Here is a 62,462-nt window from a genome sequence, read left to right as displayed (position 1 = left end):
AGCAAACAGCTGTCACTGAGGGAGGCAAAGGGGTGTCAGATATGCCTGAAGATGTGCATCTGGGAATTTCTGCCCAACTAAAATATTTCTGAACACACAAGATGAGGGTTCCTACTGTAGGGAGCTAGTGGAAAGAGTTATCTGGTAAACCCAAATGGATCCACTGCACGTTTGTTGTTTGGGAAGTTACCATTCTTCTCAACTAAGTGGCTTCATCTGCAAAAGGACAAGCTCTGCAGCATCATAATCATCTGCAGCAACCACAGGACAAACACAGGCAAGGCTCAGGGATTTTTCAACCTCTGCTAGCCAAAGCTGTGGTGAGTTTCACCTGCATGCTCAAATGTGAACATATAAAGAACACAGACCCCAATCCTTTAGTGATACATAAGGAAAGTTCTTAGCTGAATATACTAGAGGGGCATAATAAATATAAATGCTTAATAAATAAATATAAATAATATAAATACATAATAAATATTGATGCTTGTTTACAACTTAACACACGTTTGTTGCCCATGGACTCCACCAGCAATTCCCATCACTTGGCCTCCCATAAGGGCATTAGCACTCCCGAGATTCTCAGTTATCTGAAGGGCTTCTGGAAAGCAATCCTCACAGGTATGGCTCATGGCTGCCTTTACTACCTGTCAGCAAAGGGAAAAAAGACATTTTTAAGCAGGTGATTAAAATTAGTGTTATTTGTGTGTGTGAGGCCTAAGCAGTGTTAGTTATTTATATATCTAAGGCCTAAACAGAGGAGGAACATAATTCAATGTATTTTAACAGTCAGTTTTTGTTTTCTGTGGGTTTCCTTTAAATTTATTATCATTACTTAATATTATTTTGTTTCGAGTTTATTTTGCTTATTTACAGATTGTTTCATTCACAAATCTGTCTATATCTTTTCCTACTTCTATTCCTTTTCCTATTTGGTTTTCTTTTTTTTTTTTTTTTGGCTTTCCAATCCCTAAGCCAGTTCCACTTTTTAAAATGTTTCAGCATCCCCAGTTCTCTTGTTGAGGGTAAGATACCATGTGTCCTCCCTTGCTAGCACAAGCCCCACGAAAACGAGGGTGGCCACTTACTTGTGCTTCAACTGCAGCCTTCTTTCCAGCAGCCGCTGGTTGCGAGCGGTTCATTAAAAAACCGTAATTGTTGCGGGTTTGTTTAGGTTTGGTCTCGCAGTGAGCAGTGCAAACGGCATCACCGGTAATTTTTGCTAACTTCATCGAGGCAGTTTGAAGGAGAGGAAACCTCTGCTTGCCCCTAGCGAGCAACAAACCTGGCGCTCTCCCTCCCGGGCACGGCTGCCCCGGCAGCGACCGCGACGGCGCGGGAAGAAGCCGGTCTCCCGTAGACCGGCCGTAAGAAAACAATTAATCGAGCGACGTAATGTTTAAAGCTTCGTTAACGCCCTGATGCTTTCAAAGAACGGCCCCCAGAGCCCCGGTCCTTCCCTGCTCGCATCTCAAACCGAAAAAGAAGGGCGAGCGGGGAGGTAGCGCGTCAAACTCAAGGGAGAGGGTGGTGGGGGGTCCCGCTAACGAAAACTGGTATTAAAATATCGCGGGGGGATAGTATGGGCCGGGAGTCGGCGGGACTGGATGCGGGCGGATGGGGGCAGGTCGGGAGGGAGGAGGGCGAATGTTTCCTGCCAGCCGCCACCGCCCCCCGGTCGCCCCCCGCAGCCGGGCGGAAGTCAGCCCGCGCCGTCGGAGCTTAAAAGGCTCTCGCACGCCGCGCCGCGCCAGTGCCGCCGCCCGCTGCGGGGCCGGAGCCAGCGCCGCCGCCAACACCGTGCCCCCAATTCCCCTCCCCCGAGGGCCGCCCCCCCCCCCCGGCTTTGGCCTTCCGCACCCCGCCAGGCAGGGGGAAGGCGCCCAGCGCGATGGCTCTCCCCGGATCCCACGCCGCCCGGGACGGTGCTGCTGCATCAGTGAGTAATTCCTGATAATTCACCCCCCAGGGCTGGTGGGCTCCGGCTCTGCAAATCGCAGGGGAGGCGGGAGTTTGAGGCTTTTTTTTGGCTGTTTTTATTTTTTCCTTCCCTTTCTCCCTCCCCCTCTTCGGATTTTATATTATTTTTGTTTTCTCAATAAAACACCACGCGAAGAGGCGAGATGACAAAGGAAATGTGATCCTAGGCGCTGCAGGGGCTCAGAGCGAGCGAGAACTGGAGAGGAGGAGGGGACGAGCGTAGCGCTCTCGGATAGCATTGCACAGCGGCTCCAATTTGTGCGAGCGAATATAATACCCCCCCTCCCCCATGAATAATTCAGGGCGGCCGGCGGGGACCTGCCGCTGCTCCTCTGTCCGGCCGCCGCGGCGTGTGCGAGCCGCGTCGAGCCCTCGGTGCTGAGCGGCCGGCCGGGAGAACCCACCGGGCACTGCTTGTGGCGAGGCTCTCTGTGCTCGCCGTTCCCCCCGCCACCGCGGTGAGACCCTCTTAAAGGAAGGCGTGCGGCGGGAGCTCCGGGAAGCGAGGGGGGGGTGGGGACTTGGTCTTCTTAGCCTGTCCCCCCGAGCCCTTTTCTTCCTCCCATCTCCTCCTGCTTCGTGTCCCGCCAGCGTGAGTCTCCGCCGGTGGGGTGGGCACCAACGCCGGCCCCCATCCCCACCCCTAGTCATGCGGTGGTGGAGCAGGCGTCGGCGGGGGAGGACTGGAGCCGGAGAAGTCTGCCTGGCCACTGTGTTTCAGTGCCTCTCTCTCTCCTAGAGCTGCTCTGGATTGCAAAAGTGGAGGGGGGAACTGAAACGAAATTTCCCCTTCCCCCCCGACAAGCACAGGTTTAAAGGAAAAGAGGAAAAAACCCAACGCCCCAAGAAGAAAGAGCGAAACTTGAGTTAAGCCCCTGGTGCCCCCCACCCGCGTCCGCCCGGTTAAGAGGAACTTGCACTGCTGCCCCGACCCCGTCCTGCGGCCGTGGGAACCGGAGCCGAGCCCGGGCAGACGAAGGCCCGGTCCCCGCTGGATGCGGTGGGGATCGGGCAGTTGGCGCCCATGCACTTTCTGTTCAGGAAGACGACAAGTAACCAAACAACGTTGTCAAACTGCTGACCCGAGGTGGAGATGGGAAGACTGAGTAAGGTATTGACAGATCTGGAATCGATACAATTTGTCTAATGCAGCGGGGGATCGGGGGTTAAATACATGTGAGGGAAGAGAGGATCCATTTGCTGAGAGAGAACGGGACAGCTATACCTTGATACCAAAAATATCCCCCTGCAGCAGCAGCAGCACTGGGAGCAGCAGCAAGCCCGGTAGCGGTACGAGGCGAGGACACAGCTCCCTGCAGACCGCCGGATCGATGACAGCGTATTTGCAAAACCGGCCCATCGATCCCACTTGGCAAAACGACTGATCGTTGCTAGTTTGCTCGTAAGCCGCTCGCAGAACTACCTTCTCCAAACGCCCCCTGTCTCCTCTTGTGTTTTCTGCGCACGTTTTTGTCTTGTTTTCTTTCTTATTTTGGTGAGGGAGGGGAGATAACATTTTTACCCCCCATCTAAGAGTCAGGCCCATCGCAAATGGCTTCGTTTCCCGAGTCTGATTTCCAGATCTGCCTGCTGTGCAAGGAGATGTGCGGTTCGCCGGCTCCCCTCTCCTCTAACTCCTCCACCTCCTCGTCCTCCTCGCAGACCTCCGGCTCCTCCGGGGGCGGTGGCGGCGGCGGCGGCTCCTCCTGCGGGGGCCCGCCGCGAAGGCTCCACGTCCTGCCCTGCCTGCACGCCTTCTGCCGCCAGTGCCTGGAGGCGCAGCGGCACCCCGGCGCGGGGGACGCGCTCAAGCTGCGCTGCCCCATCTGCGACCAGAAGGTGGTGATCTCGGAGCCCTCGGGCATGGACGCGCTACCCTCCTCCAACTTCCTCCTCAGCAACCTGCTGGACGTCGTCGTCGTGGCCGCCGCTGCCGACGAGCAGAACGGCCGCGCTGCCGGGGCCGGACCCGCCGCAGGCTCCGGCGCGGCAGGTGGAAGCGGCGGCAACAACCGCCACCACGGCCGCCCTCCGCCGCCTCCCCGCGCCGCCGGTTCTTCGCCCGCCGCTGCCTCGGCCGCGCCTTCCTCGACGTCGTCGTCCTCAGGCGGCGGCTCTGCAGCTCTTCTGCTGCGGCGGCCCCACAGCCGGCAGGGCGAGCCGCGCTGCAGCTCCTGTGACGAGGGCAACGCCGCCAGCTCCAGATGCCTCGACTGCCAGGAGCACCTGTGCGACAACTGCGTGCGGGCGCACCAGCGCGTCCGCCTCACCAAAGACCACTTCATCGAGCGCTTCGCCGCCGGCCCTGCTGCGCCAGTCGCTCTCAGCCCGTCCTACCCTGCCTCGCCCTACAGCATCCTCTCAGTGTTCCCCGACCGGGCCAGCTACTGCCAGCACCACGACGACGAGGTGAGCAAGTGCGCCGGAGGGGAGTGGCCGCGCTCCCGCCCCTGGCCGGCGCCAGTGGGCCCCCGCCCGCGTTGCACCCGGCCCCGAGGGGCGGGCGGGCGGGTGGGTGGCGGGGACCGGCTGCTGCGGTCCCTCCTCATTCCCCGTGTTGCACGGGGGACGCTGGTGGTTTCGGGATGGGTGCGGTAAGGCGACTGCGTGCCGGGAGGAGGAGGTGGGCTGCGGAGGTGCCGGAGGCGGTGACATGAGAGCCGGTCGTGGGAGCCTCGGGCCGCCGGTGCGCGGTGGGGAGCCGCTAACGCGATGTGCGGTGGGCCATCGGACTGGGCGGGCGCCGCCGTTCTGCGGGAGCTTGTGGGGCGCTTAGCGGGGGTGGCGGAGCCGTGGAGGTGAGATGAGAAGTCTGGAATCCCCCCCAAGCCCCTTGGTGTCTCTAATGCAAAGTTAAATTACTTCGTGGAATATTTGTGGCGTGTAACCCATTAAAGACAGAAACCCATAATAGATATAAAGGAAAATTATTGTATCGAGGAAAGGATCCTTTTTTAATTAGATGGAGGTAGTCAAAGTTAACAAAGATGCTCACACTTGTGTTGTATGCCAGCTTCATCTCTTGCCCTTGAGTAACAACACTTTAGCTGCCTCTATGGTACAAACGGGAGCTTCACTGATGTAAAAATGGGAACTTGGCTTTACGTGCTCTTCATTTAAAGCACTTTGCTTGCAAGTTGTCTTTCTGATGATCCTCAGTATTATTTCACGGATCTAAAAGAGGCTGCGGCTTCTTCAAAGTGAACTGGGATGTATTAAGCTTCATCAGAGCACAGTTTCTCGCTGTGATGGTTTGAGACTTGGTTTTCATCACCGACTGGAAAATGGCGGTCTGCTGTCCCCCCTTCTGCTCCCAGTGTCAATGCAGGGGTTTTTCCTGGAATTTGCCAGTAACTTCAGTGTTTGAGGTAGTTTCCTCCCAGTATGAAAGTAGGCAGCTTCAGGGGGAAAAAAACTGCCTGAGGACAGGGTAGTACAAGAGTTTTCTGTGGGATGCTTCCTTGACTGATAGAGAAAGGCGTTTAGTCTGGTGAAATGTGGTGATGCCTTTGTTTTGGGTTTGCAAGGCTGCTTTTATTATCTCCTCTAATGCTGCTGTACCTCTGAACTAATTTTCTAGGAGGCTCTGGAAGAGCTTTTACTTTTTCTTAAAAGTTGCTGGTATCGGAGGACAAAGTATGAATTTTGGAGAAACAAAAACCTTCAAAGGATATTTGGAGTGGTGGTGGGGTGTGCCTGAGTTGGCAAGGAAGCTTAAAATAACCCAACAAACCAGAGGAAAAAAAACTCCGAACAAAAAAACCCCCACCCAAACCCCAGCAACCTTATGGCAACGGAGGTGCTTGCAGCTTTTTGTGGTATCTTCCTGCTAGTGGGCTTCCTAAAAACCACGTGTAATAATGAAATGAACGTGATGTGCTTAGTACAGTAAAAAAGTTGTTTCTGCATTAATGTTGGAGTATAACTTTGGACTTGTGGTACAGGCTAAAAAGCTTCTTGTGTTATCAGTATGACAAAACTTTGAAATGTGTAAAACTAAGCAATAGAGGGCTTTTGGCCGTAGCAGAGAGTATCTTCCAAAGCAGATGTATTCACCACCGCTTAGTGAAGATGTAGCTGGGACAGAAGCTCCAAGGTATTTTGTAGACTTAAAATCTCAAATTGTAAAGCGAAAAAAAAAGATATTCTAGCCTTGCTTAAACTGTACAGCTTTCCTAGAAGTAACTCCTAAAAAAGCTTGTTAGCTTATTTTGCATAACTAATTTTATTTTCATTAGTGTGTTTTGGAAAGTGTAAAAGAGTACATGTCTCTTAGGTTTTTTTTTGGGTGTCCTTATGTCCTGTAGACCTAGAAATTGTTTTAAAACAAGTGAGCATTTTCAAGCCTTTGGCTCCTGTTGAGAAAGGCTTTTATTCTGCAAATTAATAATCTACTAGTGTTCTTGATTGGTGTGAGTTTTGGTGGTTCCTTAAATGTGGGTGTGCCTAATCAGTACTTATTATCCACTCAAGTGAAAACTTTGGGAGAGACTGACTGTTTGGAACAGTTTATACTCTTAATCTTTCTCACTTTTGCTGGGAGAAAGAAAAAGTGGGTGAGGTGTACAGCTTTTTGTTTGTTTGTTTGAGAAAGGATGGCTGCAAAACTGAGGATTATTTCTTGTTTAATTCTAAGAATGCTATTTACAGCCTCATAAAAGGAATGATAATAGACAGCCTTCCAAGAAGGTACTTAAGTGATGCATTAAGTACTTTGTTTGGCTGTCTAATAGCGTGAAAACAAACCTAAAATGCAAGGTGGGAATGGTAGATTGAATCCTTAATTTAGTAGTGTTAAACAGTGGTTAAAAGCAGTGGTTCTGGTAAGTAAGTGAGAAGAGCTGGTGACAGAGCAGGGTATTCCCTCAGGCTAAGGTCATGCAAATAGGTTTGAGCGCAGGTGGATCTCATCTGCGAGCTGCTAGAATAGTCCTCTTGGGTGTGGAGTTCTCCTTCCCCGGGATGTATCATCCTCACCCTGTTTGGGATCAGTTGTAAGGAGTTAAGCTCTGATCCTGCCTGTGAGGCTTTTCTGGACCACAGCAGCTGTGTACCTTATTTTCTGCCTCCTCACCTAGAACATAACTTCCTGTCTATCCAACATCACTACTGCATTTGTAACCTTGTGGGTTTTTTTCTTTTCTGGTCTTTCCACTCCTCCTGGGAAACACTGTCCATTCCTGCTAATGTTCCCTCCTTCCACTCCTATTTTGAGACTCCCTCAAGTGAGGAGGGGAATAGCACTGTGGGTGGTTACTCACTGGGTGTTCCAAGTCTCAAAGCAACTACAGATACGCATTTGCAAGAGAAGAGTGACTTTGCTGCTTGCTCATCAGAGTAATGTCTGTTTCAGCTCTCTGCCGGGATGTCTGGAGCAGTCTCTTTTAGTTAGCTAGTTCCGGTCTCAGTTGAGCTGTTGGAAAAACAACGGTAACCTGTTGTGTGCTATGAGTACATAGTCACTGACAGCATAACAGGGAATATTGACTGTTAGTGTAGTGGTGAACACTAAAAAAAGTGTAACTCTGATCACTGCTTTCAGGGTGGCTAGTGCCTGTAAATACTACAGTGATGCATGGAAGGAAAAGTAAGTAAACTATTCCTTGGCAGAAAAAAGGGCAAAAGGCAGTCTTGCTTAGTCATAGAGCTGCTGCTGCAGCCTGTTCTGGTTGCTTACCACTTGAAGCCTCACTGTTTGAGGTAGAATGCTATCCTGGCACCAAAAGCAATGCAGCAATATTTGTGTTGCAATCCTGAAAGCTTTTTTCTGTGTGACCATGTTTGTATGGCTTAGAATTATCAATGTTACAGTAGTAACTAGATTCTACTGTCATAAAAGCCACTAGAACAGGACTTCAAGCTTGAAAAAGGCTTTACCTTTGTCTTATACATAATTAAATCAAGTATGCTAGCTTATATGTCCCAAGTGTGCTTGATTTGTGTTGTGCTCTTCTATTTTCTTCTAGTAGCATTCTCAGTAATAGGCAGAAGGCCCAATGAAATGCTTGGAAAATGTTGGGACAGCTGTAGGATTCTTGGATGCAACCTGGATTCAAATGCACTTGCTGTTGCAGAAAGCGGAAAAGGCCTTAAGTCTGAAGTTAATGTGGGGCTTCCTTTATACCAACTCTCAGCTGTTGTGTGCTTTAGTATCACTTAGTGATAATGGTAGATGGTCAAAGTACTTCAATAGCAAACTTCTAATGCTGTCTAGGGAAAGTGCAGAGTTGCCAAATTCAGTCAACTTAATGGTCTGTGACCCCTTAGTTCTCATATTGCTTTACAGATTCCATTTTAGAAGTGGTTCACAGGCTACAAAGGGAAACCCTGTAGCACCACAGTTCCCCACCACTGCAAGAAAGGATTTTAAATTTCTTTCTCCCCTTACTCACATTGTTCCTTTGTTTTGCTCGCATCAGTTTTGGCTTTGGTCACGTTCTCTATTGAGCAAATTAATTAACAAGCTCAGAAGTTTCTTGCCAGATAAGCAAGTTGAAATGGCTTGTGATGGGGTGTCTGTGTTATGTGAACAAGACTGGCTAAAATTAGACTGTTGCACTGAATTCTGTAGTTGTATATGTTCCTGAAAACTTACTGTCTTTTTAGACTACCAAAAAAATTACACTTCCCCTTATTGTCTTCCAGATTGTAAAAGATGCAACTTTTGAAGGTTTGTGTATATATAGGGGAAGACATTCAAACATTTAACTGTCTTCTGAACTGAAAGCTACTTGTCTGGTACCTTGACTAAATTTGCTGATTGAATTTATACCGTTTTCTAGCATTGGAATAAGTTTATTTGAATTGCAGAGGAATCTGGCCCAAACTGAATTGCTGTGAGGTAAAAGGAGGGATAGTGTGGCTAGGAAGGAAGTGTAGGTTAGAAATGGTTCCTTTTGTGTAATGGCTCGTGATCATTTCCAGACACTAAGCTTTACTCCATGGTGCTCTTAAAGCTGTCCACCCATGTCTCACCAGAACAGTTGACTAACACAAAAGGGAATATGCTTGTGTATCTCCACTTCTGTGTCCTTGCTCAAGGGCTGTTTATGTGAAACTGTGGTATGTGACGAATATAATGCAGGCTCTTGCTGTTCCTTTTTCTAATGGTTAGGGGTTTTCTACCTCTTATCAAATGATTGAAACTTTTAGGAGGACATCCTGGAGGCACTGGTCATGCCATGTAGTGCTTTGTGTTGCTGCTGTTGTGGCTGCTATAGCTTCGGCTTTAGAGGAAAATGTGCATATGAGCTAGAGAAATTCATACTTCCCAATATATGTAAGCAACTGTATTTATCTCCTTATGCTGATGTGCCCTTTATTTATTGTACTTGTTTTGTCTTTTTTCTTCTGGTATCAAATGCACATGAAGGTGCCCAATCTGAATGCAAAACTTCAAATTCAGTTACTGACACTTGGGTTCTTTAATTTTTTTCTGGGTGAAGGCAGCAAGTTTTGTTTATATGTGGTCTATGTAATGTGCGTGTAACATATTCAGAATGAAGGGATTTTAATAATTTCACACTTTTTTACTTATAATGTTCAGATACCTGGTGCTAAACAGGTCGTCTCTTAGGTTACTCTGCCTTACTTGTCTTTTAGCTGCTCCTTCTGAGCACACCTGTAGCTCCTGTATCTTCTCTGTATGTAGAAGAATTTTATGTAACTGCTGCTTTATTTATTTAACTGATATTCTTATGTTACTGGCCTAATTAAACATGACTTGAGATAGTTTTCAGTGAGTAAAAATGGGAAGAAACAGAAATGCTTTTGGCTGTTCAGGCAAGTTTCATGGAGTGTTCTTACTTTGAGAACATCTTTGAAAAAATGGAGTTACCAATAGAGCAGAAACTTGCAGGCTGCAGCATAGACTTGAGGTTATAATAACCCTTGAAAAAATAGGAGTGGAGATAAGCATACAATAAATAGGTTCTCAGTGTAATTTTCTTTAACTTCAGTTTTCTTTAAGAAAACTTTAAGAAGATAACAATGGTTATCTTCAGTTTTGCTAAAACTGATGTCTCTTTAAGTGATTTCCTAACTTGTAGACAGGGTCTGACTGAATTTGTGCATCATGTGTAGTGAGTTTCTCTTTTCATCTGAATCTTCAGAGCATGTAAACATGCTTGCTAGACCATGCTTCCTTAGAGGAAAATTATTTAGTTTCTCTGGTTTAAACTTAAGAAGGTATTATTCCTCTTTCAATACTGTCTTGACCCTGTTTCTTCCTAGTTCTCCTCCCATCCTCTCTTCCTTCTGCAGAGTTCTTGGTGTCTTTCTATCAGGCAAAGAATCGCGATGTATTGAAAGCACAGATCTTAAGATGTATGAACAATGCACCAAATGCAAGGCTAATGTTACCACAGGTAAGATTTCACAGAGGGGGTTTATTTTCTTTAGGGTTAATCCACTTTCAACAGAGCAGCTACAAATATAACCTTGGATCATAATTACGTAGTACCTAATTTTAGTAATGCTTTTGACCTGTCATTCTAAGAATTAAAGTGTAGAAATACTGAATGGGAATTAGACTACTGTTTGGCTGTGCAAGTATTGGTTAATGTAATGAATGGATGTCACTGATCCCAAGATAGATAAGGCATATGTCCTTGTTTTAGATGTTCTCATCATGGCCTCAGCTGCAGTTCCTTCCATGGGTTGTTTTCTGCTTTCTCTGGTTGTGCTTGTTGAAGGGCTGTGTGGGTGAGATGGGTTTGGTCCTGTTATTTAAAAAATTGTGTTCTGTGTCTAAATTGATTTTTTTGAAAGTCACAGGAATAGAACAAATATATGTTAGAGAATTGGAGCAATAATACCTGCTAACTATTTTCTAACTGGAGTTCAAAAATTTCTTTACTATGTAATATCACTTTGAACAGCTTTATCTCTTCTTTCCCCCTTCACTTTCCCACCTTAAAGAGAAAGTGTAGGTAGCTAGTAAAGGAGTAATATTAACTTCCTAAAGTTCTTTTGACTCTAAGCTACTTTGTTGTTCGCCAACCCTCAACAAAATAACTAGGTTCTCAACTTATGGAGTCCATAGCTAATCTTACTTGGGAACTGAAAATGCTGAACAGCTTTGGATACTAAACAGCTCTAGCTGTTCAGGATGACAGGGAGGAAAACTCAGTACCCGCAGATGAGGCTCACTGTGTGTTATCTGTCCTACTGTGCTGCCTCTTGGATATGTGTGCTCTACTGGCACTTAAGCGTCAACTTACAGTTACATGTTCAGCTGGAAGAAATAAGAGCTCCATTCCATTTCACTTGAGTGTGTAATATGCATTTCTAAAACCTCAGATGGTGAGCTTGTTGGGTAAGATCTGTTGGATCTGGTAAGCAGTTTTCCCACATATGTAGGCAAAATATTGAAGTGACTGAGACTTAAACCAGAAACTATATGAGAAGCTTATTGTTTGATGATTTGGCATACTATTTGCCTCTGCACTGTTGCTGACTTGGGGAAAATGGCTTATCTTCCAGCAGTAGGTAGGCAATGTGAAGCAATCTAACTAGCAATGGTTGTAAGTAATTTTTCAGAGTGAACATTTAAAATGCTGGAGATTGAGGTCCCCAGTGCTATATCATTCAGTGCTATAGTGGAAATGGTCTTCACTGAATGAGGAAGTAATCACCAAGGCTGCTCCCAGTACTGGTACTCTCCAGGACTGTTAAAACAGTGACAGCCTGCCCTTGGATCTGGGTATTTTGTGAGGAGGAGGGTCCTGTAGTGAGCTAAAGGTAATAGTTAAACTTGCGTTGCATCATTTTCCCTTTAATGTTGGTCTCCATGCATAACCAAAATATTTAGCAAGCTTGACAAAATACCTTTAACTCATATCTTTTCTAGTTGCTTGCTTGTATTACATGCCCATCCCATACATTGTGTGGATAGCTGATAAACTACCACCCACTGTAAATATTTCCTTTCCCTTCTTAAGGTATCATAAATTTAGAGAGCTATCAAACACTGTGTTTGGCTGGATTAAAAGGCTGGTATGGACCTGAGATTTGGCAATCAAACTTCAACAGGATTCTCAGATGGTAATGTCAAAGCTCGTTGCTGTGTCTTACTTTTGTCATATGTTGTCTTGGGTTTTGTAGGTTCTCTTTCCATGTTTAGGTACTTGCTGTCCAGAGTGGCAGGCATATGCTAGAAGACTAATTTTATGCAGCCTTTGTTCAGCTGCTCTTGGTCAACAAAAGGCAAACTATTATTTAGGGGTAAATGTCAACTATCAAACTTCAAATCCTCTCCTTTCCCTCCCCCTGCACTTCAGTGGTTCTTATTACTCAGCCATTCACACTGTCAGACAGTTAAGTGTATACCCTTGCCTTAAATCTTCCGTGCAAGCAAAGCATGAAAGCTGTCTGCATTGTGGGTACCTTTAAGCTTTGTAATCCAACCTAGTGCTGCATCAAGGGACTAGATAATAGAATGCCCTCTTATGTGAGGGTTGGTAGTATGGTCTGTGAATTGCCAGCAAACTAGTTGATACTGGTCCCTGTACACAAGGCTACAATCCCTGATCTTCTGTAACCTTGAGTAATGCCATGTCAGGTGATTGTTATCTCTTACATCCTCAGTCATTTAGTTCTAGGGGCTCCCTGTTGCTGTGTCTTTCTGCGGCTTGGGAATCAGCTATATAGTCCTAAAATGTTTCAGCAAGTGCATGTATATGGGAGGCAGTCTGTTACTTTGAGGAAAAACATGCTACAGAATGGAAAGAATCATTGTGCCTCCAAGCCTCCTTTTTCCTTTAAAAGCAGTGCTGTTAAAGAGTTAAATTCCTGCCCCCACCACCACCACAGCACACCCTGCCCCCACTGCTATATGCTGTGTGCCCACAGGCACTGGAGATTTAATACATTGAAGTTGGAGCGTGAAGGGGGTCTGCAGCCTGCTAGACAAAGTCACTCAAATTTCAAGAATACTTGATCCATACAAGGTTGTTACTTGAGAAAGGCACGACTTCTCCATAAGAAACTGGTTGCCAAATGAGCTGAGTATCCTAAATAGTTTTTGTGTATAGATGAGCAAACTGGAAACCAGATTTTCTTTCACTGAAGACTGGTAAGCAATCCAGCTAAAGTGGTTGTAGGAACAATGGTTATTTGTAGGGGAAAAATGAAAATTGTGATTCTCCCACTGAAGTGCTTGCAAGTTATAGAAACTATTGTGCAGATAACTAAACTATCTGTTGTATCATATTGAATTGACTGAACACTAGACTGAACAAATGGCAAGTATAACCTTCCCACCTCTAGTTACTGTAGAAGCAGCTGTAGTGTCGCAGTGGTGTCCCAATACAGCTCATTTGCTATCAACTTCTTTTAAAGGCTTTTAAACGGATGGGTAAATACTTTGGGAAGAGAGAAGGGAAATTATGGGGGAGGAATAAAACAAAAATCAGAATTGGAAATGTCAGGCAGTGGTCTGGAGTAAATTCTACCCTGGGAGAAATAACCAAGCTAACAACAACAAAGTATTAGGGAATTGGAATGGATGGAGTAGAAAAGAATTTCTGGAACACTGATGTTGTAGTTATCCCAGTGCTGCTCTCGTACTCAATAAAATGGTAATAGAAGGAAGATGTAATATTCTTCTTGCTTCTTCCCCTCTTGTACTTAATATAGTTGTGAATGGGTGGATGTAATACTACCTCCCCCAATATCATGAAAGTATTAATAAGATTAAAATTGGTTTTATTGATTAAAATTTAAATTCATGCCACCCAAGGAGGTAACATAGGAGGAAACACTTTTCATAATCTGGGGGATAGGTTGCAAAGAGGAAGGGTTGCATGTTGAAACAAGTACCAAAATAAAATAGAATAGTGACACTTCCCAGCTGAGATTACTGTGTGCTATCCAAATATGCTATCAGGAGGTGAGAGACTCACTGAAGTGGTGGGCTGCCTTGGAAATCTTGTTTACTCTTCCAGGTATTCTTTACTATATGGGGGAACAGTGTTACCTTTTTGCAGAATTCAAGTGTGTTTGTATATGGCTTACCTTGGAATGGAAATCTGATGAACTACTCATGATAATGAGTATATTTTCATTCTAACTCTATCCTAGTTGTCTGTCCTTGGGGAACTGACAGGATTTGGTTTATTCGTTGCTTTTTGAACAATTATGTCATTCTATGTTGTGGTTTATGATTTTAATAGAAAGATTCCTGGTAGGAATTTTCCTGAGGTGTGTGCAAAGAAATAGTTGCCACCTGCATCTTCTGGATTCTCAGTTTGGAAATAGGTTGGCAATTTTCCATTTGGCTTCTGTGGCAGTGATACTTTTATCAGACAGTTACATAGTCCCTTGCCCTAAGGAGGGAAGTAAGGGGAAATAATACAAGGTGACTTCCACAGCTGTAAATCTAGTAACTTGTTCTGGATGCATGTATTCTAAGGAAGTAGCATGTGTTTTTGAGTGCTATTATGTGAAAAGATAGAAAATACTATGCTTGTGATCTAGGAAAGGAAACTCCTCTTAAGAGGCTCCTGTCTGACCCAGGGAAACTGCTGCCAGCAGTTCACTAGGAGCAAATGGCTGTTGATGAAAGATATTCTGCTAAATCAGTGCGAGTCAGAACATCATGGTGTGTGTGTTGTTTTTCCCCATTTCATGTATCTGTTTTTCTGCAAGCAGGGGAGACATCCCTACCAAATATTCATGCCATGGCTCTTTTCCCACTACACCTAGGTAGAAATGCTTTAAGAATTAAAGATCTTTTATAAATCAAAGCTTAAACAAACAAAATGAAACAAACCCAGCCGAAACTAATTCTCAAAACACCCAACTCTGATGTGGTTGAAGAAGCCACTTCTTGGAGTAAGCTGACTGATGCTGATGTTTGATCTCATATGGAGTTACAAAGAGAAACCATTCCTTGAGTGCTTTTGTTAAATAAAGCTGTTGCTGTGAATTAAGCAACATTGCCCTGGAATGTTTCTGATCATGGTCTTGCAGAGCTTGTGACCTTTGCACTGAACATGTGAACTGAAACTTCATCTTCCAGTGTTCAATAACCATGTTAGAAATTCAGAGGTGAGGCAGTCTTGGGATTTCCTTAAGACTAGCTTAAATGCCAAGTGATATTTAAGTACTGATTTATACAGTTACTCATATTTTTTTTTTAAATCTAATTCAGATTGAAAATGCTAAAGTTTTAAAGCTGAGATTTTCTTTGTCAAGTAAAAAACAACTGCGTAGACGATCTCTTAAAATGCTTCCATTTATTGGAGCCTGCTAAAGCTCTAAAATACTGTCACCTTGGCTAGAAACATCCAATTACTATTAATCTGGATGTTTGTAGTAGTGTACTACTACTGCTTCGTAAAGCAATTGCTTTAACCAGGACCTGGATGTAGTGCCTGAAGAGGCTATTCAGTTTAACTGTGCTGCAGCTGAAAGAGAAAAAGGAGCAGTTTATGATCTGTGCTTCTTGCAGTATAGCAGTGTTTGATGCCACTGGACTTCCTATCCTACTAAAATTCTTGTTTACCAGATAGAAACACTGCCACCTCTTGGCTATTCATTGTTCTGACCCTTTAACAATTTTCTAGTTTCTTACTATGTTCTGATGTGTGTTCCTGAATTATCAGGTGGTGGTTTGGTGAAATTCTTAATATCATGTACTACAAACCTGAGGTTTTGATGGAAATCTTAATTTACTATTTTACTTAATTTACTGGAACAAAATGAAGAGGGGGTGCTACTTGGTTTAGTGACTGTCAACTTGCTGACCCATCTCTGTGTATATGTCCCTGGAAAATACACTATGCTAAGTTTAGGCTCCTGTCCTTGGGTAGATTAGCTGACCAGACAATTAGGCAACAGTGCTGGCATCTGAAAGTCATGTCTGGTACAAGTGAATTCTGCCTTTATGCCTTAAAAAAGAGATTGGCAGAATATTTCCTACATATCTTTGTTTATTTGAATATGGTAAAAAACTGTTGATCAACTACTGAATTCTGCATAGTTGGGGAAAGGGGGTCATGTTAGGTTCTGACCACGTTTCTGATAGCAGTTTCAGCAAAGCTGGCTTGAGGAGTTGTGTAAACTCCTGCAGTATTTACTGCAGCTTCAAAACTACCTATATTGTGTGGGGTTATAATAATTTTAATTCCAGAAGACTTTCCATTTGAGAGGGAAGTTGCACATGTAACTTTTCTTGCTGTAAGCAGCCTTGTCTTTTCCTATAAACATCCAATGCTGGCCCCACGTCTTTGTCTGGTTGTGCAGTGAGCCTTAATCCTGAGAATGCATAGAGAAACTATGAACTCTGAAACCAGCCTTGAGGAACCTGATGCTGGCTCTTACTCTTAACAAGCCAATCCAGCAGGGTGCTGCAAAGGCCTCCTGCTTAAAACCTGCCCAAATGAGGAAGAAGTCTGACTTGGGCACTTCTCAGAGGACTTTTCCCATAGAACAATGCTTGTGCAAAGCAGTAACATCTGTATCTCTAAAGGCAGCAATAGTAGTTAATACAATCCCCACCCCAAGGAGAAAGTTTTAGTGAAATGCAGAAACTTGAGATGGAGACGAGGTGCTTGTAGAACATGAGAGGACTTCAGTGTTTGAGTGGGATTGTCAGGATGCTGTTGGTGTAAATCCAGTTTCCTGTGAACGAACTTTCAAATCTTAACTTGGAGTGTCTTGTGGGAGCTGTTCAACTTTATAGAGCAGAACCTGAGTGACTGGCCCAAGAGAGAGCAAGGATGAACCTGTCTTTCTCATCAGTAGGAGAGGAAGGGGAATCTGGGGTGCCAGTCTGTGCTCCAGTGGCTCTTATTTCATATTACGAATTTTTTATCCTGAGTTAAAAAGATGAGGATTCAGACTTTGTATTAACTGCAGTGCAAACTAGAAAATAAGCTGGAGTTGCTTAACAACAACATGGTAGCCATAGCAGATAAGGCTTCACTGTGCAAACTATATGGTTCCTTTTGTCAAATTTTAGAGTGAGGAAATAGAAAAGGCTGAAAGATACTGTGCAAATTTTACTAAGGCTTCTCTTGTATCTTGACTTTTTGTAAGTTATACTTGTTGTCTATCTTTGTGTATCATAATGTTTAGGAGAGCTGTAAAATTTCATTCTCAGATTTAAATGGCAAGTAATGACAGTCCTAGAGGTTCTGAAACTATTCTTGTTTAGCAGCAAAAAACCTGACTTACAGATAAAAGGTGTATTGTGCTGATGCTATGTCATTAATAAAACATACCGTACATAACGCCGTTGTCTCCTTTGAGAGCACTCGCGGAATTAGTCTCGAGGAGAAAAGACAAGGTAGAAAGAATCATGCCCCGCCTATACCACCCAAGGAGACCTTTCACTGTGTTTTTTGCAACCAGATTTGCCTGTCCCACATTGGCCTTTTTAGTCATCAGCGCGCTTGAAGTAAGCGTGGGTAAAGCCCTTCCCAAATTTTTTTTCGTGAAGTCAAGCCATGATGATGACGAATAAAACTGATGTCTAGTTTCTTGTGTTCCAGCTTCTTTACTATTGCAGAATCACTCATACTGTATAAGCAATAGTAGCTGACCTTTGTCAAATGGAGCCTTGCTGGACGGGGGAAGGATTGGCAAATGTTACATCTAAAAATTACTGGAAAGCAGTAATTTTCACAAGTATTCTTTTTGGTAGTGGCAGATTTAGTCAGGATAAAATACTAACTGAATAGCTCTGGCTAATTTGTGGTAAAAGTGAACAGATAATGGGAATTTCAGAATTGCTTGCAGCTATCTCAGTGGCTCAGTATTTTGAATGGAAGAATGAAAACCTACCTTAAGATTTTTTTTTTTTTTTTTTTTTTCAGTCTTTTTGACAAAGCTTAAGAGTTAAACATCTCAAAACATGTTTGACCTTCCCACCCTTAAGCCATTTTGACACTCTTTACCATTGCATTTCAACAGGAAAGAAAAATCCTTTTTATAGCCAAATGGCTTCCTCCTTCTCTTCTCCCTCTTTCCCCTTTCATCCCCCACCCCAGAGTGCCTTACTAGTGCTTAGGCTTCAGCTGCTGCCTGGATACTGGCTACATCTGTCTTGTTTAGATGGTCCTAAGGAAAAACAGCACAAAATGTGACCACAGGGCTTTCTTTTCAAATCTGAAAGGAAGCCCTGCACTTGCTTCTGCCTTTTTCCCTGTTTTAAATCAATTATGGCTAGGGCTGGAAAATGCTGTTTCTTCCCTCACTTTCTGAAATGGTCAAAATCCAAAAGATTTGAGGGGTCTCACAAGTTAAATATGGTGGTGTTCACAGGACTGTTTCCCCTTGTACAACTTGCAGTTTGATGAAATAAACTTTTTATGGGCTCTTTCTTTGAGATGGCCATTGGGAAAAGTTTTGGAAAGGAATAGTGTTGCTCTGGGTAGGATTTGGAGGTTTGCAACTCCATAAAATGTTTGCGCTGACAGCAGGAATGAGCTTTTGTTCTTGCATTAAAAGGGACAGCATTAAGACCTGATTTTGGTTCTGAGCAGCGTTAGTGTTTTGTGGGGATTGTGGTCTAAAAGATGGTGTCTGTCAAGGGAAAGAGTAATTATGTGGGGCAGATAGAGGACAATGCAGTTCCTATTTTGGGGGAATTTTCTGGTATTTAAGTGAAGGATGGACGCTGGAACAATGACAGTTTATGCCAGCTGAGAATGGTATTATAAGCTTGTGGGGTGGTGGTACTTTTTGAAGTTAATCAGATTGTGAATGGGGGGAAAGCAATTCAGCTTGATCTTGTTCATAAAATTCTGCTATAGCTGAAATGGGTTTGCCCTTGGACAGTGTCTTGTTACACACAAAATAGGAGGCTTAAAACATCAGCATGTTCTCATACATTTACATCACAACCTGTGTGTGTTTGGCTGTTCTGAGGTGCTAGCTTGTGGTTAGCAGTCTCGTTACCACCCCCACTCTGGATAAAGGTGCATTATAGTGAAACGCAGGGAACTGAGGAGAAACAAGTAGCGAAAGAAATGGCTCTTGTAAGAGTTCATGTTGATATCCCTTGTTTTAATAATGGTAACCGGTACTTTTATCTGTTCAAGAACTTATTAACCATTTGACTTTACAATAGGCTTATACTGGAGTGAGTGGCTATAGATGTATGAGCTGTGTTTTTATTGTACAGTGTGATGTTTTAAAGAGTCATGGAATAAGTGTGTAGGCTCAGGAGATGCAGCCTAAATAGTCTGCATGTTACTGGTGTGACAGAGGTGTCTAAGGATGTGGTCCTTTAAATTTAGTGAAAACACTGCTGGAGTGAGACTCTGGGTTTCATTTCTGTGCTTCCTCTGTAGTAACAGTGCTTGAACTTTGGAATCCACTTTCCCGGCTTTTGTGTGGGGAGGCAGAGCAAAATGGATGTTTGCGCTGAACTCGGCACATGCACCGAGCTTCATATAACAATTATTTGGCTTTAAAACATCCTTATTTGGCATGTTGAACCAGCCACACAGGGTTGTCTTTATGTATACATGCACAAGGTGCAGAAAGTGACCTAGCCAGCTTGCAAAGCTGAAAACCGGCTTGTGACTGTGCAGAGGTGTATTAACCTAACCCAGCTCTGAGGCTGCTTCAGCTTGTGCTGGAACAAAGATTCTGAAGCGTGTTATCGAGGATGGGTTATAAGGACAGTCTCTGCCTCAAGGCAGATCTCAATACATGCTGCAAAATCTGTTGTACAATGCGTAGCTTAGGCCTAAAACTAAAGGACTTCTTTTAAAATGTGTTTCCCTGTGGGAATGTGGATTAAATAGGGAAATGGATTTGCAAAATGTGAATTTAATACCTCTGATTCCATTTCCTCTGGACTTGGACAGGTGTATTTTTTTTTCATTCATTGATTTTAATAAAAATTAGTGGCCTAACATCTGTTGATTCTTAGCAGACCTGGAAGAGGTTGCAAACTGGAATAGGCTGTGCCTGCTGAACTGTGCCTGTACTGGTGGGATTTAAGCATTAGCATACACTGACATGTACACGAGGTGGATTTTTGCCTTTACTAAAAGATATGTGGACCCTGCTGAGTCTGAACAGCTAACAGTAAATAAATTATATGCAGCTCTGTCTTCAGATGGCTCTTGAGAGGTGCAGATTGATATATTAAAATGGTTAGATCTTGCTTTCACTGTCAATTTAGTAGAAGTTGAGATATTTTTGAGTTTCTCACACTGTGAGGGTAGGTCCCCCTGCCAAAATCCTGCACTGTGCTCATAGCTCTGTATGCAGCCCTCTTCCCTCTGGGGTGGGATGGGAAAGGGGACTCAATGCCCACATTGCTGGGGAAGTGGACCTCAAGGATAAATACTCACTATACACAGAAGTAGTGTATGAGTAGGGGGAATGCTGCAGGCACTAAGGATAGCTTGTGCTGAAAAGCGCTAATACAAACCTGCCATTTCTATTTCTAGTCATTGGAAGCTGATGTTTGGCCTCTCCAGAGCGCCCTGAACGCCTCCAACGCCTCAAAATGGAGGCTGTTTGCTCATACAAAGGCAATCAGCAATGCTGCCAGAAGGCGTTCCCTCCCCACCGCTTTTCTTCTCCAGACTGTGTGGTTCTACAGTGGCCCCAGGAGTGAAGTGCATGCTTCTGCAGGGAGGAGGGGCAGGCCTGCCCCTGTTATGCTTGGACTGCTCCTTCCCACCACTTGCTTTTATGCCAGTGTTTACACCTGTAGTATTCCTATTGCTTCCCCAGCACTGGTGTAGCAAGCCGTATCAGGGAACTGAGCTGACTGGTGAGCAACTTTAGAGATTATGGACAAGTGCAGCGCAGTGTTCAGCCAGATCAGTTCTCTGCTTTACAAAGGTATTGACTAAACTGGGAGGATGCTGATGGGGTAAGTCCTCCTTTATTAGGATTTGCTTGGGTCAACCTTGAAGCAGTTGTAAACCCCCTGCTGCATATTTGCAAACACAAATTGGAGGTGTGTGCTGCTTTACATAAGTCTGTAATTCCTTTGGAAGTGGACTTCCCCATGCTGCTTCCACAGTGCAGCCTTGGGGACCTGTAGTGCTGACTAAAGGGGAGAAAGGATGTGGGATCAGGATAATTGAGGATCTCTCTGGGTTGCATTGCTTGTCTGACACCATGAAACCACAGTACTGAACAGCTATCTCTTATGGTAAACATTGAACTACATGCACCTTCAAGTCCAGAGTATTGACTGCAGTGAATTTGCTTGCTCTTTGTTTTTCTTCAGCACCTTAAACTGTGCTGCTAACAGAAGAGCAGTCTTTATCAAGAAGAGGCATTGGTCCGCTGCATGAACTGAGCATAAAGTCAGTGTTTGAACCAGCAATGTTACAACCGAAATCTGTAATAGTGGGTTGTTCACTTACTGAAGCCTCCTGCAAATACCATCTTAGAATGGAGCTCTCAGCACTTCCAGAGTTGTTGAGTTGTAATCCTCCATCTTTCAGATTTGCTGCTTGTGTCTGGCACCACAACTTTTCACCTGTCTCCTCATTCAACACTTGTTTTTTGAGTCTGGCTTTAATGAACAAATGTAACTTTGGGTTAAGTGAAGAATATTAATGTACAGTGTAACTGGGGCTGCTGTTCACTGTAACAGTCTTTTGACCTGCTTATTAGTGGGGGCATTGTTCTGGTAAGCCATTCCAGGACCCATCCTGCCAGTTTTCTGCACAGGATTAATCATTTCCTCTTGACCTCCTGCTCTCTTTTCCTAACATGTTGCATTGATCAGAATCCTTAACTCACAAGTTTGCTTCTGTTTCTTAAAAATGGGAGGAAAAGGAGGGGGAAAGGAATGCAGAGAAATTATATATAATGTCTGCTGTTAACATTCTTAGTAAGCTTTTTCCTTCTTGAGTCCTCCCTTCTCTCAAGAAAAGAAATCCCTTCCTGGTATGTATTAGCTCCAGATCTCAAGCATCTTGACTGCCTCTGTTTCACTGGAATTAATTTTTTTGAGCATGCAACTTCCTGTGATATCAGATTTGCTTATAAAAGTCACATTTAAAGCTTTACCTAGCGGAGGCTCTCAGCTACTGATCTACCAGATTAGAGTGCTATAATAATCTTCCTGATCTGCAGTATTTCCATCATAGGTAAGGCAATGTCAAGAATAATGCATGCGACTCTTAATTTCCCTCTATTTTTTTTTTTTATGGCAGCAGAGGAGGGTATTTATGAGATCATACAGTTCTAATAGAGAAAATTCCATGTTTGTCTTCAATGACAGGACTTTTGTTATGCCTTTAAAGGAGCTGTTGACCTTAAGGTATAAGTGTCTGCTGACAGCCAGTCCCAGGTTATAACAGTAGAAGAAAGGAATACTTATTCTGTTCAAATTATCCATGGGTCCCTGTATTCCCCTACTGTCTGTGACTGGTGGCTGAACCAAAATGCCTAGGAGCAGACCTCTAGACTTCAAATTTCACTTCTGCCTGAGCTAGTTGTTCTGACCCACTATGTCCAAGCACGATCTGGCTTTGAGAAGCCTGATGTGGCTTGTGCTTCCTTTCCTGAGGTGTTAATAGCGGCTCCAGAGGAGAGAGTTAAGCTGGAGAAAGCCAATGGGATAAAAGCACAAAGGTCTGGTTCCTCTTTCTGTAAGACCCTCTTTCTGTGAGGCTGCGTATCAGAGGTAGCCTTCCATTCAGCCCTTGCTTTTCTGCAGGCAAGAAAGAAACCAGTGGTAGGACTTAACATCTTGTGGGAATAAATCATTTAACCTCCTTTGCATCTCTTCTGGCTGATAAGCGGTTGTAGGTTCATGGCCTGGCTCAGATCAGGAATGCTAGATGTCTGAACACTTCCTGCTACTTTGGACTACCTGGGGATTCATCTTTGCATCCTAGTTTAAGCACAGAATGCTTCCAGAGGGGACTGAGCCATGTGATTGACAAAGCAGAGATCTGGACATTCATTTCTGAATAGCAGAAATGTCAAAGCTAAAGTAGGCTGTGAGCTGGAAAGTAAAACTGGATGTGGTTCCCCTATCAAAAGCAAACAGCTTTCTTTCTAATGAAACTCACAGTTCCATGGAGTGAGCTGACTAGAAAGCCCATCTACTAAGCTCATGGGAGCCTGAGCTTGAGACACCATAGCTGTTAGTTCAAGAACTGTTGGTTTTGGAGGAATTTCCAAATTCCGTTTTGTCTCCTGCCCGAAGATAGGGTTATGGGAAAACTGATGGCTAGTAATGTCATCTTGCTCCTCAGAGCAGCATGTTAGGACCAAGCAAAAAGGCCACATCACAAAACCCCCCTACCGTTTTGTTGCTCTGTATGCATCACAAAGGACTTAGAAGCAAGTGGGCCTTTCCCAGGAACACATCTGGAGATGGAGGGTGGCTTGTTGCCTGCTTGGTGATAGGCAAAATGAAACAAACCACCTGCACTGAAGGAGGCTTCTGGCATTATGCATAGGGGGTCTGGGGCTGGCTGAAGGGAGCCATACATCTTTTCTACTTCTCAGAAAGTTACTGTGGGGTTATGGTGCCTTCAGCGATGTTGAAAACTGCGTTACATAGTTGTTGTTAGCTGTTGGCCACCACACCCGAACATCCAGGATATTGTCCCTAGCTTTGCTGCTGGCTGTTGAGCTCTGCACCAGCTCCCTGAGCATCTGGCTCTAGTGATAAGATACAGAACACTAGCAAAGATGAGAGGGAATGTGCAGTCACAGAAGGGGCCCTCTTGGTTGCCCCTGGTCTAACTCCCAAAGTCTGGCTTTCTTCTCCCTAACCTTCACTGTAGAAGGCTGTAAGCTCTTACTGTCATTAGGTGATATCAAATGGAGCCGTTCAGTTGGGGTGTGGAAGGGGATAGTTGCTTAACACTACCCATATGTGTTATCTTGATGGGACTGCATTGGCTGTGGATGCTTGCAAAAATCATTATGTTAGTGATTGTCTAGTAGTTTCTTGTGAATGGTTTCAAGTTTTAGGGTGTTTTACTGGAAACGTGAAGTTCTGGCTCTAGTCCATTTTCAGAGATGAGAATGGGTGTCTAATTGAAAATACTCCCTCCCCCCCAGTATAAGCAGAGAAAGATATTTTTTCAGCCTCCCATTGCAGCCAGAACAGGGATTCAGATCAGGGCTAGTCAGACACCTGGGTGATTCTCAGCTTGTTCCACTCCCATGCCATTTTCTGTTGAAGAGCAAATTATTGTAGTGCTGGTCCAGCTTTTGGTCGGTGGTTATGGCTCAGTGAGTATACTTGAACCCCTGAAGAGCTCTAAGGTATAGTCTTGTCTTATTTCTAGCTCAAACAGTAAAAAAACCCTACCTTTTCAGGAAAGAAGGTTTTGTAAGTAGCTGAATTTCATAAGTTTTTGTGGTAGAAGTTGTGTCAGGGTAGTAGTATCCAATTCCAGAAACAGCCTTATTACCCAGTCCAAAACCGATGTCACTTTGTGGCTGGCCTGTTTATATGAGAACTATTTCTTAAACTAGAAAAGTGAGGAATAGCTATTTTAGCAAGGCTTCTTTTTAGCTCTCTATGTCTGCACTCCTCAGAGGACTATGGAAGGTAGTGCAGCAACAACCAGAAGAGTAAGTTGTAGCTTGCAGACCTGATGAAAGCTTTGGCCTTTCTCTCTTGAAGGGAAATTTGTAGTGCTAGAACCTGTCTTCTGTCTAGGAAACAGCGGGCATGTGCTGGCTGCCTGAAGTAAGGATAACACTTCTGTGGTGTCTCAGTAGAGAATTTGAACTTGTGCTAATGTGAGTAAACCAGAATGCTAACCAAGCAAAAAATCAGTTATTTTTTTCTATCTGAAAGGTCTTAATGAGGAAGTATGTGTCTTCAAGTCTCTCTAATAGAAGGTTTCTCATTACTTGGTTTGCTCCTTCAGTGCTACCTGAACTCTGGGTACCTGAAAGGATCAAGATCAGCTACTGGTTTGTACCTCTTAATATGCCAAATGGGTGAACTTTTGAAGTTTTTTTTCTTCTAAGAAATTACCAGTGTGGTCTTTTCAGTGTTCTGTTTTGTTACTGTTAGTTATTAAAACAGACTTGTTTATTCTTTCACTGGTTTGAGCATTGTAACATTGGGCTCTTTGGAGAGAGAAGCCTTGCTTCCTGTGGTTAGCTCTGTGAATTGTGCGTAACAGTTTGTATGTTCAAAATGTGTTGTGTTTGTACTGGCTGTGTTATCTTGAACCTTTCCTAGAAAGAAAGGGTGTGGGAAGAGAAGTTGTTCTGCTCATCCCTATTCACTAAAGTATTTGCTAAAGGTGGTGTGGTTTTTCACCTTGGCAGTGAAAACAGTGATGGTGTTTAAACAAACAATCCACCATGTAACTAGCGGCACAGGGATGTATTTTTACTTAAGTCATTAATACGTAATTGCAGTTTTCTGAAAGCACTCCTCCTTCTCCCCTTCTTCCCACCAGGGTTGTGGGTATATGGCTCAGTCCATGCCTGAAGTCTCTGCTGTGACTCTTAGTTTATGGTTCTCATGTGAAGAGCTGGTAGTGATTAATCCTGGAATACTAAAGCGTAAGATAGTGAGGAGGCGCTTTGTTTTGCTTGAACAATTTGTTGCTCCCTAAAACACAAAGTAAAGCAATATATTTATTATTTTTAATTGCCTTTAGAATGTTGTGGGCTGGGTGATCCTTTTAGACTAAAGAAATTGCTCGAAATTGTTTAAATACACTTAGAAATGTCTTACACACAGAAATGCTTCCAGCTGCTTGTATCCAGACTGGTTTTGCACGTGTGTGCATGTGCTCAGCTGCTGATGGAGGATCAAACATGCTCTTCAAATGCACCTTTGATACCTGTGCTGCTCTTTGCCAAGCAGCAGTAAAACCAACCCCTTTCTAGGAACTTGGAAGCAGCCAAACCAGAAATCTGGCACATACTACAGACATTTGTCAAGGCAGTTCATAAGGACCAGTCGGGAACTGTTATCAGAGGGCAGCAGCAGATTAAAATTTAAGATCATGGGAGGCTAGAGAAAGACAAAATAAGAAAATGGCCTTTGCTTTCTGTCCTTGCTATCTTAGCTATGTAGAAAAATGATTATTAATGGGAGATACAAATAGACTAAATGCAGTGTTCCTGTTCTTCTCAGTCTGAGAGAATATCTCAGGTGTGTTTTTAAAAATATGCAACAAAGTAAATTGGTTTTGACTGTAATTTCTGAAAATTCAAATAATTCCAGGGAAGAAATAAAATATTCTAGTGTTGTCTAAAGTGCATTCATTATATTCTTAAATTCTACTTGCTCTCCCTGCGAGGTGAAGAAGCAGCTCCTTGAATGATTCAAATGCTTGGATATCTTTAGATTTGATAATTTCGTAGTCATTATTTGCACTTACAGCTTCACAGTGCAAATTTAGTCTGGAGGGATTAAAGAGTTAGTTCAATCTCTGCTTGCAAGACCTTAAACTCCTCCTTACCTTCCCCCCACCCTTTTCAAGGATAATATTCCACTGTGCCAGATTGCCCATATTGCCACCAGAAAATTGCTTAGACCACTTCTTATAAAATCAAAGGTCAACTCCATGGCTTGGTGGCAGCTGGGAAACTAATGATTTAATGCTGCTTTGACCTTTGACTTCCTGGTCAATTTGAATCTGACCCAATGTTTTAATTTACCAATACTGCTGGGCAGTTGGCTTTTGTCTGTTTCCAGATGTAACTTGCATATTGAGGCCTGTTACTGAAGTGAAAGCAAACAACAAAATATTTCAGCCTACAAGGGGAAGGAAAAGTAACAGTGCCTGATTTTTTTAATGCTAAAAAATACAGCTGTCCAGTGAGACTGATTCTTCTATAGTGAACAAGGTCAGGTTTAGAGTAACAAAATGTGAATATTTGTCCAGCATTTACACCTAGAAGTATTTTAATGGTAGTCTTGCCGAATTGCTGCCTTTTTTTACAGATCTGTAAAAAGTAACATAGTAAAACGGGTGGCTGGTTCCCCTTCTGCCCTCAGTCTCTCCAAATCAGTATTTCTTATTGGAATAAAAGTCAATGTTTGATCTGATACTGGGAAATGTCAGAAAAATAATGAGTTCTTGAAAAAGCATATGCATGCTGTTGGTGGGGAAATAGAAGTATAAAGTGAGATGGAAAGCAGGGGTGACTTTGCTTTTAGAGTGATTAGGAAGTTGCAACACTTGATCAGGAGTGCTTTGTGATGGATTTTTTTGTGTGTGTTTATACAAGGTGAATATTGCATTAGGTTTTTGCAATACCAATAATTTTGCAGCCATTACCGATATGGTTTGAATTTTCTGTTAATGGTGTGATAATGGTGGGGAAAGCACCCTCAGGTAGTTATCCTTTTCTTAATGAAAAGACTGCTGATTGCTTGGAAAGATTCCCATTGAGTACTGATGTATGTGGAAACTGCTCTTTGCCTGAAAGTGCAAATCTCTTGGTTTGTCTCCCTCAAGTACCAATCCAGTCGATTCCTGCAGCTCTCAAAGGTCACCTCAGAGACCGGCTTGTGTGCCAGAGGTTAGTTTTGCAGAGCAGATGGGCTCCTAAAACTTTTATGGTCTCCAGTCAAATCATCTCGAGCTGTAATCTCATTAAATCTTAAGTGAATCAGTGGGTCTGGTTATTACTTGAAAGCAGTGTTACAGGAAGCAATGTTCCTGATGCAGTAGGTCTGTCTTGGTAGTAAGCTACCAGAGGTACTTGCCTGTGTGTGGCTCAAAGCTGCTGTTACTTTGATAGCGAAGGTGGTATGTGTGGTGCAGAAAATTAACCTTTTTGGTAGAGGCCAAAGGTAGAAATGCAGCTTTTCCTGAAGTCTTTGTGTTAACATAAGGAGTTTTAATTCTCCCTTGCACTTTTGATCACACATCTCCATTAATTGTGCTGTACCAATTGTAAACCACTTGTATCTTACAATACATTTAACCTAAATACTAATATAGGAAACTAGCAGAGTACTTAGTACAGTGCTGAAAGAGCTGCATGATGGCACTGTCCTAAAGCCTGGCCTTCCTCTTTAATTCAGCATAATTGTCTTTGGGAGTTTCTGTGCTGGAAAACATTACATGGAACAATATTCTACAGTCCAGCAGGTAGCTTCCTTGAAAGTCTTTTGCTACCAAGCAGACTTGACTCCATAGGTCAGTTGTCCTGTTCCTGGAAATCTGGTTAAGCATGTTTTGTTCTTCTGCCCGAATTGCAGAAAATCCTCCCCTTTTTAAAGAGAGAATAAATCTGATCTATAACCTCAAACTTTATCCTAAGCAGGTGGGGGACATGTAGGACTAGTCTGGCAATGCATAAAAAATTAATGATCGTGGCTTAACATGCAAGACATATGTGTACACAAGAGTGTTCATAAAAACTCCCTGCTGATTGTGCAGAGGTAATAAAACTTCTTCTGTCTTGCCTACCTGCTTCCTCCCTTGGGAGTGGGTAAGAATCATACCTTGTGTAAACCCAGCTTTTTGGTCAATTGGGGTACCTAAACTGCAGTTAAAGCTGCTCTTGCCAGTGCTTGTCAGAAATTGGCGTATTTCTAATGTAGATGTTCATGGTGTCCTTTTACTGTAAGAATGGTCTCTTCCTTAGAATTGTATTATATAACAAGACAGGGCAGATTTTATAAAATAGCTTTTTTTTTTTTCTTTATAATAAGACTAGTGCATGTTTTTCTTTTCAAGAACTGGGCATTTAACCTTCTTAGCCATCACTTCTTTCTTCCATTAGTAAAGTGAGTCACACTTAACTCTTCCCTCTAGATCAGCCTGGATAGCTTTTCTTCCCTTTGCTGACGATTTAGCAAACTTTTTATATTTACATTTATCCTGATTTAAAGCCTCAAGCAAGGCTACAGTTAAAGGTTAGGGTAAGGCTAAGTTGCCTGCACAATACAGAAGCAATCTAGACGCTAGTGTTATGTGGAAGGCTTGCCGCTATTTTTCAATAGCAAGATCAAGGCTGGTGTTTTCACTGAAGGATTCAAAGTATTTAAGCATTTTCAATTTTTAAAAAGTCCTTGAAATATCACTGACCCCTGTGGCAGGGTGGCACTAAAGCACTATGGTTAGGTTAGACCAAAACTGTAATACTCCATAACAGAATTTGTTTGGTGGCTGTATGAATGCATACACTATGTACTTGACCCATTGGAACCCTATGGAATGGGTCAAAAATAAAGTGTGTGTATCAGTTGTAACTTAAACCTTGAATGGAATGGAAGATTGTTCTCTCCCCTAACTGAACCTACTTCATAATAATGTCTATGGCACAATGTCAAACGCAATTATTAGTGTTTCTCGTTGTCTGTAAGCATATGAAATCTACCCTGCAGTTTGAAGCAGTAGTAATTCTGTTCTCCTTCAGGTTTCATTTAATTGAATGTTCATCCTGGAGTGTCTTATCTCTTCCCACTTTTCCCAAATTAAAAAGGGAAACATTCTTACATTACACTGTTTCCATGAGGAAAAGTGCTCTTGTAGTAGGATGTTATGCAGCACTTAAATCTATGACAGAAAGGTGGGAAAGTGGGGGGTGAGTGAAAAAAAAACAAACCAAAACCAAACAACAAAAAAACAAAACAAAACAAAACCCCCAAAAAACAACAACCAACCAAAACCAGATCTGTGCAACAACAAAGACTACCACTTTAGGAGAAGGGGAGGTGGAGGAAGTGGAATATAAGCTTTAAACTTGCTTGTACCTGTATTTCACCCATTTGGAAATAAGTGCAAGGCAGGAAAGTGATTAATTTGGAGTTCTGAAACTTAGGAGGTCCTGCTTGCCAGAGAGGCAAACAGCTAGGGATAAATGAAGAATACTTAAATTGTCCATCAGGACTTGTCTTTTCAGATGGAAATAAAAGTGCTTCTCATTTTGTGTTAATGGCTTGTAAACCTGTTATCTGTTGTTCTTGCTGTCCTGTAGTGATGGAGAAAAAATTATTCTGAGTAAACACTTATGACTTCCTGGAACAGATCTCCTTATTCTTGTATGTTCTTTTGTGATTTACAGTATCTTCTTGGCAGTAACTGCAGAGCTGTATCATTATATGATAGATGGACAAGTATTTACTCATTCACTCACAAGGGATTAAAGAATAACCTGCAGTAGTGTTTGTTATATGATTATTGAAATGCCCTGTGGCTGTTAAGACAGCTAGGTCTGCCAAAACAAACATTAAATACTAGAGTTCAGTTGCAAGTAATAGTGCACTAGCACCCATAGGATAATACTTTCATGAGGAGTCTTTTCATAAAATGGTTGTGTAATCCTCCTTGATATTATGAGGAATTGTAACAAGCATATTAATCTGCCCAATTTAGTCTGGCATTTTACTGCAAGCAGCAAAGCTTTGATCCTCAAGGACAACATTGCTTCTCTGAATGAGGTACTCCAGTAAATGTGCGAAGTCCTATGCTGGGAGCAGATAATGATTATTTTTCATGTGGATGGTACAATTTGATGTTATCTGAGGAACCCTAATATAGCATGTATATATACACTTTGGTGTGTGTGTATGTATGTGTCTATATGTATATTTGTATATATATGTATATAGTGGTATATATACTTGTATATATGTGCATATACACTTGTATATATACTGGTATATATACTCATATATACTTGTATGTATACTATATATATTTGTATATATTTATATATACACTTGTATATTTACTTTGTCTGGAGCAAACCAATTTTTTTTTCTTCCAATGCAATCTAGATTTGTTTTTGCTTAATTGAGATTCTTCATTTATGAGGGAATCCCAACTGAAACCTCCACATGTTGTATTTTTTCTTCCTGCTCTAAAACGTACTTTGGCTAATAAAACTTTTACACTTGCATATCTTGTGTGAGCATTTGAGAGGATGGTGATAGAGAGGGAGAGCCTCAATGCTTTTTGGAAAAATACCTTCTAAGTGTTTGTGTTAGCCGTTTTGGGTTTCAGTGAAGAGAAGGTCCTTTTTAAAGTCAGTCCTTATTCTGTAAGGACTTGGTATATTGATATATAGCTGTTTTAAGAGTAGTTTTTGGGGCAGAGTAAGGCAAAGAGGAGCAGGGAAGGCAAAGCACAGAGTAGGCCAATTCACTGCTGCCTTTGTGCTTTCCGTGAAACCTGTCCCATGTAAACAGTAACTAAAAACCTTGCAGTATAAAACACTTGGAATGGGTTTATATGTCAGTTTTCCCAGACAGCCGACTTGCCTGTATTTCCTAATAAAAGGCTATAGTTGGTCATATTCACTTTGACCTGAGTTTTATGTGCATATGGCACTAGTGGTAACTGGATTTGTTTAATAGGCATGGATTGTTTCACAATTGAAGGAAAAAATTTAACAGCTCCTGCTGTGGGGGTTTAGTACTATGGCTGTTCGTGTTACAGCTTTCCTCTGCAGACAGAAGAGGTGCAAGGCAGAAATGTGAGGGAGAGCAGAACTGTGCTATCCTAATCAGACATCCAGGCTGCAGTAGTAGCCAGTGCCCCATGTTGAGGTGGTGTTGCAGAAGCAAAGGAGAGAAGAATGACACTTTTCTTCCCTCTCCCCTGCCTTTCTCACATGCTTGGCCAACTAGGCAGTTACCCATGGAGAAAATAGCATAGAATGGCTTGGGTTGGAAGGGACCTAATAGTTCATCCGGTTCCAACCCCCCTGCGATGAACAGGGACACCTTCCACTGGACCGGATTGCTCTGAATCCCATCCAGCCTGGCTTTGCATGTGAGGAGGGAGGAATTACTTCCTATAATATTCCAAGTGATTAACTTATGCCCTAATGCATGAATTTCTGGTCTTGTTTAGTTTTACTCCACATAGTTTAAACTGCCATAGGATCACTGTGATTCTGTTTGTAAATTTAAACTGATAGAGGCATTTAATTTATATGTAAGAATCTTCAGTCTTGCCACAAGGATTCGTTGCAAGCAGCCCAGTCCCTTTAGTAATTGCTATCTCTGTGGAAATATTAGCTTGCATAATACTAGGTAAAATCTCTGCTGAAGAACTGATGCTGGAAATGGGGGACAGTGTCTTGTACAGGTATGTGGGCTGATCTTGCCTACCAGACTGTTACTCAAACTGGAATTACCAGAATCTAGTAGTGGTGGTGTTGGATATCTGAATTGCTTCATTTTGTTAAGTGTATGTTAACAACCTGCTTTGTTATAAGGGCTTTCAGATTTGTTAGTGTGAAAGTGGGTATGTTTTTGCTTTCATCCTAACACAAATCCTTCTTGTTAAAAAAAAAAAAAAAAAAAAAAAAAAAAAAAACCAAAAACATAGAGATATGGGTTTTTAATTCCATAAGAGATTATGTAATTTTACTAAAATGGTTTTAAACAAATAGTTGGTACAGAGACAAACCTCTCCTGAGTATGCACTTGAAGATAGAAATTAAAGATGTTGAGCTACCTCATCCTTGTGGTTTTAAGTTAATGGTACTTACATATAAAAATGGCTTTATTTGAAATTCTTTACTTTCTGAACACTGTTTTTTACTAGTTGTTTTGACTCTGTATTATGCTCTTCCCCTGTGATTGACAGTAAGGCCACACAAGGTGGAGCAGCCAGATTGTAAAGCTACAGAGTGGACTCAGAATTCATAATTGCTTCATTTTCTAGTATTCTCCTGCTACTGCAGTTTGAGTTACAGGCTAAATTCATGTGGTGGTTCAGCTGTGGGAGTTTTCAAATATGTGCTTTCAATCTTTTTTGTTGTAGCAGGCAATTACTAGATGATGTAATTGAAATGTTACTCTGTGTGAAAGAATAAACACAAACTCATGTTCTGAAGAATACTTTTCTGAAACAAGCTTTCTAATACTGCTGAAAACAACAACAAAACCCCCAACCAACCAAAATCCCACCAACCCCAATCCCCCCTCCCCCCCCCAAAAAAGGGATAGAACATATTGCGAAGGTAAAATAGGCAAAGCCATAGTTCCTTGGATAAATGTGTTCTTTCTCCTCATACTGTTTTTCCCTGACAGTTCAGCATTATGAATTTAAGATGTCTAGCCTGATAGGCTCCCAGAAGAGCCCTCTAAAAATATTAATGGGAAGCTGTTGCACCAAAACAAATGATCGTAGGTAGTGGTGTCTTGACTGCAGACTAGCTCTATAGGAAAATGAATCCTACGAAGACCTGGGATCAGGAAAACTCTCAGGCAAACTGCATGCAGCCCATTTGCTTAAGATGAGATTTCATGATTGGCTTTTCCTCATTGTGAGGACTAGCTGGTCCTTGAGTGAAATCTGCAAGCTTGAGTTGTTTCCTCTTCCCACTCCCCCCATCAAATAAAGAATAAGATTTGTCTCCTGTATATTAAGAGACAAAAACATTTTCTAGCTATTTGTTTGCAGGGCATATAATAGCATCCTTGCTATCAGCTTTTCATGTGAAGGTCAACAGTTGCCAGGGACCTGAATGGAGGTAGCATTCTCTGCAGTGGTGTAGGAGCAGTGTGGAGTTGAGGAATACAAGTTTTTGAGAGGCAAGGGCTGTACCGATAGTCACAGAGCAGGATGCAGGAGCCATGCATGTATGCCAACTCCTAGTTTAATTCCTTCTGTTCATAGAAGGAAAAACTTCAAAAGCTCTAATGCTGAACTGTGCAGGAAAGGGGAAAATCTATTATGTAAGGAGTTTGTAGAGATGTTGAACTTTGGTTCTGTCTAAAAAGCAAAATGCCATTTGCAGTAGCAAAGCAATTGTCAATGCCATTATGAGCTACAGCATGACTGAAACCATTGCCAAGCTTTGGCTGAGAACTGTAAGCGCTAACTTTCCAACAGCTGGAAAGTTAGGGAGGCTCAGTGAAGGATTTGCAGAGAGTCACACTAGTGACTTGGACAGATGGACTTGAAAGTACAGCTGAGTCCTGATGCGCTTTAACTAGTGTCTGCTTCCACAGCAGGCTGTTAGCTGCTTGCTTGAATGGTTGAATATGACTGTCCCCTGTGCCAAGACCACCCTGCTGCTACTCGTGTCATGTAGATTTGGCACAGAAGCTGCATTTAAACAGGCAATGAGTTGCATGTTGAAGCACAGTGTGGTCCCCCTATTGAAAAGTCTGTAAAGAGCTGACTTATCACTGGCTGAGTTATTTACTAGCTACTAATACTATTTAATCTTTCCGTAGACTGGCTACTTTACCTGCTTCAGTGCTGAAGCAGATGCTGTGACTTTAAAAACAAATGAAATGCAGATTTTCTTACCCCAAACAATTTATTTAACAGAAAGATGTGAAATGGGCTTACCATTATGCAGTAATGGAATGGTAGCCCACAGTGGGATAATTATACCTGAACCACCTCAGTATTAATGTTGGAAAAGTATTAAGCTTTGCTTATACCTATTTAGAAAGAACCTGAGTGATGTGTGTAAGGTGGATGTGAGATGTTCTTTCCAGTCCATCAGTTATGGGAATCTCTGAGGTAGCGTGTTACATCAGCTGGCCATGTTACATTGCACCCAAGAGCTTACAGAAAGCTATGTGATGAGATGGTGTAGCGCTTCCTCCATATTTAGAGTGAATGAACATGGAGCACCACAGCTGGCAGATGCTGTTGAGAGAAATACTTGGGATGCTCCAGCTCGAGGCTGATGGCTATAAGCAGGAGCTACAGTCCTCACATGAAGTTTTAACTATAAGATTTTAATTCAAAGCACAAAGGATGGGATTCTATAGTATGCTGGAGCCAACAGATTCTTAACCAGCTTTGTCAAAGGTGTGACTTCCTGTCTCCTAGCCGTTTGCAGCCTCTTGTTGCACCATTACAGTGATGATACAGAGTGAAGTGAATCTTGATTGTAGCCCAGGTCCTTTCGAATTTGAAAATGCTCTTTGTATTGGCAAAGACAACCTAAATGCACCATGCTCCACTCTCAGCTGACTGGTAATACCCGCTGGGTTTTCTAAACTCTTAATGAATCTGTATCTTCCAAAACCTCTTTGCTCTTAGCTAGTTGATTTGACTGACCTAATCACCACTCTAAAATATGCTGCTGTTTTTACTGGCTTCATCGTATCATAGCAGGACTGAAAAAGGTAAACATCAAGAATGTTAAGTGTGGTAGTCTGGTTGGTTTAACAGCCTGTTTAGTGTATCTGACTCAATGTAGGTTGGATACTCTTCTTCTGGTTAGAATTTGAGGTGAATAATATCAATGAGAAGATTTACACTAATTCCAGCTGTGAGGCTGGTGAAGTACAAGAGCTGAACCACGTGGCTTAGTGCTGTAGCTCAGCCGGTATTTAATATACTTGTCATCCGATGTCTCCATGTCTTCAGTTGTGGGTTCTTCTTCCTCCCTTGTGTTGGGTCTACTGTGGTTCTGATCCCACAGTCAGCTGATAGAAAACAGTTTATTAAAAAACTAATATTCCGCTGTCTGCAGAGATCCCCAAATCTCTTCAGTGAAACTGGAGGAGCAGTGAAGAGGGGAGGAAAAGAGGAAGGCAAGAGGCATAGGGCTTCCTTGTAGAGTGGTTGTCAGTTTAGCTGTGGAGTGAAATGATAGTCTTGAGCTGTGTGTGGTTTCACACTGGGAGCAATGCTGGTTAGATTGGGGGTTTTATTAGTGAGCTTCCTCCGTATCATGTGCTGGGCCAGGAGATACCTGTGTGGCTGAGAAACTGGAGCAAGGAACAGAACCCACTGAAGCATTTGGGGAAGAGTATTAACACTGGAGCTAGGAAAAAAATGCACATGAAATTACAGCTTTATTTCCTAAAAATGGACTTACACGAGTATTAATCATCTTTTAGCTGAGCTTTCTGTTATTTTTATGGGCTAAGGAAATAAAGCTAAACTTAACAGAAGTGCTGAATGATTCTCTTGCACTTGAACTTATAAATGAACCCAGCCGTATCTCTGTTCATCCAGGTAGCAAAGGAAGGTAATAAATAGCAAACTAGCTTCAGCTAATCCCACTTGGTACAACTTTCTGTGCATATATTGTATGCGTTGTGTAGTATAGGGCTGTAATTCAAGGTGCCCATATTCTTGTGGAAATTTTAGTAGAATATTGTCCTAAATTTGAGAATTAACTCTTGTCTGCTGTGGAGACCTTCTGGAGTTGGTGTATCATTTCCTATTAACATGCAGCAAAGAAAATTGGTGTTAAGCCAGTCTCTTCTACACCAGGGCATTAAGTCAAAATACAGTTTCTAAGGGTAATTTGATTATTAATGGGTACACAGAAACACTAGGATTTTAAGTACCTCTGAAAGCAAAATGCTTCAGGTATGCTGGCACATAGCCTGTAGTTCTGATGTGTATCACACTGCTTGCTTATATCTTCAGTCTTTATATTTAGCATTTAAATGTAAAGAGTGCAGAAGTGAAGGTTCTTAAAATACTGCTCTGATTGTGGTGTGAATCAAGGTAATTGTCATGAATTGCTATTAAAATGGAAACTAATGACCAGCTTCCTACAGAGTAAAAATATTAGTGTTTTCCACTTAAAACTTTTAACATCTGCACCAACCTTTGAACCAGTCATCCAGGGTGGTATATTTATATGCTGTTCAAATTAAAAATTGCTGTGGGTGATAGAATCATAGAATAGTTAGGGTTGGAAAGGACCTTAAGATCATCTAGTTCCAACCCCCCTGACGTGGGCAGGGACACCTCACACTAAACCATGTCACCCAAGGCCTCATCCAACCTGGCCTTAAACACCGCCAAGGATGGAGCATTCACAACCTCCCTGGGCAACCCATGCCAGTGCCTCACCACCCTTACAGTAAAGAACTTCTTTCTTATATCCAATCTGAACTTCCCCTGTTTAAGTTTTAACCCATTACCCCTTGTCCTATCACTACAGTCCCTAGTGAACAGTCCCTCCCCAGCATCCTTGTAGGCCCCCTTCAGATACTGGAAGGCTGCTATGAGGTCTCCACGCAGCCTTCTCTTCTCCGGGTTGAACAGCCCCAACTTTCTTAGCCTCTCTTCATACGGGAGGTGCTCCAGTCCCCTGATCATCCTCGTGGCCCTCCTCTGGACTTGTTCCAACAGTTCCATGTCCTTTTTATGTTGAGGACACCAGAACTGCACACAATACTCCAAGTGAGGTCTCACAAGAGCAGAGTAGAGGGGCAGGATCACCTCCTTCGACCTGCTGGTCACGCTCCTTTTGATGCAGCCCAGGATACGGTTGGCTTTCTGGGCTGTGAGCACACACTGAAGCCGGCTCATGTTCATTTTCTCATCGATCAACACCCCCAAGTCCTTCTCCGCCCAACCTGTAGCTGTGCCTGGGATTGCTCCGACCCAGGTGCAGGACCTTGCACTTGGCATGGTTAAACTTCATAAGGTTGGCATCAGCCCCCCTCACAAGCGTGTCAAGGTCCCTCTGGATGGCATCCTTTCCCTCCGGTGTATCCATGGAACCACACAGCTTGGTGTCATTGGCAAACTTGCTGAGGGCGCACTCAATCCCACTGTCCATGTCACCGACAAAGATGTTGAACAAGACCGGTCCCAACACCAATCCCTGAGGGACACCACTCGTTATTGGTCTCCAGCCGGACATTGAGCCATTGACCACAACTCTTTGCGTGTGGCCATCCAGCCAGTTCTTTATCCACTGAGTGGTCCACCCACCAAATTGATGTCTCTCCAATTTAGAGACAAGGATGTCGTGTGGGACAGTGTTGAATGCTTTGCACAAGTCCAGGTATGCAGGGAAGCAGCTTTTTTGAGGGGGAAGCAGAAAGGGCAGAAACCCCAGGACCACAGTGCTGAGGGAAAAGGACCAAAATGCATTGGAAAATTAGTTTATACTAAATTCATAGTCTTCTAAGTCTTACACTAAATCTTACACGCTACCTAAAAAAGCCACTGTTGTTTGAGTTATTGTCAAGGGAACTAGATAATAAAACACCTTTAATTATGGAAAACTTTAGATTGTAAGTAGTAAGTGTGATACTTTTATTTTTGGTCGTAAACTAATTTAACTTACAAATGCCTTACTGAAATTTTTCCAGAAGGAGAAACCAAGAGGCTACTGTTTTGTCTGTAGACTTTTTGTAATTGTTGATTACAGGGTGGCTTTTAGAGAATCAGACTCGTATTTTAAAATAATGTGACCTTATGTGGTGCTGCCTTGTGCAAATTCTTAACACTGTAGCCTTAGATAAAAATCATTGCAAGACACTGAAATGTGACGGAAAAACAGGTGCTTAAATGTGACCAGATTCCACATGCTTTGACAACTGCACACTTACATGCTCTTAAATATGCTCTGAAATGAGAGAAATCAAGTGTTTGCAAGCTGGGAGGAAAACGGCAGAGTACTGATGAGAGAAAAATTGTTTAAACACAGGTTAAGGCTAAGCCTCCTTAGATGCTGTTTCTGCTGAATTCTTCCGTGTCATGGTGCCTGCTACATTCCATTTGCTTTTGTCTGGGCTTGGTATTTGGGATGTTTTGGTGTGAGCGCTGGAAGGTGTGTGTGTGGGGGGGGAAACAGGCTGGAAGCTGGTCAGCAGTAAGGAGAGGAGCGCTGGTGTGGGAATTGTGGAGTGGGGTCAGGGTTGAACTTTAGTGGCCATTCATCAGATGATGATTGATTGCTGTGCAGTCCTGGGGGACGTTTAACAGCATCTCCGCCCATCCCCCTGCCCCCTTTGAAAGCAGATGGACCAAAAAAGAGGGAGAACGACACCCAGGAATTCCTGCTGTTGTAAAATGTTTTTACGGTGCACTGTACAGCCTTTCCTGAAGCAATCACATTTATGGCCTTGCTGTTGTATTTCTTGGGCTGCTGTGTCTGTAAAAGATGAATAGCCCTGTAATATGGTTCACTGATTCTGTTTAAATTGAAGTAGGCTCCCTTTATTGTTTTGTGTCTAAAATTGTATGCCACCAATTCAGGAAATATTTCCTGTTTGGGAAATAATCAACCCATAGCTGATTTATTTTAAAATAAATCACTTTTAACTATCTCTAAAACTAAATTCCCCCCGTGCTTCTGACTGCTCTTTTCATTTAATTTGGGTGGAAATTCCAAAGTACTAATTAATGTGATGAAGCAGTTCTTTAAAACAAAGCAAAACATGCACACAAAACTAACCACACACAGCAAAAGTACCTACTAAGAAAACTGATTATGAATCTTTTTTTCCCTTACTAGACATTTAACAGCATAGGTATTGGAAAGGCAACAGCTTTTATCTTAAATGTTTATATTACTAAAAAAAAACCCCAAACAACCGAAACTGTCAAATTTTATCGTTATTAAAACCAATGAAAGCCCACAAAACCCCTTCCAAACAATAGTCTTTACTTTAAAACGAAAAATAAAATTTCTGTTTTTACTTTAAAACAATTGAATTTTTACTTTAATTACTACAAAAGGAATCAATTCATTAAATGCAGTTTACACAATTCTGAATCTTTTGAAAGGTGTAATCTGTGTCTGCCTTCTTCTCTCTTCCGTTTCTGCCTATCAGAATGTTTGTGTAGTTTGGAAAAAACAGCATGTTTGGTTTTTCCTTAAAACCAATTTTTTGTACACTTGGGAAAATGGTAAAATAGTTTTATTTAAAGCTTGATGGATCTTTTGACTCTCATCTCTGCCTCTTCAGATAAGGGGGAGGAGGGGGAGTGTTAGGACTCTCCTTAAAGTACTGTGTGGTGTTTTTAAGCTGATATCTGTTATGGAAGAATTAGTGTTTTATTATTCCTTCCCACTGCTCATGCACATTTCCAGACCAGCCTTGTTACTTGTCATATAATGAGCATAGAAGGAGCAATATGTTGCTGTATTAACAGCGCAACTGAAATGCTTTGCTTTTAGGCACACAGTGAATGAAGTCTGAATTGAAAACAGTCTCGTGTATTGTCCTACTTACATTGTTAGTATGAATTTTTTGCAGGGGGTGCTTGTTGGTGGCCTGAGGTGGGGGGTGCTTTTGGGTTATTTTCTCCCCTTTCTATTTAGAAACAGGCATAGAAACTTAATCTAGCAGTACGTGACCTTTGTGGCCATGACCTAGGGACTGGGGTGTGAGCAGGCTTCAGCTTTAACAATAAATGCCTGGTTGTGGTTGCAAGCACAGGCAAGCTGGATGCTGTGCTCCAAGCTCTGTTAGCCTGGCTAGCACAAATAAACCCCCCTTGCTGTTGCACGCTGCACAGCTGGGCTCTTTCCAGTTTAGTTCTATAGGAGTGTGGCCACATTGCTGGGTAGAGCTGATGTACAGCCTGTTGGGTGCTCCTGACAGCAAGTATGTAAGATCAGCCACAAGAGGAGAATGCCCCTTGTACCTCTGCCAAGTTTGAGGTTTCTGTTTTAGTTTTTGTACCCAGAAAGGAGTTTCTTGGGAGCTGCTAGTTCATCTTGAAGCTGGCTGACTCGTTCACTTCTGGTGGGCAGCTCCCTTTCCCACTGAGAGCACTAGGAATTATGCATTTGTGCTTCCTCTTGTGTGCATTTAAGGTAACTGTTTTGAGTAACAGTGTAGTGATGGAGATCAGTCCATCGCTGTCTACTTTTTTCACCCAAGTTTAACTCTTTTGCTCTCAGATTTAAATCTAGGTTGTTTTCATCATTTTGTTTACTAAGAAACAAATATCAATGGCTCTGTAGTATTTACCCAAGGCTTTCCACTGCTATGTCCTATGTAAGCAGCATATTTCTGAAATGAGATTATGGCTCTTGTCTCTCTTCATTCTAAATTCATGAGTGATGTTTTCCACCACATTGTGGTGAGTGGCAGGAGGCAACTGTGAATAGCTAAGCTTCGCTTTGGTTTGAACAGCTGGATGACTCCTTTACCACTGGATGATGTTACCTCACAGGAGTGCCTGGGTGACAGGGCTGATCTGTGGTGTCTTACAGAGCTGTTGCTTCTGGTATCCTCCAAAATGAAGGGACTGACAATAGATTTAACTTCCTTCTGGACTTCTGTTCATATGGTCACCATTTTCCTTTTAGCTGCTTCTGCTTGATCGAGGCCCCAAATCCCTGTTGTATGTTTTTAAAGTATATCAGATTCATATGACTTAACTTGATACCCTTTCTTGGTTTTCATTCTCTCTTAACTTCTCAGTTGTTTAAGTGGAGTCATTCAGCAACATGTAATAAGCATTCCCTGTAATTTCAACAGCGAAATTACAGAACTGCATGAGCAAGTGAACATTGTATACAGATTTAGACAACCACAGTGTAAAGACAGGAAATCCTCTAGTTGGGGAAGATGATGCATTTGAATAATGAATTTCAGAGCCAAGGAAGCTTTTTACTCACAGAAGATGGAAGATGTTAGACACTGCTTGAACAGAAGCATAACGTAAGTTCGCTCCAGTTTCCGTATAGCAAAACTTGAGTTTTACTAAAGCTTTTCCCCATGTATGCACACTCACATATCCCTTGAGAAATTAAGCCATGTACCACTTCAGCTGTTGTGTTTATAGGAGCTTAACATGCCACTTTCTGCAGCACAGGCAGTCTGAGGGAATCACCTGTCCTAGCCTATCCCTTGCTTTTGAGGGAAAGGGGGATGTTATGCACCATATCACGAACTGTTAGCTGGAATTGGGAGTGGCTGGATGACAGCTGTGAGAAGACAGGCATATCAAACACTTGTCCAAGCTTTGTTCTGCACTTGCTCCTTTCTGTGAGGTAGATTTCAAATAGCTGGTGATGGGAAAAACTGTAGCAGGAAACATTGTTTGCCATTTTGTAGCGGAGTTTTGACTCTTCCGTGGATAATACAGATTTTCTAACATACCACTCTAACTGAAATAGTGTATGTAATGAAGAGCAAGACCTGGTATGTAAAGCTTTCTTGTGTTGAAGTGTTGTACTCCTTGCATCTTTGAAAACAGAACAGCTGGTTTCAGCTTGCCTCTAAGAAAACACACTTCCATGGAAGATGCTATTTCTGTGTGCTGCTTCCCTCTACTGGATGGAATGGGAACAGTTATGGCTGAATGGATCCAGCTTCCTAGGCTAACATCTTGGTGCAAGACTTCCATTGTGGTTTGAATACAGGGGTTTTAAGTGCTTTGTGAATAGAATGGGGGTTTAGTGGTTACCCACAGTTGGCTGTAGCTTTCAAATGCTCTGATAGACATGCTAATGTTCCAGTCTTGCTTTCTAATTCTAGCATCACTGAGTATCACTAGCATAGGAACAGTCATAGAGAAGGGTTTTTTTGCTTTGTTGTTGGGAGTGGCAGGAGGGCTCTTGCCTAATATTATCACTGCCCTGAACAAATAAGATATTTGCATATTTTGAAAACATAAAGGATGGGTTTGGGCATGCATAATTTGTTTTCCCCCTTCTATGGGGTGGTGTGCTGGAGCTACAGTTCTCCAGTGTGTTGGTTGTTAAATGACCCACTTAAGAGAATGTGGTGGTTGTGTATGCAGGAAAAGTCTTCACCTGAAACTTGCTATAGATGATATCTCCAATCTGCAAGTGTTGGCAGATGGCTTCCGCTCCTAAGAGGAGCTGATGTGGACACTCTTCCTAGTATTGTATTGCAAAGAAAACAAAGACACTTCCATCTAACTGTTAGAGAGTATGATTTGGAGATTACTGGGCAGGGTAGCTTTTACTCTGTAGAGAGAGAATTGCAAAGTCTTTGCCTACTGCCTCTGTTTCCTTTTATAGTTGATCTCTTGGCTTTTTTTACACCCTGACTCTGTTTTCTCCTTAATTCTTCATTAGATAGTAATATAGTTCTTTTTTTCTTTATCTTTTTTTTTTTTTTTTCCTCCTTATAGGTACTGCATTTCTACTGTGATACCTGTTCTGTCCCCATATGTCGGGAATGTACCATGGGACGACATGTGGGTCACAGCTTTATCTACCTCCAAGATGCCCTACAGGATTCCAGGACTCTCACCATTCAGCTCCTGGCAGATGCTCAGCAAGGACGACAGGCTATTCAAGTAAGATGCTCCCAACTTGAATACTTTTTCCCCCTCCTTCTTCCCCCCACAGCTTGTCTGTTACAGGGCAAGGTGTCAAGGTAAAAAGCTCTCTGCTTCTGCCGTCAGTCTTCTCACCCCTTCTGTTCTCTCAGATCTCTGACAGAAGTGGCTGTGGAGCTGAAAATAAAGTGCTGTTATGAGTTTTGCATTCCCGCATCATAATCCTGTCATGTAAATCACAATATGAAGCTCTGTACAAACACAGCTGTGTAAAGCATTTTGAAGGAAGTTCTGATCTTGTATAGTAGCGCTAAGTATAGTTTTGTTTTTATGATTGAGACTTTTCAGCTGTCTTTCATGCCTGTACAGCATCTAACACTTTAACTACCTATGGCTCTGGTTCCCTCTTCAGTGTTGCCACCAAATATAAAATACTAATTGGCTGTTGGATTAGTGTGAAACTTCTAATCTGCCTGTGCAGAGGATCTGGAGCTACCTCTGTACAAAGATTACTCTGCACACACACAGATGCATCCTGTAATTGCCTTTTATTGCATTCTACCTCAGCTATGTTTTATAATGCAAAGGATTGGAAGGAAGGTAGCACAGTGCTTCAAACTAAACAAGGAATTTACGTAGGGAACTAACCTGCAGGGATATGCATATAGTTACTTTTGCAGAGTAATACCTCATAGTAACTATTATAATCTTAGCAGTAGTTTTGCCTGTATAAGGAGACTTTTGATGGGGAAAGCTTAGTGGGAAGCTTTATTCCATACTACTGCTTTCTAGTTTTGTTAGTTCAGATGCCCTAGATTCAAGCTGGAAATTCTGAAACTCAGCACTTCAATGTGATTTAACTAAGATTTTTTTATTATTATTTTATTTTATTTTTAGTAAACATTGGTAGAATGCCATGGATAGGAAGTAAACTTGCTTTCTGCATTGGGTTTGCTTTCCTGGTACATACATGATACAAATAAGACAAAACCCAACTCAAACCTGTTGTCCACCCATCACTGTTTGTTTCTAGTATATGAGGAAGTAGCTTGTTCAGTGAAAAAGGGGCAGCTAACTTCTGTCCTTAAGCGTTTGTGCCTGTGGAATGAAATAAGTATTGTGGCAGTCTAGATAGTAAACTGTTGATGTCTCCCTTTAGCTTGTGATGTTTAACTTGTTACATCAGAACAGCAAACACCAAATTTCTGAACCTGGATGGCTAATTTGAAACTCTGCTTAAAACAGAATCCTTCAAACCATAGCTTCCTCTAATATTTGTTTTAAATGGATCATAAGGCTCTTCAGCAGCATCAATACTGAAGCATTTCATGTGTCCCCAGAATGAGCAAGAAGGAAGGGATTATACCTCACTGGTGTTCTGAATTTCTCCAGTTTGTCATAGACAAGGGCTTGTCTGTTAGTAATTAAATTACTGCCTTTGACCTCCAGGGCTCTTAATCATCTAGCCGGTGTGGTTAGATCCTCTAGAAAGGACTATCTCTTGGAGTAGAAACTAGCAGAATATCGAGTACCACTGCTGCTACTATTGCATGAATGCTTTTGTGCCTGCCTGCTTCACACTAGGCTTACTTTATTCTTCCTCTCCAGTTTTCTTCTGGCTTTCATGTTAGAGGCTCCTGCCACTGGGGTGAGCTGCTTAGTATATGACAGTACAGGTAGAAGGAGGGTGGTACTGGTTATACTCATGTAATTCAAACAAGCAGCTCAACTGAACTTAGTCTGCAGTTTTGCCCTGGCCTAGCTACAGCCCATCCAGGTTAAAAGGCTATCTTGGAGGTATTAATAAAGCAGCTTGTGTGAAGATTATGAAAAATGAACCATGCTTAAGAACTAAGTTGTTGTATTAGCTTAGTGAGCTTTTTAATCTGGACCACTGTCTGGAAAAAGGGTGGTGAGTGAGCAGATCGGTGGTAGTCTGTGTGTGCATGTGCAGGAATTAGGAAGACTGTACAGCTGAAGACAGCTACTAAGTAATGACAGCAACTTAGAAGAGCTGTGATGCAGCTCTTCTTAGAAGAGCATAGAATGAAGTTAGAAGAGCATGTGATGCAGTGAAAAGCAGAGGTGTCTGACTGAAAGGCTGATGCAGTGAGCCTGCTGCATAAGGAAGCTTTCCTGGAGCAGAGCTTTCCCTGTTCTTGGGCTGTGAAGCAATATATTTGTCCTAGGGAGGTGACAGCATGTCAGCATAAATTTAAAACAAGCTCTAACTAGCCTCTGAATTAAAAGGAATTTGCTTCAGTGCTTTTCTTAAAGATGGGAAACAGTCAACAGAGAATTAATGCCAGGGCAAGCTGCAATATGAGGAACATGGAGCGCTAAGAGCCTTGAAAGTAATATGGTATAGTAACACTTCTTAGTGGGACTGATTCATACTGCTATATTAGTAACTCTTTTTTTATAGGCTCTGAAATAGCTGTCTTGACATGAGATGTTGAGGCTGGATGAGGAGTAGTTGTGAATAAAGGGGAAAAGGTGGAATTTGAAGGGTGTTGCAGGAGAGAGGAAATCAAGCCATGAGTCAGCTGGCTGGGGAGAGTATCTGGTTAACTGAAGTTGAACTGTTTATTTAAACTCTTCCTGTGGCTTTGGAGGAAAGATTGTTTTTCAAACTAAAAAAAAGGAAAAAAAGGCGAGCTGGGATACTTTTCAGCCTCTTGGTCCATGGAAGTCTGATGTAGCCTGTCACTCCTGAAAGTCCAAACCTCACTTTTCAAAGGAGTTGAAGAGAGAGGCTTGCTTTTTAATCAGTGAAGTTCTGCAGCAATGGAGCACTTCCCCTGCTTCCCTGTGCTATACTGATCCTGGCCTGGATTGTGTGTTTCTAAGCCTGTTCCTAACATAAGAACTTGCACTTGCGTGGCTGGGTGGTGAGCTGATGTAGCTGAAAGGGTAACCTTTCTTTGGGATTACTTTTTGGCTGGGTCAGCGTCCTGGCTGGTTTATTGCAATGCTTTAAGGCTTGTTGATGGTGCCAGGGAATGGAGCAGGAACACCCAACTTTATGGGTTGTAGGACCTCTTTCTTATCTCAGTGGAAAGCTATCCTCCTTGCTGGGGTACTTTCCTAGCCTTTTCAGAGGCTTGAATTGATTTGCAGGATGTGCAAGCCAAAGCTGACATTGGATTAATGGCATGGGGGCAAGCAGGGTTGCTGGCTTTCTATATGGGGAGCTTGCTCTGCTGCCTTGTTTTACCCCATGAAAGTACACACTTAGCTGTCTTCTTTCAGAATTTTTTCCAAGGACTGGGCCACAAACTGAACGTAAATCTCTTATGATGAAAGATAGATGGCTTCTTCAAAATGTCATGTCCTTAAAATACGTCTATACGTGTGTAATTGTATATATGTATGTGTGCATGTAATCTAATGCACTTGCATTAACAGTAAAGCATTGAGTGCTTGTTCCCATTTAGGGTCAATTTCCAGGTGAAGATGTTACAATACAGTTTAATCTGTTCATGTCAGCTGTCTTAAAAGTGGTTTTAGTGGAAAACATTCTTTCCTGGATGGAGCCTATAGCCATTTTCGCTGGGATGCTTGAAAGTGCGGGCTTCCACACTTAATGTGGTGACATTGGTCATGCACAGAACATAGAGGGAGCTGCTCTCATCTAACAGCATGAAAGGTTTAGGAGCTGGTGGTAAGGTGGGTCAGCCATTAAAGCAGTGCTTCTTCTCTCGCAAATATGGGATATTCTAGGAAAGAGGGGTAGGGAGGTACTGCAAGAAACTTGGCCAGCCAGAGGCGAAAGCTGATCCTTGAGCCTCTGCCCTTCAGTGGAAGCTTCCCTGTGAGTTGCCATATGGGTCCGTGCTAAAGGGAGGTCAGTAGTGGAGAAGGATGGCACAGCTGTGCTGCAAGGGATTGTTCTGGCATTGTCACGTTGAGTTAGTTCAGGCACCCTTGTGCCTGGCTTTGAAGTCAGGCTTGCAGGTTTGAGAGTCCAAAACAAACCAAAATTGAGTCCGTGCCTTTCTGGATCCAGGATATGTATCAACAGAGCCTGAATTTCTTTGTACTTCTAGTTACTGTTTTGTGTTGTGTTTGAGTTCTATAGCATAACATATGAACAGCTGGTTATTGGATGGTTTAAAGATAGATTTGACCCTTATCGCTGTCCATACTATTGTTCTGCCTAAAACTGTAGGCAAAAAGTCTGTTCTTACAGTACAGACCAAAGTGACTGTCAACTTTAGACAGGAGTTAACTTCTACCCCCCACATCAAAGTTTCTCTTTAAATTCTCTTCATGTGAGAATTTTTCTTCAAGTGAGTTTAAGTGGTTTACATGTTTGGCCTGAAACCTTTAAATTGGTCCAGTTACTATGGAGTTCTATAGCTGCACCAGTATTACTGCAAAGCCGCTGTACTGCAACTATACTTTGTATGTGATCTTGCAGTTAATTTTTAAGAACATTAGGAAGCTTATATCCAGTTCTTGATGCTGGACAAAGCTGGCTGTTATGTTCTGGTTGCTTTATCCTGCTCTGAAACAGTGATAAGTAGTTTGAAAAGTTCTGGGAAACAAGCCTTCTGTAACACTTCGTTACCATAAGGAGCTAAAAATAAACTAGTTAGGGATGGAGTACCTTCCATCTGGTGGAAGAGGGCTAACTTGAGAGGTATGGAAAGGTTTCCTTAAGCTTTTTGTATTTAGTGTGCTCTTAAAAGCTAGAGAGGGGTTTGTCAGAGAATATGCATCTCTAAGGTTTTTTCCTCTGAGAATTAACTTCCTCTTAAATTCCTGTAAGTGTAAATTCTCCATAGTGAGGTAGGCAGGTATGCATTTACAGTTCTTTAGCCGTTACCTGCGGTCCATTCACCCTGGAAATACTGAAGGATTCATCTGCAGAAAACAAATTTCGCTTTCAAGTTTGAATTTTCTCTTCAGACACTTGAACCTTCATTAGAAAACTTGAGATTAGCAAACTTGAATATTATAATTAATGCCTGAAAAATGATGCCGCATTCCCCAATGTTTAGATGAATGGAATTAAGAATCTTAAAGACGTTTTTAACAAAGCTGGCATTGATGAGTTGCAATACAGTTCCCATAAGCAGCCTTTACATATCTCGTGGTATTGCCACAGTGGCATGTTGTTGCTGCAATTTGTTCAAATGGATAACTTGCTGAACTGAATTGGTGTAATCATGGCTCAACATCTGGATTAACAGGCTCTGTTAAGTAGCTGTGTGGACATAACTGGACATACTGATTTAGTTTGGGTATTGGAGTGTGGAAGCCCTGCAGTGAGGGCATCAGAACCTTCATGATAGCTCTGTAGTTTGTAGTCTGTCAGAACACATGCTTTGTAATGTTTTTCTTTCTCCTGGATTGTTAATGTGCTCCCAGTCATAATTTTTCATTTAAAAAAGCAGCACTAGTGAAAATATGGAGTAGTGATATTTCTAGAACACCACATTTAAATATTACAATATTTAAGATTAATATTACAATCTTAAGATTACATTGTAAAAAGCTTTTTTGTTAACTTGAGGCTCCAGTTCCTAATGACCAATTGAAGATGGGAGATGTGAAAAATGGCTGAAACCTGCCATTGTACAAAATGGCAAATCCCAATTTGGGCTGTTCTGTAGTCAGCCCAGATATCCATAAGTGCAGCCATGTTCCATGATACTGCTTAGCTGCTACTGGCGCTTGCAGATGGCTTCTTCATAATTTAGTGTTGTAGCATCAGTTGCCATGTCAGAGCCGCTGGAGCAGCAAGCTCATGACTAGTTTTTCTCCTAGGAGTGTTTGGTTTAGCATGTTGTGTGTAGGCACTGAGTGCCAGTGACCCTTTACGTAGGGGTATGTTTATGCAGGGCTAGGTCTAATAAGATGTAAAATACTGTATGAATTACAGGAATAGTCTCCTTGAGGTGTTAACAAATGTGTTTGTACAAAATGTCCAGAGAATAAGAAGTTAGACATGCACATTTAATAACCCTCATTGAATGCTTTGAAATATGAAAGCACAGTTAATACCAAATGCCTCTGTCCTCTTCTGCTAAAGTGTGTGTTCTGAATGTTATTTGTTGCTATTTGGGTAGGTTTATAGAGAAGAGCAGGACATTCAGAAATGTGCTGGTTGCAGCTGCTAGTGATGGATGTCTGTGTTGCTTTCCTGCATGGAAAACATGCTTTTCTGCCCCCTGGGAAGCTCTAGATGCAAGGTTTCCATTTGTTGTGGCCCTCTGGAACATGCCACCTGCACAAACACTGTTACTTAAAGTTTATTCTGAGGAATTGGAAGTACTGGTTTCAACCCTAAACTTTACAAAATATGTTGCAAAGTCCTTTGTTTTTTAACGCAAGATACTGGTGACATCACTAGTAAAATGGGATGTGGGCCCCTGAGAAGTTGCAAGTGAAATGGGTATGGCTGCAAAAGTTGACTTACTGTAATTGGCCAACATCAAGAAGCAATAGTTGTTGTCTACCTCAAATTCAGTAGCCCAATTCTTCACTAAACACAGGCCTTGTCTTCTGTTTCCCAAACGTGTGAACTTGCTTATCTCATTCACTAGCACTGGAATAATGATGACCTAGCATGAGGAGAGTGTATTGTAAAAGCTGCTTTTCTTTAAAAAGAGACAAGTGCTGCACAGGAAATGCCTGCAGAACAGCTGGAGAGAGTTATCATGATGAAGCTGTGATATCTTACAGCAATCAAAGAGAACAAGGGATTTCCATGTAAAGAAGGCTCCCTAAAGTTGTACTGAAAATTCTTGTCTTTTGCTTTTGCCTACTGCTGTGCCCCCCATCATACCACTGCCTGCTGCTATGCCTTCAATGCTGGTCAGCCTTCCTAGGCTGTTCTAGCCTGTTTTAGAAGAGTGCAGGATCATGTGAATTTTGCCAAAGCTTTACCAATATCCTGAACAATATTAGAGCCTTAGTGTTTTGGGCATCTTTCACTGATCTAAGCTGTTCAGTCTCAGACAAGTAAAAATAAATTGAGATGATGGTGGGAGTTGTTGGTAGACAACCTCATGTTATTAAGTATAGTGACTTGCCCTACTGTAACTGGTTCCTATGGCTGAAAGATCATGACATCCACAGGGAATTAATACCTCTCCTGCTGTGGAATTCCTGAAAGGCGGACTCTGATTTTAATGAAGAACTGAGATTGCTTTTAGCTATCTAATGCTCAGTGCTGTATAAAAAGCTCAAATAAGCAAATAAAGACCTTCCTGCTTTCACAGACATGCTTGCTAGAATTGGAATATGAGTGGGTAGCATGGTTCTCTTCACTTCTACCTATTTCTCTTTGCAAGAGGAGGAAGGTGTTTTGCTGTAGTTAACAAGAATCCAGGTCTGTACTGGAAGAAATACATACCTTTTCCCTGCAGTAAGAGCTGGTTCTGTATCTGAATGGCAAAGCAGAGATGCTAAAGGTGCAGTACTCCTACATGTGGACTCTTCCAGCTAGAACTGAGACTTCCTGGCTTTTATGAAGCCTTAATCTGTGGCCAGCTGTGACTTCATGTCTGCTTTGCTAATTGTTTTAATGAGATTTTTCACTTTCTGTCAACTTGAAGCATTGAGTCAAATTTGTCTGCCAGAAGCTTTGTGTGAAGGCAGGTCAGGTCTGCCTCCAGTGGGACGTGGGATATTTAGGCTGACCATGAGTTTGAAGACATTCTGTGTTAAAAATGTAGTGACCTGTGAGTTGCACAAAGGAGGAACAGCTAAAAGGCATGCTCTTTTTACTGAGCCCTGTGCTGCAGAGGGGCTCTCAAGTAGCACTCGTATTTTCCTCTGCCAGTTTGCAAGAGAATTCTTTGGCTTTAAGATCAGAAACTTTGCCTTGCCTTATTTTTCTCAGGGTTGTCTTTATCTTGTCTCCAGATGCTAGTCACCTGACCCAGATAGTCTTCCTTTTCCTTTTAGTTCTTTATTCCTACATGACCTGGAAGAATGCATTTAACTTAAATTAGTTTAAAATACCTGGAATGAAAATGTCTAAGTAACAGGCCACTTCAGGATTTAAGTTTTAGCATTCTCATTGTTTGCATAATCTAGATGCTCTTGAACTTGTCAGATCAGACTTTGAAAATACCATGAAAGATAACAAAAATCCCATCTGACTTTCTAGATGAAGCTGGATCACATTGAGTAGCTCATAGATTGTTGCATCAGCTTTAATACATACTCATACACTGAATTAAACTGAGGATATTTTACAGCCTTTAAATTACTTTTGCCAACTTCATCAAGCCTGCATTTATAAAGATCGGAGATGCTTTCTGCAAGAGTATTCTCTGGTCTACCTAGCCTGAAACAGCTCCTGTTGTAAAGTGGTTCCTTGTATGAGAGTGAGGGAAAGGTGGTGTAAAGTCTATCTAAAATGCTGTATTTAAAAACTAATACCTAAGCTTATTTCCGTGGCTCTTTCTGTAATGTTTTGTGAAACTGGGAACAGTTTGGAAAGGGTTTTTGCAAGGAAACGATTTTTCCTATGAGGGGAGAAATGAGACTTGTTCCTTCCAGATGCATTCTGTGTATTTGCAGAATACTACTACGGAATGTGTTTAAAATACTAATATTACAGAGCTATATTGAAAGGAATTTGGTCTCTGTCCAAGGTGTGTGTCCTGGGTTCAGCAGTAGCAGTCACTTTTCTCCTTCTTAGTAGCTGGTGCAGTGCTGTGGTTTTGACTTTCAGCGTGGAAACAGCGCTAATAACAGCAATGTTTTTAGTTGCTGCTCGGTAATGTTCAGTCTGACCAAGGACATTGTGAGTCTCATGCTCTGCCAGGGAGGAGAGGAAGCCGGGAGGAAGCAGGGACAGGACACCTGACCCAAACTAGCCAAAGAGGTATTCCATACCACAGCACGTCGTGTAAACTGCAGGCAGTTACCCGGAAGGGCTAGGTCACTGCTCGGGTCAGGCTGGGTATTGGTCAGCAGGTGGTGAGCGGTTGTATTCTTTTCCCTTGTTATTTCCCTTATCATTATTATTATTGGTGGTAGCAGCAGTGATTTGTGTTATACCTTAGTTACTGGACTGTTCTTATCTCAAGAGTTACATTCTTTTGATTCTCCTCCCCATCCCTCTGGGAGTGAGGGGAGGAAGGGTGGGCAGTGATCTAACGGCTGCGTGGTTCTGAGTTCCCGGGTGGGCTTAAACTACAACAGTGTGAAAAACTGAGTGCTGTTTAATGAGAGGCATCTAATCTTTGGGGTTTTTTTTCTTTTGAAATTTATTCACTTCACATTCTTCTTGGGGTATTTTTGTGCAGCTCAGATGCATGGAGAACACAGTCACTTTTCTACAGTGTCATTTCTTAGTAGAAGCAGAACCATCACACAGCAATGGTCTGAATCATTTTGAGGGACAAAACAAACTGGGTTCTCTATGTGGGAAACCAGGAGTATAAATTTCTGTATAAGTCTCCTGTTTGAGTTTATACTAGCTGCTTGCTGGAATTGCACAGGGAGTTTAGTCCTGTGGTGTTGGTGCATGGTACAATGAAGGTGTAAACTCCATATAATAGAATCATAGAATAGTTAGGATTGGAAAGGACCATAAGATCATCAAGTTCCAACCCCCCTGCTATGGACAGGGACGCCTCACACTAAACCATGCCACCCAAGGCTCTGTCCATCCTGGCCTTGAACACCGCCAGGGAGGGAGCATTCACAGCTTCCTTGGGCAACCCATTCCAGTGCCTCACCACCCTCACAGTAAAGAATTTCTTCCTTAGATCCAATCTAAACTTCCCCTGTTTAAGTTTTAACCCATTACCCCTTGTCCTATCACTACAGTCCCTGATGAACAGTCCCTCCCCAGCATCCTTGTAGGCCCCCTTCAGATACTGGAAGGCTGCTATGAGGTCTCCACGCAGCCTTCTCTTCTCCAGGCTGAACAGCCCCAACTTTCTCAGCCTCTCTTCATACGGCTGTATGTATAGCTGTATTAATTGCTTGTTTTCAAGCTCTGATGTATGAAATAGGTTAAGGCCTGGTAAAAAAACAAGAGTTGTCACTTCATGCCTTCACTGAAGGACAGTGAAATGTAAACAGTAGTCTGTCTTCTGATGCATTTCTAATTGGTTTTCTTGAGCCCTAACTGTTTTTGTTTGTTTTTTTGTTTTGTTTCGGTTTGGGTTTTTTTGTTTGTTTGTTTTTTGTTTCCTCTCCCAGCTGAGTATTGAACAGGCCCAGGCTGTGGCAGAGCAGGTTGAGATGAAAGCGAAGGTGGTACAGTCTGAAGTCAAAGTAGTGACTACTAGACATAAGAAGGCCTTGGAAGAGCGAGAGTGTGAACTGCTCTGGAAGGTAGGCACCTTGCATTTGTTATGTGAACTGCTGACATGTACCTTCTCAAAACTGAAAGCATATTTTTTAACTAGTGCATGGGTAGATACCTCCAAAGGAACAGTGAATTGAAACACTGTGGTTTACTGTAAGTTCATTTTATTGTAGGTAGGATGATGGATTCTGGTCCTGGTTGGTTTTGTGCTGTAGATATTTCTAATCTGAGAAACCGGCTGTGTAAGGACTGCTGTATGCTCAGTCTGGCACTCCCTCTGCCTCATATCTTGGTACTGTCCCAAGAGAGAAGACATCACCTTTAAACACATTCTTTAAAGAGAGTGTCTTTAAAACCTCTTTAATACATTGCTGTAGAACTAGTATATGGGTTGTCTTACATGATCCACTTCTCATAAACAAAGGAAAGGAGTAAAACTCTATATGCTGTGTCCTTTTTAGAAAGACTGATAGAAATTCTGCAAGACTTCCATTGTTCCCACACCTAAAAAACAACTCTCAGAGCAGTGACCCTCTCCAGCCAGGAGTGCTTTGTTATAGGTGCCAGTGGCAAGATAAAAACTGTACTTTATATAGTTACTGTTCTTCTAATGCTGCTTTTTCTGAGGTACTTAGATTGAGGGACATGAGTTCGCTTTCCAGTGTTAGCCTTCCCCAAGAATCTTGGCAGCTATCTCTTGAGGTATTCCTAATAAAAAAGAAGTAAGAGCTGCCCCTGTGCAATTTGTATCTTGAGAGGCTGCATAAATCCACTTTAGTGGAATGTCTGCACTGAGAGCAAGTTCTCTTCAGTTTATATAAAACAGTAAGAAGGAAACTTGGCTGTGGTGATAAATCATTCTGGCAAAAACAGCTGAGTATATTAAGCCTTCATGTGAAGCATGTTAGTGAATAATTTTGGGTACCAAAGATGATGTCAGATTAAGTTGTGATTTAAGATTAAGTAATCTCTTTTGGAAATGTGTTGGAGGAAGCATTTGACTTCCTTTTTATTTTATGTTCTCATGCATGCCTCAGCTCTAAGTGAAATAGCATGTTTGTACATCTGTTATCTAGTCAGTGTATAACCAAGCAGTCATCAGACAGTGAGCTGTCCCTCATTAAAACACATTTCTGGTATTGTTCTGTAGCCAAGCAGGTGTTCAGACATAAGGAGAAGTATTTTTGTAACAATAAAGCAATTGCATATTTGGTTAGTTTTACACAGCAGGTGTCTTTGCCCCAGATGGTCTAAAGTGGTTTATCACAAGTAAAGATATACACAGACCTATATAAAATAGTTACAAGCAAACCATTTTTGGTTCAGCTTCAGACCTCAAAGTGGGGACTGGCAGTGGTCTTCTGTCATTTGAAATGACATTATAAAGTGTCCTGTTATAAAGCACTAGCTCAGCATAACTGCCACAATTTGCAGTAAAATACTAAACTGATTGGACCCTACAAATCCCTGGAGATATGTCTGGTATTTTCCAGTCACATGAAAACAGTCCTGACAGGTAGGAGAATGGCAAGAGCCCCTATGCATTAGCTGATGCTGACTCCTATCCTTAGCTTTATGTGACAGCAGCCTACCTTCTGAAATTGGCCTCAGTTCTGGTTAGAGAAGTCTCAGCCTCTGCTCTTCCTTGAGAGCCTGCCTGTCCTCCCCGGAGTCTAAGTAAGACATACCTTTGGATGATCTGTCAAGCACCTTGCGATTAGAATAGCATTTGGGGAATCAAAACACCGTTAGTATGCAGGTGACTTCCTTTCAAATGGCACTCCAGCAGATCTGCAGAGTAGGAATGCATGATGTGGGCTGGAGGGTGGGAGAGATTAATCCTGAATTTGGATAAATAATACCTTTCCCTTATTTCTGCTTGTCTGTAGCATGGCTTTTAGAGGCCTATCCTGCAGTTGTGTGCCAAGACACTGAAACAACTGCGCAACCAGTTTTTATGTCGAAGGCTGACATTATGGAATGTTTGCATTATGGGTTGTTTTTCCTGGTGTAAATGTGCTTTTCTCTCCCTCCTTGTCCCCGTAAGGTGGAAAAGATTCGTCAAGTCAAGGCTAAGTCACTCTACTTGCAAGTTGAGAAGTTACGTCAGAACCTAAATAAGCTGGACAACACCATTAGTGCTGTTCAGCAGGTCCTGGAGGAAGGTCGTACCATGGATATTCTCCTGGCTCGGGACCGCATGCTGGCTCAGGTACAGGAACTGAAGAATGTGAGAGGTCTTCTCCAGCCACAGGAAGATGACAGGATCATGTTCACTCCCCCTGACCAGGCATTGTATATGGCCATTAAATCAATGGGATTTGTGAGCAGCGGGGCTTTTGCTCCTCTGACCAAAGCCACTGGGGAAGGCCTCAAGCGTGCGCTGCAGGGCAAAGTGGCCTCTTTCACAGTGATAGGCTATGACCACGATGGTGAGCCTCGCCTCTCGGGAGGTGACATGATCTCTGTGGTGGTGATGAGCCCAGATGGAAACCTTTTTGGGGCAGATGTCAGTGACCAGCAGAATGGAACATACCTAGTCAGCTACCGTCCACAGCTGGAGGGGGAGCACCTGGTGTCTGTGATGATGTGCAACCAACACATTGAGAACAGCCCTTTCAAAGTCATGGTGAAATCCGGGCGCAGCTACATCGGCATTGGGCTGCCAGGGCTCTCCTTTGGCAGTGAGGGAGACAGTGATGGCAAGCTCTGCCGCCCCTGGGGGGTTAGTGTAGACAAAGAAGGCTACATCATTGTTGCTGACCGCAGTAATAACCGCGTCCAAGTGTTCAAACCATGCGGGACCTTCCACCACAAGTTTGGCACACTGGGCTCCCGGCCAGGCCAGTTCGATCGCCCTGCCGGTGTGGCCTGCGACATCTCGCGTCGCATCATTGTAGCTGACAAGGACAATCATCGCATCCAAATCTTCACGTTCGAGGGGCAGTTCATTCTGAAGTTTGGGGAAAAAGGAACAAAGAATGGGCAATTCAATTACCCATGGGATGTGGCTGTCAATGCAGAGGGCAAGATCCTGGTCTCTGATACAAGGAACCATCGTGTTCAGCTGTTTGGGCCGGATGGTGTGTTTCTTAACAAGTATGGCTTTGAAGGGGCACTCTGGAAGCACTTTGATTCCCCCAGAGGTGTGACTTTCAATCACGAGGGCCACTTGGTAGTAACGGACTTCAACAACCATCGCCTTCTGGTCATCCATCCGGATTGCCAGTCAGCACGCTTCCTGGGCTCGGAGGGCACTGGGAATGGCCAGTTTCTGCGCCCACAGGGAGTGGCGGTGGATCAAGAGGGGCGCATCATCGTGGCTGACTCCAGGAACCACCGGGTGCAGATATTCGAGTCAAATGGCAGCTTTTTATGCAAGTTTGGCACTCAGGGAAGTGGCTTCGGTCAGATGGACCGTCCTTCAGGTATAGCTGTCACCCCTGATGGCATGATTGTTGTGGTCGATTTTGGAAACAATCGAATTCTCATCTTCTAATCGGTGTTTGAATTAGGAAGAAACTGTCTCAGGGAAATTCTTCTAAGAGAAAATGAAAAGAAGTACAATGTTAATTCAAACCTACCTCATCTTTAATTTTTTTTACAGATGAATGTACTTATCTTTTGTGCAGGGAGTGAGCCTGTAAAGTTTAAATTCTATCTACCTCATTGTCCTCCCTTCCCTCCCTGGTTTCTTGCCGTCGTCCCCATCCCCACACACTCACAGTTCAGAACGTTTTACCTCTTTTTTTCAACCCCCAATGGGGTTTCATGCACAAACAAGTGTTGCTGTGCACATTAGGTGGTTTGTGTGGCGAGTTCTGTAGACAAAGCCAAAAAAGGCTCTATGTGACTTTTTTAATGTAGTAGGTGTTTGTAGAGAATTTGTGTTCTTGACCATACTGCAGTTCGGTGGGGGGGGATTTGAGAGGGGGGACTTTCGGTTTTTTTGATTGCTGCTGCAGCAGAGAACTTTATCCTGTTCTCCTTTTTATACCTCAGTGTGTTTGATTTATTGGTGAGCACAGATCTTGCTCCCAGATGACTTGGAACATTTTGTGACAGTGAGTGGGATTCACTTGCTGTGAAGAGCAAGTTTGTATTATTATTGGTTTTTGGCATTTCTGTGTATTTTTTTCTGAAACACAGTAATCCAACAGCACAAATTGAAGCTGATGAAAATGCACAAAAACTCTTTAAGTTTAAACCAAATTGTTCATTTTAGTGGTTTGGTGTGGTTGTTATAAAGCTTAGGAGAAAAGCAAGGCTTCCTTTAATGTACCCAGTCAGAGACTATTTCTTTTTTTAACCCTTTTTACCTGAAAGCTTAAGTGAGTTTAAAAGTTGCTGTTTATTTTATCATTGCACCTAATCTGGGTGACAGAAGAGGATACAAGGAGCATTGAAGCAGGGAAAATCAAACCCTTTTGATTTAATTTCTTGTTAAATGACTAGCTTTATTCCCTCCCTCCCCCCCCCCCCCGCCCCAAAAGACTTTAAGAGAATAACGTTTGGATTTGCTAGAACAGAAGTGGTACCTTTTTCCAAAAGTAAGAAATAAGCATAGCTTTGGAGATTCAGGGTGTGTTTTGGAGAAGTCAGCAGGATTTTTTTGTGTTTAAAGAGGATTGCAGTAACTGTCAGTGACAAAAGTATATATGTTTTGTTTTTTTTTTCATCTGGCTTCCCCAAAGAGCTGGACTGAAAAATTCAGGAAGGTCTGCTGTAGTTTTTAGGTTGGGTGGGGTTGTAGCTCCAGCTCCATGTAACTCTTGCTACAGATCCAAGTGAAAAGTTACCAGTACCAGCAGAAGGCAAACTGCATCAAGATGAAACCTCACTGCTTTTTTTCCAGGGCAGTACCAAAGAATTCTGTGTAAAATAAACGTATATGATCCTTAAAAGCTTGGAGGCAGGGGGAAGTTGGCCTTTTCAGCGATATAAAAATAGCTTTTTGGAGAAGCAGAAACGTCTGGGGAGAATAGAGATCTCTCTAGCAAAATGTGACTTTCTGAGTCCCTGGAAGTATTTTGTCTATTCTTCAACATCTCGCTTCCCAGTTTAGCTGTTGCTTCATGCTCTGCATCAGGCCTTTGGTGGCAATCAGGAATGGTTAAAGTAGGGAACAGAGAGGTTTTCTATCTCTCTGCAATGGAAAAATTCATGTATCAGTCCTCTTAGGCTTGGAAATGCTGTGGGATTTACGTTACTGCTTGCAAGAGATCATCTCTGAAATGTCAATGTGGTTGTTACCAAAAAGTCCAAAGAGCCTTAACCATCCTTAAAGGAAAGGGTTCATCTCTGCCAGCCACCATGCACGAAAGTGACCTGAGACTGAACGGCTCTTTACAAGTTTGTGAGAAATCATAAGGTGCACTTTCCTTCTTGCTGCTTTTCCCCTCCAAGGAGTGTTAACTTTCTAGCCTTTGTAGAAATCCCCATGATATGTGCAGACAGATGGCTGCCACTGTAGAGGAGGCGTAAACTAAAGGACCAGAAAGAAACGGACAGATTCATGAGATGGCAAAACCTCTTTTGAAAGAAGGGTGAGGAAAGAACACCTAATTCAATGAGATAAAATAACTGTGCTTTCAGCCAAAGCCTCAAGGAAGCAAGCTCTTCAAAGCAGTGTGTTTCAATTAGGCTTAATCTTAGGATAGCATAGTTTAAAAATAGTCTTTAAAGGATAATCTTTATACAGATGTCTGTCATTAAATTGCTGTGGCCACTCCAAAATATAGGTATGAGAGAAAGCTAGTTTACCTTCAACTTTGTCAAGTTCTGCTTATGTACATGCCTTGCTTCTTGGGTGTGGCCTACATTTGTGACAGATATCTGTGCTTGTCTTGTATTACTCAGTCCAAGAATGATATGCAACTTGGGCTGTGAAAACCTAATAGCCTGAAAGATCTAGATACCAAAGAAAACTGGTTTAAAAAGCTTTAACATTTAGTTTGGAGTGTCCTTGCATTTATCCTATCATGTCTTAATAGAAATGCCAGGTCTTTTGATACCTTTAACACCATTAGCCACACTGGCAAAGTGCACTAGAAATGTTCTTGTGCTTTAATGCTTGTTGGGTTCCCTCTTCTCTGGGGCTAGAAGGGAGGTGTTTTCCAGGCACTAAAGAAGTTAAGTGTGCATTCAGGATTATGTTGAACTGCAGAAACCTTGCCCCTCTGCAGGCTGCACTGCATAGAAGGTGACAGACACTGAAGTTGCCCTTTGCTATTTTGTATGGAGCCATTGCACAAACCCCCAAGTCCAGCTCTGTCAGGAAGCAGAATGACTAACTCTAAGTTGCTGTCTATTTAACCCAGTGCGATTTGCTTACAGACCAAACCTCAAGTGTGTGACCTCTCGTGTTGGGGAGGCTTTTCATTTTAAAAACAAGACTATTTAGCTTTCCCAAAACGATTCCTTATCTTTGTCATGGATAGTGCTAAGCACAGTTGGTCTCATTGAAAAGTGGTAGTGTAGCTTATAAAATGGAGTGTTTTGTATGCAATGAAAATAAGTATCGGTGATCCACAATGCCAACATAAGATGCTTCATAGGGGATTTTAAAAAGTAATACTTAAGTGACATTCAAACCTTGCTCTGCTTTTGTCATGCATGTTGTCAGGCTATGCATGTTCTCAGGTTAATAGCCCAGTATCATTACATACATACTTGCATGCAGAGAGAAAAAGCAAGGCTTTGAAGCTGGATTTCAAACTGAACAAGCATTCAGAGTAATCTTAACTAATGGAAATGACCTGGAGAAGGGAGAGGTGAGCATGTGCCTCTTTCCCTTAGCTCTGACACTGGGAAACAACAGATGTGGGTGACAGAGCTGCCTACTGGAACTCCTGAAGGAATTTCACTATGCTAGGTTAAACCAGTGGTTCTCAGTAAACTTCCTCAGTCAGGGTGGCTGCTTTGGGTTCAGCCTGTGAAGCAGTCTTGTCCTTCCTCAGAACTATTTAAGAAGGAACTTCAGTAGCAAACTGAAGCAGACTCAGTACTTGATAATATAGGTCCTTCAGATAATTCACTCCTTTTCATTTAGTATCTATTAAATACAACTGATTTAGGGCAGCCCATAAGCCTTAAACTTGTAAAAGAGAGTGAAGGAAGGCAACACCTGAAAACTGTCATTAGTTATTATGTTGGGGCCAGATGTAATCAACTTGGGAGAAAATACAAGGCATGTGGATGTGGCATTCCCTTGGAATTGCAGGTAAATGGGTCCAGTTTATTATATTACAATTAAACCAATATTTCTGAAAAGAGCAGGCTTCTTGGCTTATCTTGCCACAACTGTGATCATAAGATTTCTTTGTTCAGTTCTGGTTTAAAAGAAGTAAATTGTGCCAAAGCGTTGGGTTTTTTTTGGGTTTTTTTTTTTTTTTTTTTTTTGTTTGTTTGTTTGTTTTTGAAGGAGTGTAAGCCAAATGGTGCCAAAAGGTAATAGGGTATTTAAAAGTAGAGATATTTAGACAAACAGTTTGGAGCTGTATAAAAAATGAACACTGGTACTTGCGTTAGACAAATGTTGTACCTTTGGTCTTTGAGTCCTTGGGTGTTTGAAACCCAGTTTGCTGTGGTACAAAATGCACGACTAGAGATGCCACTATTTTCTTGAAGTTCTACCTCACTTTGCAGAAGTAAATCATCTACCTCAATTTAGCATCAGACAGATTTGAGAAATTATGGAGAATCTGCCTGGGGGAAGGATTCATCCTGCCTGTTGGACAAGTATTTCAGTTTAAACAGAGACACTAAGCGTGTACAATATGGTGACTGCTTTTGTTTGCTTTTGTTTTTGCTGCCTGCCCATGGAAACATTAAGCTGCCCTTGCTAGAGATGATCTGTAAATAAACCAAGGTGAACTGGACTGAGATACCAAAACACTTTGAGTTTGTTCTGTTTTCACTACAAAGTATGGAAATGTAAACTTTTTCAGTATTATGACACTACTGGCTGATGTGACACACACTTCATGGTCATTTGCAGTGTTCTAATGTCCATAAGGCCTTTAGGTCTTCTCTCTACAAGAGAAAAACTTTGCATGCCTACAACTATGTCCTGTTTGGAAAGATGAACATTATGAGTGCTGTAAACACAAATGGCGATACCAAATGCTTGAAGGGAATAAGATCCTGATTATTTAATGTTTATTTTATTTTGACCTGGTGATTGTATTAGCGGCTTTCTTGACTCGGTGGGATTTTTTTCCACCATAACAAAGCAATCAGGTTCCTGTTCCTGGAGGGCAGTTCAGGTTCATTCTCAGGAAGGCAGTTTAAAACCAGTATGTTGGGGGTTTATGCAACTTGAATAGTGACATGCACCATGCCCCTTGTTTTACCTGTGAAGCTGCAGAAGCACATTTTCAGATTACTGTGTTGACAAAACCTTTTTTTCCTCCCCTGCTCATACTGCGGGGTGACAGCAGTGGGTACAGGAGACCCCTAGTAATGATATGCTGTGTTGGGTTTGGTAAATGTTCTGGTGGAAAATGTACATTGATGTCTCTAAGTGATCTTACGGGTGAACGAGCCAGACTGGCATCTTTTTCCATCATTTTTTTAACCAATAATGGTTCTAAAAATGCTTTGTGTACCTGTATGGTCTTAGACCTTCTATTAATGATTGTATCAACTTACAAACTCAGGTAGACAATTTTTTTAAGCTCTTTTCATAGAGCCTTACTGAGTGAATGTTAAGTGTCTGTGTAGTGATGTAGTTAAGTAACTTCTCCTTTTGAACTACCAAACTAGTTTAAAAAGAAGCCCTTTTATAGGTTTGTAGAGTACTCTTCAGACAATGTAGTAGTTTTTCCTTCAGAGGGAGAAATGTCTGTTTCTGGATTTTGTTTTTAGTTTCTTTGTTAAAATGACTAAAAAATTTTTAAGTAGTTCATAAGGTGTGCGTAGTCACCTGAGTTGGTGGGGGTTTCTTACTGTGACTCTTGTTTGTACTGTGCATTACCTGTCATGTGCTGCTTGGTTCGTGCACAATTCATTGGAGTAGTGAGGGTGCAATTTCAGTCAAACAGATTGGCAGCCTCCAACAAAACTGGGGTCATCTACACACAACCAATGTTATTGCATGTTCCTCCCCTCATGTGATTGTGGATGTATGGCCTCATCTTACAAAGCTTCATTACCACTGTCTGAGCAGTGTTGCCTCAGTGCAGGTTTGTATCAGTACCCAAAAGGACTTGGTCAGTCCGTAGACATTTGGCATCTTGAGTCGATTTGGTTTTGTAGTTCCCTCTTCTGTTGCAGTTGTTTCTTTCCTACTGTAGTGATTGATGCTGTTGCTCTCCTAATGATAATAAATGTCTCAGCAGCACAGATTGTGTTCTGCTTTT

General features: G+C 42.4%; 1 protein-coding gene across 1 annotated transcript; it reads left to right on the top strand.

Moving 5' to 3' along the window:
- Nucleotides 1-3,525: 3,525 nt before the first annotated feature.
- TRIM71 (tripartite motif containing 71) lies at nt 3,526-56,599 on the top strand (the record flags this gene model as incomplete). Its single annotated transcript, XM_080610689.1, has 4 exons — nt 3,526-4,389; nt 42,666-42,833; nt 52,992-53,126; nt 55,148-56,599. Exons 1-4 carry the CDS (start codon nt 3,532-3,534, stop codon nt 56,597-56,599), a joined length of 2,613 nt encoding a protein of 870 aa, XP_080466815.1. The 5' UTR covers nt 3,526-3,531.
- Nucleotides 56,600-62,462: the final 5,863 nt, after the last annotated feature.

This window comes from Psittacula echo (assembly GCF_963264785.1).
Source record: "Psittacula echo genome assembly, chromosome: 2".
In the NCBI taxonomy this organism is placed as follows: Eukaryota; Metazoa; Chordata; class Aves; order Psittaciformes; family Psittacidae; genus Psittacula; species Psittacula echo.
This window is presented reverse-complemented; position numbering and strand designations above follow the sequence as displayed.